Source organism: Garra rufa, chromosome 7, assembly GCF_049309525.1.
Source record: "Garra rufa chromosome 7, GarRuf1.0, whole genome shotgun sequence".
Lineage (NCBI taxonomy): Eukaryota > Metazoa > Chordata > Actinopteri > Cypriniformes > Cyprinidae > Garra > Garra rufa.
In genome coordinates this window covers 9,352,460-9,424,548 of record NC_133367.1, presented here as the reverse complement: position 1 = coordinate 9,424,548, position 72,089 = coordinate 9,352,460, and the positions used below count along the sequence as shown (strand labels likewise).

The 72,089-nt window shown below is 38.4% G+C and overlaps 3 protein-coding genes, 1 long non-coding RNA gene and 1 pseudogene across 4 annotated transcripts; 4 read left to right on the top strand and 1 right to left on the bottom strand.

Moving 5' to 3' along the window:
- Window positions 1-1,680: 1,680 nt before the first annotated feature.
- LOC141337807 (transmembrane protein 88-like) lies at window positions 1,681-4,794 on the top strand. The gene is made up of 2 exons (XM_073843395.1): window positions 1,681-1,959; window positions 4,168-4,794. The coding sequence occupies exons 1-2, from the start codon at window positions 1,681-1,683 to the stop codon at window positions 4,393-4,395; spliced, it is 507 nt and encodes a 168-aa protein (XP_073699496.1). The 3' UTR covers window positions 4,396-4,794.
- Window positions 4,795-25,740: 20,946 nt separating this feature from the next.
- LOC141339317 (von Willebrand factor A domain-containing protein 1-like) lies at window positions 25,741-31,081 on the top strand. Its single transcript, XM_073844937.1, has 4 exons — window positions 25,741-25,945; window positions 28,419-28,952; window positions 29,051-29,107; window positions 30,727-31,081. Exons 1-4 carry the CDS (start codon window positions 25,873-25,875, stop codon window positions 31,005-31,007), a joined length of 945 nt encoding a protein of 314 aa, XP_073701038.1. The 5' UTR covers window positions 25,741-25,872; the 3' UTR covers window positions 31,008-31,081.
- Window positions 31,082-35,234: 4,153 nt separating this feature from the next.
- LOC141339255 (uncharacterized) lies at window positions 35,235-35,822 on the top strand. Its single transcript, XR_012355915.1, has 3 exons — window positions 35,235-35,306; window positions 35,394-35,567; window positions 35,649-35,822. It is a non-coding gene; the product is annotated as an uncharacterized lncRNA (long non-coding RNA).
- A 156-nt stretch (window positions 35,823-35,978) lies between these two features.
- On the top strand, window positions 35,979-40,516 carry LOC141338840 (caspase a-like). Its single transcript, XM_073844456.1, has 5 exons — window positions 35,979-35,987; window positions 37,208-37,384; window positions 38,044-38,287; window positions 40,147-40,236; window positions 40,392-40,516. Exons 1-5 carry the CDS (start codon window positions 35,979-35,981, stop codon window positions 40,514-40,516), a joined length of 645 nt encoding a protein of 214 aa, XP_073700557.1.
- Window positions 40,517-53,097: 12,581 nt separating this feature from the next.
- Window positions 53,098-70,565, bottom strand: LOC141338839 (NLR family CARD domain-containing protein 3-like; annotated as a pseudogene).
- Between the last annotated feature and the right edge of the window lie 1,524 nt (window positions 70,566-72,089).

The following is a 72,089-nucleotide window of genomic DNA, read 5'->3' as shown; positions in this document are numbered from 1 at the left end:
TCACAAACACCCACATACACATGCATACACCCAAAGACACAAATATGCCGACATACACACAGATATGCCCATATTTACCCACAAACATACGCATACGCCCCAGACACAAATATTTCCACAAACACCCACATACATATGCATACACCCAAGAACACAAATATGCCCACATACACACAGATATGCCCATATGTACCCACATACGCATACGCCCCAGACACAAATATTTCCACAAACAACCACATACACATGCATACACCCAAAAACACAAATATGCCCACATACACACAGATATGCCCATATGTACCCACAAACATACGCATACGCCCCAGACACAAATATTTCCACAAACACCCACATACACATGCATACACCCAAAAACACAAATATGTCCACATACACACAGATATGCCCATATGTATCCACAAACATATGCATAAGCCCCAGACACAAATATTTCCACAAACACCCACATACACATGCATACACCCAAAAACACAAATATGCCCACATACACACAGATATGCCCATATGTATCCACAAACATATGCATACACCCCAGGCACAAATATTTCCACAAGCACGCACATACACATGCATACACCCAAAAACACAAATATGTCCACATACACACAGATATGCCCATATGTATCCACAAACATATGCATAAGCCCAAGACACAAATATTTCCACAAACACCCACATACACATGCATACACCCAAAAACACAAATATGTCCACATACACACAGATATGCCCATATGTATCCACAAACATATGCATAAGCCCCAGACACAAATATTTCCACAAACACCCACATACACATGCATACACCCAAAAACACAAATATGCCCACATACAGACAGATATGCCCATATATATCCACAAACATATGCATAAGCCCCAGACACAAATATTTCCACAAACACCCACATACACATGCATACACCCAAAAACACAAATATGCCCACATGCACCCACTTACGCCCACAAACACACAGATATGCCCATATACACCCACAAACATACGCATATGCCCACAAACACCCACATACACCCATAAACACAGCCCACATACAGTATACCCACATATGCCCACAAACACACATTCGCCCATAAACTCCAGTATACGCCCAGAAACACACAAATATGCCCACATACACCCACAAACATACACATACGCCCGCAAATACACAAATATTCCCACAAACTCTCACATACACATGCATACACCCAAAAACACAGATATGCCCACATACAGTATACCCACGTACGTCCATAAACACACAGATATGCCCATATACACCCACAAACATATGCCCACAAAAGCACACATTCGCCCATAAACACCCACATACACCCAGAAACACACAGATAAGCCCTCAAACACATGAAGAAGAAGGCATGCATTAATAAACACCTGCATAAGCCCACAAACACACAGATATGCACACAAAAACACATGTATACGCCTACAAACACTGGCATACACCCTCAAACACACACATAGTCCATAAACACCTGCATACAACCACAAACACATGCATAGACCACAAATATTGTATTTGGAAACTGATGTATGTGAACTGTGAATCAAGTCAATTCAAATCTGCTTCGATAATCTACGTGTATTCAATATTTATTTCTATTTAATATATAAAATTTATAATCTGTTTGTTTAGGATGTGTGGTATGACGGTGCTTTTAGATGATGGTGGAAGTGATGAAGATTTTGACGTGGGTGACGGGATCCGAATGCTGCCGCCTCCCCCGGCTCAGTGTGACGGTGGGGTTTGGGGGGCCCGGCGGGGCCACTGCGGGTGTGTGCTGTGGACACTGGTGCTACTGCTGTGGAATGTCCTGTTGCTGCTGGTGTGTGTGGGGATGATGGTACTGGTCTTTAGCCTCATTTTGCTGCCCGCCACCCTACTGCTGTACGCCGGCTTCCTGTGCCACTCACGGGTAAATATGGCCTCAAACACACACAGACACCCCAAACAGATTCACCCACAGACACATGTTTATCCCACAAGCACATGCATGCACCTACAAACACATGCTTACACCCACAAACACGCATACATCCACAAACAAGCATACGCCCACAAACACACAGATTTACCCACAAACATCTGTAAACGGCCACAAATACGTACACATGTATACCCACAAACACATCTATACACCTGGAAACACACAGATATGCCTGCATACACCTACAAATACACATATACGCCCACATACACCGACAAACACCCAAACACACAAATATGCCCATATACACCTACAAACATACGCATACACCCACAAACACATACATACGCCCACAAACACCCGCATACTCCATAAACACCCGCATACACCCACAAGCACATGCATAGTCCATAAACACCCGCATACACCCACAAACACATGCATAGTCGACAAACACCCGCATACACCCACAAACACATGCAAAGTCCATAAACACCCGCATACACCCACAAACACATGCATAGTCCATAAACACCTGCATACACCCACAAACACATGCATAGTCGACAAACACCCGCATACACCCACAAACACATACATACGCCCACAAACACCCGCATACACCCACAAGCACATGCATAGTCCATAAACACCCGCATACACCCACAAACACATGCATAGTTGACAAACACCCGCATACACCCACAAACACATGCATAGTCGACAAACACCCGCATACACCCACAAACACATGCAAAGTCCATAAACACCCGCATACACCCACAAACACATGCATAGTCCATAAACACCCGCATACACCCACAAACACATGCATAGTCCATAAACACCTGCATACACCCACAAACACATGCATAGTCGACAAACACCCGCATACACCCACAAACACATGCCTAGTCGACAAACACCCGCATACACCCACAAACACATGCATAGTCCATAAACACCCGCATACACCCACAAACACATGCATAGTCCATAAACACCCGCATACACCCACAAACACATGTGTAGTCCATAAACACCCGCATACACCCACAAACACATGCCTAGTCGACAAACACCCGCATACACCCACAAACACACGCATAGTCCATAAACACCCGCATACACCCACAAACACATGCATAGTCCATAAACACCCGCATACACCCACAAACACACAGAGATGCCCACAAACATCTGCATGCACCCACAAACATCCACATACACTCTTCAAACACAGATATACCTGTAAACACCTGCAAAATTATGTTTATTAACAAGGTTCGGGAGTAGCACCTCACCTCCGTTCCATGACGGTTTTCTAGCATCCCACCCTCACCCCAACACCTCACTCTCCATTTAAGTCATCCCAGTTCGGGATGGGGGTGGGGGGGGGGGTTCTCTGGGTTCGGGCTCCATCCTGAGCTCGGAGCCCTCCCCCTGGACAGTACTCCAAAAATGCTTATTAAATTGCGAACTCGTGAACAAAAACACCAGCAAAAACACGCATACACCCACAAAAACCTGCAAAATCATGCATTTACCCACAAACATCTGCATACACTCTTCAAACACAGATATACCTGTAAACACCTGCATACAACCACAAACACCCATATACGCCCAAAAACACCAGCAAAAACACGCATACGCCCACAATCACCTACAAAAACAAATGCATACACCCACAAAAACACAGAGATGCTCACACACATCTGCATATACCCACAAACATCCGCATACACCCGTCAAACATAGATATACCGGTAAACACATGCAAACACCCACAAATGCACTCACAGACACCTGGATACACCCTACAATAGGGATGGTTTGATACACGTCAAACATACCAGTGTCTGTCAGCACTAAGCAGATTCGTTTAGTCTCCCCACAAAGGTGATAGGGATGATCACTTCCATTTGGAATTTGTCCGAGAACCGAACGGTACTGATATCAAACGTATCAAACACCATCCCTACCCTACAAACACACACGCCACCAAAGACGGGCAAAAACACGCATACGCCCACAAACACCCTCAAAAACAAGCATACGCCCTTGCCCACAAACATCTGTATACACCTGTATACACCCCACATACACTCACAAACACACACATAAACCCCCGTACAAAACACACATACACCCAGAAACACACAATATCCTGATGTTCAGATTCTGTTTCTGCAGGTTGTGGCCTCACAGGCCGCTTTCTGCCGTTACCTTGACGACAACAGCTGCTCCGCCCTCATCATCCTGGGCTTTGTCATGATGTCGCCGCTGGTGGTGGTTGCTGCGGCGACGTTCTGCGCCGTCCTCCGGCGGCTCCACCTTCTCTTATATTTTCAGCCAATCACAGAAGCATGGTATAAAGGGCGGGGCTTGGGCTGGAGGCGGGACATCCACGCCTGGGTTTGACCGACAGACACGCATTTATAGTGTGAAGATGAACGGGTGAGAGACTATAACAGGACTGTAACACTATCTAGTAACACCATGTACATAGTATACCCCTGAAATCAGACTCAGAACATGTTTTTCAGAATCCTGTTTCAAGTGTTTTCACATGATTGAGAAATTGATGTAAAATTGAAGACTAAGTGTTACTGTATATTTGAATTGTAAATGTGTTATTATATTACATTTTATGACGATTTTCTTTCCGCACATGCTAATTGTGTTTGTGTCTGTGTGATGCTGTCATCTCTACTGAAAATATCTCTTTGTTCTGAAGAAAACTTAAATGTAACGCAGTCTAGCTGTTACCAAACCACTGTTCGGCTGGTTTATGAGTGAGTGCATTAGTCTAGAGGCGTGTTTAGTCGCTCATGACATGTTTATATTGCAGAATTGTGAATAAAGCGACTCAAATCAGATCTGTGGTTGGACTTCCTTTGGTAAGCTCTTGGTGAAATCTGAAGCGCGCATTTAGATCAGACATGTCCCATAAGCCAGCGCTGTCAAAATATCCCACAATTATAAATTCATGAGGCTCAGAAATATTCCTCTTATATAGAGCAGAAGAGAGGACGCTCAATCATCCACAAACTCTAGAAACTTCAGCTTCAAACTTTCTCTGATGAAGGTACATACAGTATTCAGCATCATGATGTGGACTGAGCTATGTGTTTGAGGTCAGACTGTGTGTGGTTTACAGATTAACTTCTTACTCTGGTCAGTTTGACCTGGACACTCTCAGTGTGTGATTTGCATATGCTAAACTCTTAATGCCTAACCCCCCCCCACACACACACAGTGATTTATCACCATGACAACCGGCAGCAGCTGGACCTTTGCCATGGCAACATAATGGGACGAGAGAGGGTTGAGCTAATGACAAATAATGACAACCAGCGCAGAGACAATATATGGAGAGAGAGAGAGAGAGAAAGAGAGAGAGAGAGAGAGAGAGAGAGGGGGGGGGGTGGACGTGCACGAGTTTCTCACATTTCACTGATAACTAGACAAACTTTGGGTTTGCTTGAGAAAGCATAGCCTGAACGTTTAAAGCAGTTGTAAAAGCTTGAAGTTTGAAAATTGCATGATCAGGAAGTTGCTAGCATGTTTTTAACATGATTAACATATAGATTGGAATGTTTTGATAGCATGATTAGCATGTAGCTAGCATGCTGATAGCATGGCTAGCATGTCATCATGTTTTAACCATGATTAACATATAGTTTGCATGCTGCTAACATGTTGTTAGCATTATTAGCATGTTGCTAACATGATTAGCTTGTTGCTAGCATGTTTGTACCACGATCAACGTAGTTAACATGTTGCTAATCATGTTTCTAGCATGATTAACTTGTTAACATGCTTAACATGAAGTTATCATGTTGCTAGCATGATCCTACCATGTTTAGCATGTTGCTTATGTGTTGTTAAGATGTTTCTAACACGATTAGCATGTTTCTAGCATGTTTGTAGCATGATAATGTCATTAAGCATTAAGTTAACAATGTTGCTAGAATGTTTATAACATGATTAGTGTAACCCCTCACACCCGGGACCCTACCGCACCCGCTCCAAGCAGGTCTTGAACCCGGGTCTCTGGCACGGGAGGCGGACACACTAACAAGGAGGCTAAAGGCTGCAACCTCTAGCGTCAGTGGCTAGTGCGTCTCTTGAGATCGGGGAGTGAGGTTTACCTGCACAACACCTCCTAGCTGGCCTCTGTTACATTAGCATGTTGTTAACATGTTTGTAGCATGATTATCATGACATTAACACACTTATAACAAGATTAGCATGACATTAACATGTTTCCCAGTATGATTAGCATGCTACTAGCATGATTTTAGCTTGATTAGCATGTCACTATCATGTTGTTAACATGATTAACAAGTTACTAGCATGTTTCTATCATGAATAGCAAGCTACTAGAATGTTCTTAGCATGATTTTAACATGTTTAGCAAGTTACTAGTATGATTAACAAGTTAATATCATGTTGTTACCATGATTCTAACATGATAAGCAAGTTATTAACATGTTTATAGCATCATTAACAAGTTACTAGCATGTTTCTATCATGGTTAACAAGCTAGACTTTTCTTAGCATGATTTTAACATGATTAGCAAGTTACTAGTATGATTAGCTAGGTATTAGCATGATTCTAGCATGATTAATAAGTTACTCGAATGTGGTTATCATGATTCTAACATAATTAGCAAGTTACTAGCATGATTAGCGAGTCACTAGTATGCAGTTAGCATGATTCTAGCATGATTAAAAAGTTACTCGAATTTAATTAGCATGATTCTAACATAATTAGCAAGTTACTAGCATGATTATCATCTTGCTGGCATGTTGCTAGGATGTTTCTAACATGATAACCTTTGCACCTTTACTTTACTGCCATTTTGCATTTTTATAGAAATAAAAATAATTTACTGCAATTGGAAAATGTAAGCTACAATTCTAAACTGAAAACATCTGACAACAGCGTTACCAGGTCTATTTGATATAACTAGCCCAATTGCCAGTCAAGAACAACCCAAAATAGTGCACTGACCATATCCCAAATATTAAAACTTATATACTTAATTTCCATATCTAAAATACACATTTTACAGTAAACACAGCTCAAAGGCTTCCTACCAGTGGCCTTCACAAAACCTAATATCCAGCATCGTTTTATCATAGGTAGAATGTAAAATATTTAAATACAGGCATTTTATTGAAATTATTTCTGCAATATTTAAAACCTTTAAATAACTGGGGGAATTAAACCCATGGCAGCAGTTTAAAAGTAGACCAATTCCGTGAGGAAAAATCGCAGACTTGGCAACCCTGCATCTAACAAGAGCTGCTGGAGTCGATGTCATTGCACACGAGTATGAAATTTTCGTCCGAGATTTTTGCACGTTAAAAAATAAATACAGGCTATGTTAATCGAGTTTACACACTGCCTCTGAAACTTTCGTCCGTCATAAAAAATTTGGATCATAATAAGCACTTTGAGGAAAGGACGATTATGAGAAAACTAAAAATTAAAACGCATACGAAAATCGGACTCAGTGTGTCAGGATGTCACCACTACCACATACCGGAGTCACACCCTCAGAAGAACCTCCCACTCGTTCAAGATCACCTGATTACTGATTATTAGCACCTGACTCCACTTACCACACCCTATAAATACGCACCTCATTCAGTTACTCACCATCTGGTCTACAGATCGCACTCCATGCTATGCTGCCCCTCTGGATCCTGTTTGGACTCTGTTTCTCTCCTCTGTGCCGGCTGACTACATTACCATTACTCAAGGACTGTTCAGATAAGACTATCCATCTTTCAAACCAACATTGCAATTGCCTAAAACTTACCTGCTGTTTTAATAAACTTAACTCATTCTTATACATACTTACCTCCGTCTCTGCATCCGTCTGTGTGTGTGACAGAAGACCAGATCGTACCGAAATGACCACCGAAGAAGCCACTGCACCAAACCCTTTCACCGAACTCATCAACGTTTTCAAGGCGGCTCTCACACCATCTCCACAGCCGCCATCTGCCTCAGGAAGTCCCATGGCCATTCCTACAACGTTTGCTGGAGAAGCGGCTGAGTGCAGCGGTTTTCTACTACAGGTCGATTTATACATCCGGATGCAACCACAACAATTCCCCACGGACGATTCCAAGGTAGCTTTTCTCATCTCTCTGTTAACCGGCAAAGCATTACAATGGGCCAAGGCCATCTGGAATGCAAATAATCCCATCATTCATTCTTTTGAGCAGTTTACCAGTCATTTTTCCGAAGTATTTAGCACCACGACCAGTATACTCACAGTCTCAGACCAACTCTTCCGGCTACAACAAGGATCTTCTTCGGTGCACGAATACACTCTTCATTTCCGCACGCTGGCGGCGGCTAGCGGCTGGAACGAGATCGCTCTGCTAGGAGCTTACCGACAAGGCCTTCATCCAGACATTCGAGCAGCTATGGCGCTGTATGACGATTCCATCGGGCTAGAGACTTTTCTACAACGAACCACTCGAGTTTCCCAGCGACTAGCCGCCTGCCAGCCCTCACAAACCGCTCCTCAGCCCGCTACGGTGGCAGCTTGTCCTCCAGTACCAGAACCCATGATTATCGATTCCACTAGACTCTCCAGGACGGAACGTCAACGCCGTATCACCTCTGGACTCTGTATATATTGTGGCCAACCCGGTCATATTCTGCACAACTGTCCAGTCAGACCCCCACGCCCAGTGGTGAGTACAATTCAATCAGAAATACCGACTGCTCAACTTACCTTAATTCCAGTAACAATTCATACTGCCGAACGCCATCTCTGTCTCTCTGCTCTTATTGATTCAGGTGCGTCGGGTAACTTCATCTCCCAAGACTGTCTAGAGAATCTTCAGTTACGCCGACAACGACACTATCCAGAGTATGCTGTACGTACTATTCAAGGAAAACCACTGGGACGTGGGCGGATTCGGTATTCATCACCAACTGTCACTCTGCAAGTAGGATTGTTTCATCAAGAAAGGATTAAATTTCTGGTACTGGAGCATTCCACCGTCGACATCATCCTCGGTCGTCCATGGCTACACATCCACCATCCGGAACTCCGCTGGGATCCCTGTGACATCATCGGCTGGAGTAAGCACTGTCTCAAGAATTGTATGTCCTCTCAACTACCTGTTTCTGGCTCTCTATCCATAGCTTCTACAAAGATCGAAAGCCCCGATACGGAAATCTCGGTCGAAATCCCAGCGGAGTACATGGACTACGAGGATGTATTTAGTAAACAAGCTGCCACCCATCTTCCTCCACACAGGCCATGGGACTGTGCTATCGATCTACTACCTGGAGCTCAACTACCCAAGGGACGGGTATATCCATTGTCCAACCCGGAGCGCCAGGCGATGGAGGAGTACATTCAAGAGGCTTTAACACAGGGATTCATTCGCACATCTACCTCACCGGCCGCTTCCAGCTTCTTCTTCGTGGGTAAGAAGGATGGGGGTCTCCGTCCCTGTATAGATTATCGACAACTCAATTCTCAAATAATTCAACAGCCTTATCCACTACCACTCGTTCCTGCCACCCTCGAGGAACTCCGCGGAGCTCGCATCTTCTCCAAGCTGGACCTGCGGAGTGCTTATAACCTCGTTCGTATTCGGGAGGGAGACGAGTGGAAGACGGCCTTTATAACACCCACTGGCCACTATGAGTACCTGGTTATGCCCTACGGTTTGTCCATCAGTCCCTCAGTCTTCCAAACGTTTATGAACGAGGTGTTCCGGGAGTTTCTACATCAGTTTGTAGTAGTCTATATTGACGACATTTTGATTTACTCCCGGAACCAGGCCGAACATCGCCAGCACGTCCGTCAGGTCCTCCAAGTCCTACGTCAACACCACCTATTCCTGAAGCTGGAGAAGTGCGAGTTTCACAAGACAGCGGTACAGTTCCTGGGCTATAACATCAGCTCCGAGGGTGTGCAAATGGACCAGGCTAAGGTGCAAGCCATTCAAGATTGGCCTCAACCTCACACCATCAAGGAACTGCAAAGATTTCTGGGTTTCTCCAATTTCTACCGCCGGTTCATCAAGAATTACAGTTCCATCACTGCACCTCTGACCTCCCTCCTTCGTGGAAAACCCAAACACCTTAGTTGGAATTCCCCTGCCCTCGAAGCTTTCCACCACCTAAAGAAGATTTTCAGCACTGCTCCTCTTCTGCACCACCCGGATCCGGAGCGTCCCTTCGTGGTCGAAGTCGACGCATCTACCATCGGCGTCGGAGCAGTGCTGTCCCAAGCGGCTGGTGACTCCTCACTCCTCCATCCCTGTGCCTATTTCTCCAAGAAGCTGTCCTCGGCGGAGCAGAATTATGACGTAGGCAACAGAGAGCTATTAGCCATCAAGCTCGCCTTGGAAGAGTGGCGTCACTGGCTGGAAGGGGCTAAACATCCAGTCACGATCATCACCGACCATAAGAATCTCCAATATCTCCGTGAAGCTAAACGGCTCAACCCAAGACAAGCCAGATGGGCATTATTCTTTACTCGATTCCAGCTGAAGATTACCTACCGTCCAGGATCAAAGAACATACCCGCAGATGCTCTATCCCGACAATTCTCCAGTGATGTCCACATTGAACCTGACTACATCCTTCCCCCTGAGATCATTGTTAGCCCCATCCAGTGGGACATCGACACCTGGATCCAAGACGCCACTCTCCAAGAACCTGCTCCGCCTGAGTGTCCAGAAGGTAAGATCTATGTCCCAAGCTCCCAACGACAACACCTTCTGGACACGGTACACCAATCTCCGGGCTCTGGACATCCAGGTAGTAGAAGGACCCTCTCGCTGCTCCAACCTCGTTACTGGTGGTCCAGTATGGCCCGAGATGTCATCAGGTACGTCCAGAGCTGCTCAGTCTGTGCCACAACTAACACCTCTCGTCATTTACCCGCAGGAAAGCTGGTGCCTCTCCCTGTTCCAGAGCGACCCTGGTCCCACCTCGGGGTCGACTTCGTAACGGACCTTCCCAACTCCGAAGGAAACACCTGTGTGCTCGTTATAGTGGACCGGTTCTCCAAAGCGTGTAAACTGGTTCCCCTACGAGGTCTCCCTACGGCCTTGGAAACCGCCGAGGTCCTTTTCCAGCACGTCTTCCGTCACTTTGGTCTCCCCGAGGAAATAGTATCGGACCGGGGTCCTCAATTCATCTCTCACGTATGGAAAGCCTTTTTTAAATCTCTCGGTGTGTCTGTCAATCTTTCCTCAGGATATCACCCGCAGACCAACGGCCAGACTGAGAGAAAGATCCAAGAGCTGGGACGTTACCTCCGGGCCTACTGTTCGGATGACCAACACAGCTGGAGCAGGTTCCTCCCGTGGGCCGAGTACGCACAGAACTCTCTACGCCAAGATACCACCGGCCTGACACCCTTCCAGTGCGTACTCGGTTTTCAGCCTCCGTTGTTCCCCTGGACGGAGGAACCCACTCATGTTCCAGCTGTAGACTACTGGTTTCGAGAGAGCGAGAGAGTGTGGGACTCAGCTCATCGTCACATCCAGAGAGCCATCCGTCGACACAAGGACTTCGCCGATGCTCATAGGAGAGCTACCCCATTATACCAGCCTGGAGACAAAGTGTGGCTCTCCACCAAGGACATCCGGCTAAGGCTACCTTGTCGCAAGCTGAGTCCCCGCTATATTGGTCCGTTCGAAATCCTGAGGCAGATCAATGAAGTCACGTACCAGCTTCAGCTCCCACCCAGGTACAGAATTCACCCCACCTTCCACGTATCACTCCTTAAACCATTCTTTCCCTCTGCCACAGAGTCCACCGGAGCTGAAGCTGGACCTCCTCCTCCAGAGATCCTGGATCAACCATCTATCTACACCGTGCGAGAGATCCTGGATTCCCGACGTCGAAGGGGACACTTGGAATATCTCATCGACTGGGAGGGGTACGGACCTGAAGAACGTTCCTGGGTGGTTAGAGACGACATACTTGATCCTCAACTCCTGGCTGATTTCCATCAAAACCACCCAGATCGTCCTGCCCCTCGCGGTCGTGGTCGCCCTCGACGTCGGAGTAGGGCGTCGGGAGCCGCCCCTGGAGGAGGGGGTAATGTCAGGATGTCACCACTACCACATACCGGAGTCACACCCTCAGAAGAACCTCCCACTCGTTCAAGATCACCTGATTACTGATTATTAGCACCTGACTCCACTTACCACACCCTATAAATACGCACCTCATTCAGTTACTCACCATCTGGTCTACAGATCGCACTCCATGCTATGCTGCCCCTCTGGATCCTGTTTGGACTCTGTTTCTCTCCTCTGTGCCGGCTGACTACATTACCATTACTCAAGGACTGTTCAGATAAGACTATCCATCTTTCAAACCAACATTGCAATTGCCTAAAACTTACCTGCTGTTTTAATAAACTTAACTCATTCTTATACATACTTACCTCCGTCTCTGCATCCGTCTGTGTGTGTGACACAGTGTGCACGGGTCGAAAGTGAGGAGAGATGAAAAAATAGACCATGCTGGAGGATGCTCGATCTTGTGCTCATAGACAAATATCTATTATAAGATGTGCTGCTCCCTTTACACAGAGCGTGCGTTATCGCAAAATCGAAACTAAAAGTAAACAGCGCGAGCACTCAGCGAATAAGCGAATTCGAAGCGATATCAATAGCTTGCATGTTGAAAGTGCGAAAATTATACAATATGTGACCCTGGACCACAAAACCAGTCATAAGGTTAAATTTTACAAAACTGAGATGTATGCATCACATGAAAGTTCAATAAATAAGCTTTCTATTGATGTATGGTTTGTTAGGATAGGACAATATTTGGCTGAGATACATCTATTTGAAAATCTGGAATCTGAGGGTGCAAAAAAATCAAAATACTGAGAAAATCACCTTTAAAGTTGTCCAAATTAAGTTCTTAACAATGCATATTGCTAATCAATAATTACATTTTGATATATTTATAGTAGAAATTTTACAAAAAATCTTCATGGAACATGATCTTTACTTAATTTCCTAATGATTTTTGGCATAAAAGAAAAATCAATAATTTTGACCCATACAATGTATTTTTGGCTATTGCTACAAACATACCCCAGCGACTTAAGACTGGTTTTGTGCTCCAGGGTCACATATTAGAATGTTTGCGGGTGCATCCAGTAAAAAAAAAAAAAAAATTTGGACCCCCGTGGAGCCGGGCCTGTGCTGAGGTGTGGCTAACACTCGTCATCTCCAGCTGTTAGTCAGAGATCTGAGTCTCCAGCTGCTGTGGAGTGTGTTGTTGTGCTGATTCTCGTCTGCCCCCCGTGACTCTCATTTCTGTCTCTCTTTCATCGACGACGAGGAGCTATTGTGTGAGGATCTTCATCATGGACCCGTGTGACGACACCCTCTTGACCCGCCGCCGCTGATCCTCACTGAACACAGACACAAACAGCTTATTTCCTGTCCTCGTGTCACATGACTCAGAGAGAAACTCTCAATTAAACAAATGCTAATGAGATCTAGTCTGCTGCTGCTGTTCTGACAGTTAATTAGCTCCTCAAGACTTCGCAGACCTAAACGAGCACTGGAGTCGATCCCGTCCACCCACCACACGATCTAAATGACCCTCCACACCGCCGCTCTCATCCCATAATGCACCGCTCCGTCTCTTATCGTGCGACACGCCGCAAGCTCTTATCGGCGCTCCACTCTCCTCAGCTGGAAAATTGCAGTTCGGCGGCGGCCGGAATCCTGATTAGAGTCGAGCGTGGGGCTCTTTAATGCGCTCCTCTGGCGCGTGATTAACGCCTCGCTGCTGTCGACCGTTTGTCAGGGTTTAGGGCGTCTGGAGATGCTGATTTGTGAGATCTGGGTGTGTTTATGAAGTCCTGCACTGCAGTGGTTGTTCATCATGATCTCCCTGACTGATCAAAATTATTGCTAGAGAGAGTTTAGTAGAGTCTGATATCGGTAGGATCATGTCAAAGCTACACCCTTGAAACTACAAGCGATGTCTGACTTTGGAAACTATAGTTCTCTCCTTAAACATCAGAGATCAAACAACAGATTCATGAGTTTGTCCAAATCTCACAAAAAGCTGATGAACGTGATTCTAATGTCAGTCAGACACTGGAGTGAGTTGCTGTTTTTGTCTCTACTGAGGAAGATTCATTCACTTGTTTGACAATGAACCACACAGAGACGTTCTGATCAGATTTGTTCATGCTCATCTGATCTCATCTCCTGAGTGACTTTTCTTTCCGTTTTAAAAATGTTTTCTTGACTACTCAATGACTACTCAAAAGAGAATAACAATTTTGCTACACTAAAAACTGTGCTTATAAAAAAACAAAAACAGCAACAAAACAAACGTGGTTCTTATACTTTTACTATAACAAACCATGATTAGTTTTCTTAAGGGATATGTTTTAGTGCAAGCTCTTTCTTTCTTGTTTCTATTGGTTTTTATAACTGTACTGTCTTTGTGTTTTGATGTTTTGTTTAAATAAATCAAATAATTAGATAAAGATTCACTAAGACTAATTCAAATGATTCGAAAAGTTGCTCCGATGTCCCGAACTAAATGATTCGCGAACTGCACTGAAGTCTCGATATAATTAAAATGATTTGCGAACTGAATCAAATGATTCATGAACCGCACCGAAGTCCTGAAATTAATCAAATGACTCACGAACTGAATCAAATGAATTGCGAACCCCAATGAAGTCCTGAAATTAATCAAATGACTCGCGAACTGAATCAAATGATTTGCGAACCCCACCGAAGTCCTGAAATTAATCAAATGACTCGCGAACTGAATCAAATGATTTGCGAACCCCACCGAAGTCCTGAAATTAATCAAATGACTCGCGAACTTAATCAAATGATTCATGAACCGCACCGAAGTCCTGAAATTAATCAAATGACTCGCGAACTGAATCAAATGATTTGCGAACCCCACCGAAGTCCTGAAATTAATCAAATGACTCGCGAACTGAATCAAATGATTTGCGAACCCCACCGAAGTCCTGAAATTAATCAAATGACTCGCGAACTGAATCAAATGATTTGCGAACCCCACCGAAGTCCTGAAATTAATCAAATGACTCGCGAACTGAATCAAATGATTCACGAACTGCACTGAAGTCTCGATATAATTAAAATGACTCGCGAACTGGATCAAATGATTTGCGAACCCCACCGAAGTCCTGAAATTAACCAAATGACTCGCAAACTGAATCAAATGATTCATGAACTGCACCGAAGTCCTGAAATTAATCAAATGACTCGCGAACTGAATCAAATGATTCATGAACTGCACCGAAGTCCTGAAATTAATCAAATGACTCGCGAACTGAATCAAATGATTTGCGAACCGCACCGAAGTCCTGAAATTAATCAAATGACTCGCGAACTGAATCAAATGATTTGCGAACCGCACCGAAGTCCTGAAATTAATCAAATGACTCGCGAACTGAATCAAATGATTTGCGAACCCCACCGAAGTCCTGAAATTAATCAAATGACTCGCGAACTGAATCAAATGATTCATGAACCGCACCGAAGTCCTGAAATTAATCAAATGGCTCGCGAACTGAATCAAATGATTTGCGAACCCCACCGAAGTCCTGAAATTATTCAAATGACTCGCGAACTGAATCAAATGATTTGCGAACCCCACCGAAGTCCTGTAATTAATCAAATGACTCGCGAACTGAATCAAATGATTTGCGAACCCCACCGAAGTCCTGAAATTAATCAAATGACTCGCGAACTGAATCAAATGATTCATGAACCGCACCGAAGTCCTGAAATTAATCAAATGACTCGCGAACTGAATCAAATGATTTGCGAACCCCACCGAAGTCCTGAAATTAATCAAATGACTCGCAAACTGAATCAAATGATTTGCGAACCCCACCGAAGTCCTGAAATTAATCAAATGACTCGCGAACTGAATCAAATGATTTGCGAACCCCACCGAAGTCCTGAAATTAATCAAATGACTCGCGAACTGAATCAAATGATTCACGAACTGCACTGAAGTCTCGATATAATTAAAATTACTTGCGAACTGGATCAAATGATTTGCGAACCCCAACGAAGTCCTGAAATTAACCAAATGACTCGCAAACTGAATCAAATGATTCATGAACTGCACCGAAGTCCTGAAATTAATCAAATGACTCGCGAACTGAATCAAATGATTCATGAACTGCACCGAAGTCCTGAAATTAATCAAATGACTCGCGAACTGAATCAAATGATTTGCGAACCGCACCGAAGTCCTGAAATTAATCAAATGACTCGCGAACTGAATCAAATGATTTGCGAACCGCACCGAAGTCCTGAAATTAATCAAATGACTCGCGAACTGAATCAAATGATTTGCGAACCCCACCGAAGTCCTGAAATTAATCAAATGACTCGCGAACTGAATCAAATGATTTGCGAACCCCACCGAAGTCCTGAAATTAATCAAATGACTCGCGAACTGAATCAAATGATTCACGAACTGCACTGAAGTCTCGATATAATTAAAATGACTCGCGAACTGGATCAAATGATTTGCGAACCCCACCGAAGTCCTGAAATTAACCAAATGACTCGCAAACTGAATCAAATGATTCATGAACTGCACCGAAGTCCTGAAATTAATCAAATGACTCGCGAACTGAATCAAATGATTCATGAACTGCACCGAAGTCCTGAAATTAATCAAATGACTCGCGAACTGAATCAAATGATTCATGAACCGCACCGAAGTCCTGAAATTAATCAAATGACTCGCGAACTGAATCAAATGATTTGCGAACTCCACCGAAGTCCTGAAATTAATCAAATGACTCGCAAACTGAATCAAATGATTTGCGAACCCCACCGAAGTCCTGAAATTAATCAAATGACTCGCGAACTGAATCAAATGATTTGCGAACCTCACCTAAGTCCTGAAATTAATCAAATGACTCGTGAACTGAATCAAATGATTTGCGAACCCCACCGAAGTCCTGAAATTAATCAAATGACTCGCGAACTGAATCAAATGATTTGCAAACCCCACCGAAGTCCTGAAATTAACCAAATGACTCGCAAACTGAATCAAATGATTCATGAACTGCACCGAAGTCCTGAAATTAATCAAATGACTCGCGAACTGAATCAAATGATTCATGAACTGCACCGAAGTCCTGAAATTAATCAAATGACTCGCGAACTGAATCAAATGATTTGCGAACCGCACCGAAGTCCTGAAATTAATCAAATGACTCGCGAACTGAATCAAATGATTTGCGAACCGCACCGAAGTCCTGAAATTAATCAAATGACTCGCGAACTGAATCAAATGATTTGCGAACCCCACTGAAGTCCTGAAATTAATCAAATGACTTGCGAACTGAATCAAATGATTCATGAACCGCACCGAAGTCCTGAAATTAATCAAATGACTCGCGAACTGAATCAAATGATTTGGACTCCACCGAAGTCCTGAAATTAATCAAATGACTCGCGAACTGAATCAAATGATTTGCGAACCCCACCGAAGTCCTGAAATTAATCAAATGACTCGCGAACTGAATCAAATGATTTGCGAACCCCAATGAAGTCCTGAAATTAATCAAATGACTCGCGAACTGAATCAAATGATTTGCGAACCCCACCGAAGTCCTGAAATTAATCAAATGACTCGCGAACTGAATCAAATGATTCATGAACCGCACCGAAGTCCTGAAATTAATCAAATGACTCGCGAACTGAATCAAATGATTTGCGAACCCCACCGAAGTCCTGAAATTAATCAAATGACTCGCGAACTGAATCAAATGATTCATGAACCGCACCGAAGTCCTGAAATTAATCAAATGACTCGCGAACTGAATCAAATGATTTGCGAACCTCATCTAAGTCCTGAAATTAATCAAATGACTCGTGAACTGAATCAAATGATTTGCGAACCCCACCGAAGTCCTGAAATTAATCAAATGACTCGCGAACTGAATCAAATGATTCATGAACCGCACCGAAGTCCTGAAATTAATCAAATGACTCGCGAACTGAATCAAATGATTCATGAACCGCACCAAAGTCCTGAAATTAATCAAATGACTCGCGAACTGAATCAAATGATTTGCGAACCTCATCTAAGTCCTGAAATTAATCAAATGACTCGCGAACTGAATCAAATGATTTGCGAACCTCATCTAAGTCCTGAAATTAATCAAATGACTCGTGAACTGAATCAAATGATTTGCGAACCCCACCGAAGTCCTGAAATTAATCAAATGACTCACGAACTGAATCAAATGATTCAAGAACCGCACTGAAGTCCTGAAATTAATCAAATGACTCGCGAACTGAATCAAATGATTTGCGAACCTCATCTAAGTCCTGAAATTAATCAAATGACTCGTGAACTGAATCAAATGATTTGCGAACCTCATCTAAGTCCTGAAATTAATCAAATGACTCGTGAACTGAATCAAATGATTTGCGAACCCCACCGAAGTCCTGAAATTAATCAAATGACTCGCGAACTGAATCAAATGATTCATGAACCGCACCGAAGTCCTGAAATTAATCAAATGACTCGCGAACTGAATCAAATGATTTGCGAACCTCATCTAAGTCCTGAAATTAATCAAATGACTCGCGAACTGAATCAAATGATTTGCGAACCTCATCTAAGTCCTGAAATTAATCAAATGACTCGTGAACTGAATCAAATGATTTGCGAACCCCACCGAAGTCCTGAAATTAATCAAATGACTCGCGAACTGAATCAAATGATTCATGAACCACACCGAAGTCCTGAAATTAATCAAATGACTCGCGAACTGAATCAAATGATTTGCGAACCTCACCTAAGTCCTGAAATTAATCAAATGACTCGCGAACTGAATCAAATGATTCATGAACCGCACCGAAGTCCTGAAATTAATCAAATGACTGAAGTTTCAATCTAATACAAATGATTCGCTAATTCACTCCAATGTCCCGAAATGAGTTAAATGACTTTTGAACTGAATATAATGATTCGCGAACTGCACAGAATGTCCCGAAATGAATCAAATGATTCGCAAACCACACCGAAGTCCCGATATAATTAAAATGATTCGCGAACTGAATCAAATGATTCGCAAACCGCACATAATGTCCCAAAATGAATTAATCAAATGATTTGCAAACCACACCGAAGTCCCGATATAATTATAATGACTCGCGAACTGAATCAAATGATTCGCGAACCGCGCAAATTGTCCTGAAATTATTCACGAAATGCAACAAAGTTTCGATCAAATAAAATGATTCGCGAACTCGCTCAAATGTCCTGAAATTAATCAAATGATTTGCGAAAGTTCCGCTCTAATTCAAATAATTCACGAACTGAATCAAATGATTCAAGAACCGCACAGAATGTCCTGAAATTAATCAAATGACTCACAAACTGAATTAAATGATTTGCGAACCGCACAGAATGTCCTGAAATGAATCAAATGACTCGCAAACTGAATTAAATGATTTGCGAACCGCACAGAATGTCCTGAAATGAATCAAATGACTCGCGAACTGAATCAAATGATTCGCCAACCGCACCACAGTTCCAATCTAATTTAAATGATTCGCTAACTGCACAGAAGTCTTGAAATAATCAAATTAATCGCGAACTGAATTAAATGATTCGCAAACTGCACAGAAGTCCCGATCTAATTCAAATGATTCGCAAACTGCTCCAATGTCCTGAACTGAATCAGAAGATTCACGAACCACACAGAATGTACTGAATGTACTGTGTTGATTCTGAGTTTCGAAAAGCTGTTTAACAATGTAATAGTCAGATGGAAACATTGTGCATTATGATAGAATTGTATTAGTCTATATAGATTCATAGTCAAATGGGAGAAGCAGATGAACACAAAACAGCAGCACGACATTAATTTAAAGAGGGTAAATTTTATCATGCAACTGGACTGTGCTCCTGTGTTTGAAATACATCTGCTACCTTATATGTTCTTACTCCACAAATGTATTTCTTGAAAGCCTGCAGTTTTCAAGCATGCATACTTTAACTTCTCAGATAATGTCAGTGGTGTGATCTATTTCAGATGCTGTGCATTGCATTCAAATCAGAAGCAACATTTAAGTGAAAGTATATTGATCTCAGACTTCTAATGCATCAGCATCACTACACTGCAAGCAATCAATGCAATGTTGCATTACCGTGTTAATTAATGTTGGTCTGAGTGATGCAGTTGTGTTCACACTGACACTGATAAACTGGTCTGAGGTCTCTGTGTTATTGGTAGTTACTCGACCGCAGGATCAGGTTGAAGGCGCAGCTGATTTGCATGGAGTTAAACTCTGTCACATCGCTAACGGTCGCTGTCAGTCACGTCGCCTCCAGTCTCCATCTCTCACTGAAAATCAATGAGTTCTGCTGCTTTTGTCGCCGCTAATCGTCATAAAGCTGCATGTTCTTAAGGCCGACTGAACCTGAATGATCTCGGCTGTTTCTGTCTGATTCTCTGCATTTTCTTTTTTTTTTTCTCTGTGCAGAAGAAAGGAATAATGAAAATGTCATTTTATTCCTCGCTTCTGGTCTACTATTTCCACTCTGCCATTTTCTCGTCTCAGTAAAGGTCTTTTTACGTCAGAACAGATTGACAATTTTCTGTGGCCTGAGGATCCGCTTATTCTCTTTCATTCTTTGTGCCTCAACCATCAGCTGAAGACTCATTTCAACCCATTAATTGTGTGAGGAAATTCATCCCCCGCCCTGAATGTTTTGGGGGACATGAGCAGGGCTTTATTTTGGCCTGTGAAGTGGGACACAGTGAGTGTTTGGGTCTGGCTGTGGAAAAGCATCGATGCCAGTCTGACATTTCACTGAGGCTCAATTAGAGCTTGTGTTTGTCTCAATCAGAGCTTTGTATCTGCTGGAACTCCTTCCATTCCCTCACCGCGTGGGTTTGCGCAGAGTTTTCCAATCTCTGTGCAAACACTCCGAGCCGCACAAGGAGAAACTACAAAAACACACACCAGTGCACAACTCACTCTCTCTCTCTCTCTCTCTCTCTCTCTCTCTCTCTCTCTCTCTCTCTCTCCTGTTATCTGTCTATTTTCCACTGGAAGTGATTCATAATCATTTTGAGAATGTCTGGGCATGTCCTTTCTCTTTTGTTGTCTTTGGATTGCATGGTATCCACAAATTAAGCATAGACTAAAAATAATTTAACCATGGTATTTGTTGTAAAACTGTGATTATTCAAAACAAAAAAAATAAATTTGTATTTGTATTTTTTTCTGTTGTGTTTTTATAACTGTACTGCCTTAATGGTTTGATGTTTTTTTTTCAGATTTCTTTTTTTTATTGAACAAAACAATCCAAAATGCCGACCTGAATCAAATGATTCGCGCTCTGTGCTGCAATCTGAAAGTGTCAATCTGAATCAAAACATTTGCAAACTTATTCCAAAATTCTAGTCTAAATCAAGCTAAATCTGTGCTCAAAGGTCCCAATTTGAATCAAATGATTCATGATCCACGCACCAAATTCATGATCTGAATCAAATGACTTGCGATCTACATTCTGAATTTCCGATCTGAATTAAAAGATTCCCAATCCGTTCTCCGAAATCCTGATCTAAATCAAACGATTAACAATCTGTGCTCAAAAAGCCTGATCTGAATAGAACGATTTGCGATCCAGGCTCCGCATTCCCAATCTAAATCAAATGATCCATGATCTGCACTCCGAAGTCCCTATCTGAATACAATATTGTGCGCTCTGAAGTTCCAATCTGATTCAAAGGATTCACGATTCAGACTCCGAAGTCCCGATCTATATCAAATTATTTTCGATCCACACTACGAAGTCCCGATCTGAATCAAGTGATTTGCAATCTGAAATCCCGACCTGAATCAAATTATTCAAGCTCCAGAGTTCCGACCTAAATCAAAACATTCGTGAACCAGCTCCAAAGTTCCAGTCTAAATGAAATGATTCCGACCCACACTCCGCATTCCTGATCTGAATCAAATGACTCACAATCTACGTTCTGAATTTCCGATCTGAATTAAAAGATTCCCAATCCATGCTCTGAAATTCTGATCTAAATCAAAACAATTCACGATCTGTGCTCAAAAAGCCCGATCTGAATCAAATGATTTGCCATCCTGGCTCCACAATCCCAATGTAAATCAAATGATTTGTGATCTGCTCTCTGAAGTCCAGATCTGAATCAAATAATGTGCACTCTGCGCTCCTAAGTTCCAATCTAAATCAAAGGATTCGTGATTCGGAATCCAAAGTCCCGATCTGAATCAAATTATTTGCGATTCACACTCTGAAGTCCCGATCTGAATCAAATAATGTGCACTCTGTGCTTCTAAGTTCCAATCTGAATCAAAGAATTTGCGATTCGGAATCCAAAGTCCCGATCTGAATCAAATTATTTGCGATTCACACTATGAAGTCCCGATCTGTATCAAATAATGTGCACTCTGCGCTCCTAAGTTCCAATCTGAATCAAAGGATTCGCGATTCGGAATCCGAAATCCCGATCTGAATCGAATTATTTGCGATCCACACTACGAAGTCCCGATCTGAATCATATGATTCGCAATCTGAAATCAGGACCTGAATCAAAACATTTGTGAACCAGCTCCAAAGTTCCGGTCTAAATTTAATGATTCACGACCCACACTCTGCATTCCCGATCTGAATCAAATGACTTGCGATTTACGTTCTGAATTCCTGATCTAAATCTAACGATTCATGATCTGTGCTAAAAAAGCCCGATCTGAATCAAATGATTTGCGATCCAGGCTCCCCAATCCCAATCTAAATCAAATGATTCGTGATCTGCACTGCATTTTGGAATCCGAAGTCCCGATCTGAATCAAATTATTTGCGATCCACACTACAAAGTCCTGATCTGAATCAAATTATTTGCGATCCACACTACAAAGTCCCGATCTTAATCAAATTATTTGCTATCCACGCTCCGAAGTCCTGATTTGAATCAAATGGTTCGAGCTCCGAAGTTCCGACCTGAATCAAAACATTTGTGAACCAGCTCCAAAGTTCTAAATGAATTGATTCACGACCCATACTCCTCATTCCCAATCAGAATCAAATGATTTCCGATCCATGGTCTAAATTTCCAAGCTGAATAAAAAAAAAATCATGATCCTGCTCCAAAGTTCCGATTTAAATCGAATGATTTGTGACCCATGCTCCGAAGTCCAGATCTGAATCAAATGGTTCGCAATCTGAAATCCCGACCTGAATCAAATGATTTGTGCTCTGAAGTTCTGATCTGAATCAAAACAGTTGTGAACCCACTCCAAAGTTCTGGTCTAAATGCAATGATTCACAATCCACATTCTGCATTCATAATCTGAATCAAAAGATTTGCGATCCACGCTCTAAAATCCTGATCTAACCAAACGATTTGCGATCTGTGCTCCAAAAGCTTGATCTGAATCAAATGTTTGTGGTTCGTGCTCCAAAGTTCCAATCTGAATTAAAACATTTGTAAACCAGCTGAAAAAGTTCAGATTTAAATCAAATGATTCGCAACCCATGCTCTGAAATCCAGATCTAAATCAAACATTTTGTAATCTGCGCTTCAAAAGCCTGATTTAAATAATAATAATAATAATAATAAAAAATTGCGTTCTACACTCCCAAGTCCCAATCTGAATCAAATCATTTGTGATCTGGACTCCAAAAGCCCGTTCTGAATCAAATGGTTTGCACTACACACTCTGAAGTCCAGATCTGAATCAAATCATTTGTGATCTGGACTCCAAAAGCCCATTCTGAATCAAATAATTTGCATTTCACACTCTGTAGTCCCAATCTGAATCAAATGATTTGCGCTCACGCCAAAGTCTCAATCTGAATCAAATGATTTGTGATCTGGACTCCAAAAGCCCGTTCTGAATCAAATGGTTTGCACTACACACTCTGAAGTCCAGATCTGAATCAAAAGATTTGCACTCTCCGAAATCCCGATCTGCTTCTTTAAATCATTACAAGCGATGTCGAAATTCCGTTAATCTGGTTTTTGCGTGAATCGCTTGAACTGAATGATCAAAATCACAAGTTTGAATCAATCGGAGCGGTTCCAGCATAAATGACTCACTTAATTGATTGATTCAGTTTGTCTGTTTGTCTTTTTTTTTCTTCAGCCATGTTTACATGACACTGTAAGTACTACTAGCTTAGCATCCATAGTTTTATGGCATAAGCTGAAATAAGCAGGGCCGGCCGCTGGCATAAACGGTCTATGCGGTTGTTTAGGGCCACAACCACTAGAGGGGGGGCCACACGATCAGTGTGTGACTGGATTTTTGACCTTCTCTTTATTTTAATATATACTACAATCGCGGAAATATATCAGTTTAAACAGACGTATCAGTACAGGGGTGAAAAAAAACCTAGTAAAGTAAATAAGTAAGTTTGTGACCGCTCCGGCGCTCCCTCCTCCGTGCGTAACCATGGCAACAACGCAGCCGGCGCAGCAGTCAGTAACCGCGGCATTGTGGGTATCGTTATTTCGCAAATTAACAACGGAAAGAAGATCACAAGATAAAGGTATGTTATAATGTGAGTGGTCCATTTCATTTCACTCAGATTAAATAATCTGCCGTTTTTCTTGCTAGCATGCTGCGTGCTAACAAGAAAAACGGCACACAGCGTTGCAGTGAGTTATTCTAAAAAATAGCATAATGAGAGCACTTTCATGTCGTATCCGACACATTGCAACACAGCAGGGGGTTATTTAATTTAATAATAAGCTAGCTGGTAAACTAGTCGGGCTCTCTGGCTGCATGTCACGTCAGAGAAATGTGAAAAGTAGACAGTTCATTTGTCATTGCCTTTATTTATAGACCTTGTTATATGCAAGTTCATTGCTTTTATAGTGTAAATGTGTTGACTTTATTATTTATCATTTTGAATATTTTCCACTTATTAATCATTGCTATTTGTCAAAATATTTTAGTTTTTATTGGTGTTCATTTGTCATTGTTTTTACTTAAAAGCTTTGTTACATGCAAGTTATTTGCTTTTATAGTTTAAATATGTTGATTTTGTTGATTTTGACTATTTCTTATTATTTGCAGTGCTTTCAAAATTTGATATATATTTTAATATAATGAGACATTGTTTTAAAATAAAGTAATATAGTTGTTGTTAATTCAAGTGCATGTGTGTTCATTCAGTTAGGAGCAGTGGTGTTATTTGGTGGTTGCCCTGTGAGTGTTTTGGGGCCACACACAAAATCTTGCTTAGGGCCACCAAAATCCTAGGGCCGGCCCTGGAAATAAGTATGATGTTTACAAATAAAATGAGTATTTCAGTTCCAAAGATAACATCAAACACAATTCTAGGAACATATTGAGGAGAGGTAAGCGGTTTCCTGCTAACTAGTGAAACACTCCATTAATATGACGAGCTGCAGCTCAAAATGCACGTTAGATGTGCATTATGATTGAGTTTGTAACTTATAGATAGATAGATAGATAGATAGATAGATAGATAGATAGATAGATAGATAGATAGATAGATAGATAGATAGATAGATAGATAGATAGATGCTTTCAGACGGCTTTATTGATTACATTGGGAGCGTCGTGTTGCGTCGCGGGCAGAACTGCCTTCAAAACTCCAGACAGACGCCGGTCGGCGTGAACGCGCAGGAGGGGGGCGGCGAACGCGCTCAGTTCTGAGGAGGGTTTAATCGGTGACTGATTACTACTCTGAGGAGATTTTCACGGACAAACTAAAAAAACATGTAGTGAATCATTTGCAGATGGCGCTCAGCTGCGATGAGTGGATTGTTATAAGTGAGTTAAATCAACACAGTCTTAAACAATATTTCTCAGATGGACACGCTGCGGTTCGTGCGGCTGCTGGCGCTGTGCGCGTGCCTGTGGACAACCTGCACGCGCGGCTCAGGTAAGACACTGGCGGGAAGCGCGTGATCATTCGGTCATCTGACTAATTTAACGAAGAAGTTTGATGTTTACCTGGTAACCTGGTGTTTGAGGTTTAGCAGGTGGATTATCAGACAAAACAGCAACGTACAAGTTTATTTAACAGTGAATTTACTATCATATTTGACTGCGTGTTTATCTAACGAGTAACTTTACTCAAAAGGAAGTTTTAGAAAAGTCTAAACAAGTCAAAGCTAACGTAAAATATCAGGTGTTTTAGTCCTGTATAGCGCACCAAAGTTTAATTTCACCTCAGTAATCATTCATTACTTTGATTTATTATTAACTCTCTCAGCAGAAAAGTCTAATTTTTCAGTTTTGCAGATTTATCAAGACAATGAAGGCGTTTGAATATTCATAAAGCTCCTAATTTGGGGCAAATCTGTCCTGATTGGAATTAATCACCGTTTTATTCTCAGATATTAAGATTTTCCCACTCCACACCGCAGAAAGTGTTGTTTTTCCTCAATATTTCTGTCTTGTTCTTTCAGTACACACATATCTAAACATTCATAAATCAAGATTTATTTACCTTTGACACATGGCAGAAGATAAAAAGCATTGTTTTCAGAGCAATTAATCAAAATTAAGTGAATACTTTAAACAAGAACAAATATCTGCCAGTGAGCTCAGAAAAACAAACTTAATTCAATAGGAAAACAATATGGTTTTTCTAACCCTCTTGGCAGATCACTTTTCTTGTAAAACTAACTTAATTTTCATGCATTTTTCAGAAAATAAGACAAAAATGAAATGACGTTCTGTTTCTGGAATGGCTGAGGTCATGGCGCTGATATTCATTGTGTTCAGACATGTGTGGGAAGCACAGAAATCACTCTTCATCATGTTTATGTTCCTACAGTGCTTCTGAAATACTGAATACAAGACTCTGCTGTAACTCACATACATTCATAAAACCCACAAACACTTCATTTCATCATGAAAGCAAAAAAAAAAAATACGTTAAATAGTTGTTTTATTAAATATAAATTTTTACAATTGCATTTAAATTACATTTAAATGGTTGTTTTAATTTATTTTAGATTAGAAGACGTAAAAGAGACAAAGTGGTGCAAATGATTTTTGTTTTTTATTACTTTATTTTTTATATTTTATTTTTTAAACACCCTTACATTTATATTATTTTTATATTATTTTTTACTTCACAAGTCTTAAATGCTTGTATTAAATTTTACATTTTACTTAAAATTGAAATGACCCCAAATGCTTTCATTTATTTAATAAAAAATTAAATGCATTTTAACAAACGCATTTTATTATTATTTATTAAAAATTAAAACTATCCTTGAATGCTTGTTTTATTAAAATGTATTTATTTCATTCACCCTAAATTGGTGTTTCATTACTTTTTACTCATTTTTTTAACATTTTTATTTAAAATGAATCAAATCTTAGATGGTTGCTATATTAAATGTATATATGTAATTATATTTACATTTTATTACAAAATAAATCAAACTCTAAATGGGTGTTATATTTGCATTTTAAATGTTTAAATTAGAAGGCAAAGTTGTGCAAATTATTTATTACTGTTATTTTAAAATCTATTTCATAGAAAAGAACAGATTGTAAAAATTTAAACAGCATTAAATTATTACTTTTTTTGTTTTAGTTAATTTAAAATAAAGACAACCCCTAAATGCTTGTTGTATTGCATTATATACAAATTTGACTTAATACTGAATCAAAACCAAATGCATTTAGTTATTTGAATAAAAATTTAAATAAACCCTATATGGGTGTTTCATTACTTTATACTTATTACATATAGTTTCATTAAAATTTTATACAAAATAACAAGCTTTAAATGGTTGTTTCATTGCATTTTAGATTAGAAAACATAAAAGTCATAAATGTTACAGTGGTGCATGTTTTTTGTTTTGCTTATTTTGCGAACAGAAAAAAAAATATTTTGAAAATGTAAACAACATTTAATTTAAACCAAATGCTTTTTAAATGTATTTATTTCAATTTTATTAAAAATTAAAACAACACCTAAATTGGCGTTTCATTAATTTTTATTAGTTTTATTTAAAATGTATTTAAAATATTTTATTAAATTTATTGATTTAAAAAAATATATTTCTTTAATTATATTTACATTTTATTACAAATTAAACCAAATCCTAAATATGTGTTTTATTTATTTTTAAATTGAAGACATAAAATTCTTGTGCTGCGAATGGTTTGTTTTTATTGACATTTTTTTATGTATCTAAAAAGTAATTTAAAATATTTATATTTTCTGGTTTTCAATGTGTTTAACAAATGAAAAATACTGTTAAACACCCAGAGGAGATTTAGATTCACGACACGTTTTAATATTAGCCCCAGTCTGACTGTCTCAGTGTAAATTGTTGAAATGAAGCGTGTAATGTTGAATATATTTCAGTGGTGTGTGTTTTAATCATCAGCGTCTGTCTGCTGTGAGGGAGACCTGCTCCTTCTACTCGACTCCTCCGGAAGTGTCTCGTCCTACGAGTTTTCTCTCCTCCTGCACTTCCTGTCTGAGCTGCTGCGGCCGTTCCGATTGGGCCGTGGTCACGTGAGGGTGGGGCTGGTGCAGGTGGGGGCGGAGCCACGGTTGGAGTTCGGCTTCGACGCCTACGACTCCCAGGATGCTCTGCAGGAGGCGCTGCGGAGTACAAAGCAGCTGCATGGAGACGCCGACACGGAAGCTGCGCTGCGATTGGTCCAGAGCCTGCTCCGCCCACAGGCCCCGCCCACACTCCTCCTGTGGTTGACGGACGGGGCGGAGTCAGGTGAGGTGGATGGGCCAATGGCGGCGCTGCGGGGGCGGGGCGTGACAGTGCTGGTCGTTTCTACGGGAAACGGAAACTATCAGCTGCTGAGGCGCGTCGTGACTCCGCCCATCGAGACACACCTGCACTTCGTTGATGTCGATGACATCAGCATCATCACAGAGGACCTGAGGGAGGCCATCATAGGTCTGAGCCTTAGCTTTAGCATTCTATATGTATGTATATATATATATATGTGTATATATGTATGTGTGTATATGTAGATATGTGTTGATGTATTTCAGGTGTGATGAGCGCGGTGCAGAGCAGAACACCGAGCGTCAGCTTCAGGACGCCGCCTGGTGAGAGACCTTTTTATAAAAGTGATATTAGTATTTTTAATATTAATATATATTATATTTATAATAAAATATAAATTATAATTAAATATAATTAAAAACAAAATTTATATATATATTTTAGCATTTGTTTTTAAATTTTTTACATTTAATATTTTAACATTTTAATATTTTTATTTAACTATTTATTATAAAGATTATTTCATTGTTGTAACATACCAATAAATTATTTTAAAAATTATTAAAATAAATTATTAAATTATTAAATTACAAATAATAAATTAAATTATTAAAATATTAGAAAGTATTAAAATACTAAATTTGATAAATTATTTTAATTAAAAGGAAATTTTTTAATAATACATTTATCTAATTATTTAAAAAAATATTAAATACTTAATGAATCAGTTTATAACAATAATGGTTCACAATAAATTAAGATTTTATATTTATTAAAACTAGAAAAATAAATATTGTAACAATGTTTGTAATACTATAAGTTATTACAAATATTACTATACATTTTAAGGACAGATTTACAATTATCAGTAAATATAAAATAAAACATTTTATAATAAATAATTTTAATTTTTGAGTTTTGTAATAAATGATCTAATTATTAAAACATTAATAATTAATAAATCAGTTTAACAATAATGTTTACTATAAATTAAAATATTTTAATTAGTAAAACTTAAATTATATTGTAACAATGTTTGTAATCTTATTACAAATATTACTACAAATTAAGCACAGTTTTTACAATGATCAGTAAATGGTTTTAAAAATATTTTTAGATTTTTTTTTTTAAATACACTTTAGAGTAAATAATTTAGATTTTTAAAATAATAAATTATCTAATTATTAAAATGTTATTAATTCATATTTAATAAATCAGTTTAACAACAATGCTAACAAGACATTAAATTTTTTTTAATTATTAAAACTAGAAAAATAAACATTGTAACAATGTTTATAACAAATTAGTAAATTATTACAAATATTAATACAACTTTAATGACTAGTATTTACAATTATCAGTAAACGGTTTAAAAAAATATTTAAATACTGTTTAAAGAATACAATTTATAATAAATAATTTTAATTAGAATACATTTTTTTATAATAATTTATCTAGGTCTTAAAGTTATTAATATTTTTTTTGCCAACTATTAATAATTAAATATTATTCCAATTATTTATAAATGGTCAAACTCATAATAATAGCTAAATTGGTGCAGGCATAAATTGGTGAATCAGTGCTGTCAATAATTAATGCATCCTAAATAATAGTTTTTGTGCACTGTGTATATTTATTATGTATATATAAAGACACACATATAAAATATTTGCATGTAGATATTTATAGTCATATAACTGATATATATATATATATATATATATATATATATATATATATATATATATATATATATATATATATTTTTTTTAATATAGATTTTTTTTTCTTAAATATATACATGCATGTGTGTGTTTATATGAACATGATAAATATAAACAGTCCATGCACATATATTATGTAAACAAAAATGTTTATTTTGCATCTGATTAATCGAGAATAATCATTTGACAATCACAATATTTACTCAAACTCTTTCCAGAGCGGTTCGGTCCGGTTTCGGTGACGGTGTCTGATTGCAGTGCGGCTGGTTTGCGTGTGAGCTGGAGTCCGGTGGAGCCAGAGCAGGTCCAGCAGTATCGAGTGGAGTACGGACAGATTCCCAGCGGTCCGCTCCGTACTCTGACCCGCCCCTCACACCAGAGCTCCGCCCTCCTCACCGGACTCCAATCAGACAGAGAGTACCTGATCACCGTCAGCGCCCTGCACTCCTCCGGCCAGCAGAGGGCCATGTCCGTGCGAGTCTGTACTAGTGTCGGCTGATTTCGTTATTTACTTACTAGCATAAGGCTAAACCTGCGTGATGTTGTTCAAATGACTGAATCTGTATTTAACAATTAAATTTAATATTAAAAGACATTTTCAATAAACTGTGATCTATTTTATAAATGCACATGTTCATTCGTAAACACATTGAAAATGCTTTTTAAATTTTACTTACTTTTTTTTTTACTTTCCCAAAATGTTAGTTTTTGCTTTTTAGAATGCAATTCTAATGTGTCCCTAACTATAGCATTCCCAGAATGTTAGTGTTTGGTTTGTAGAACGTTAATCTTATGTTTCCAGAATGTTCATTTCTGGCTCAGTTCTGGCCCAGTTTTTTCTTTTTTTTTTAGAACGCAATTATAACGTTCCCCTACTTTTATTATAACATTCCCAGAACGTTATAGTTTTTGGTTTGTAAAATGTTAATCTAATGTTCCAAGAGCATTAGTTTATGGTTCCCAGAAAGTTAGTTTTTGGTTTATTAAATGTCATTCTGACCATTGACTAACTTTATTATAATGTTCCCAGAGTGTTAGTTTTTGGTTTGTAGAACATTAATCTTGCTTTCCCAGTTTATCAGTTTCATGTTCCCAGATTAATAATTCTAATGTTCCCCTAACATTATTATAATGTTCCCAGAACAATCGTTTTTGGTTTGTGGAATGTTAATCCAATGTTCCCAGTTTTAATTCTAACATTCCCCTACTGTCATAACATTCCCAGAACATTAGTTTTTAGTTCACAGAAAGTTAGTTTTTTTGTTTATTGAATGTTATTCTGACCATTCTCTAACGTTACTATAATGTTCCCAAAACATTAGTATTTGGTTGGTAGAATGTTAATCTTACATTCTCAGAATGTTAGTTTTTGGTTTGTAGAATGTAATTTTAATGTTCCCAGAACATTAAGTTTTGGTTTGTAGAATGTTAATCTAACATTCCCAGAGTGTTCATTTTTGGTTCATTGAACGTTTTTCTAATTTTTTCCTAACGTTACTATAACGTTCCCAGAATGTTCGTATTTGGTTTGTAGAATGTTAATCTAACGTTCCCAGAGTGTTCATTTTTGGTTCATTGAATGTTATTCTAATGTTCTAACGTTATTATAACGTTCCCAGAATGTTCGTTTTTGGTTTATTAAATGTCATTCTGACCATTGCCTAACTTTATTATAATGTTCCCAGAGTGTTCGTTTTTGGTTTGTAGAACACTAATCTCGCTTTCCCAGTTTATCAGTTTCAGGTTCCCAGATTAATAATTCTAATGTTCCCCTAACATTATTATAATGTTCCCAGAACAATCGTTTTTGGTTTGTGGAATGTTAATCCAATGTTCCCAGTTTTAATTCTAACATTCCCCTACTGTCATAACATTCCCAGAACATTAGTTTTTAGTTCACAGAAAGTTCGTTTTTTTTGTTTATTGAATGTTATTCTGACCATTCTCTAACGTTACTATAGTGTTCCCAAAACATTAGTATTTGGTTGGTAGAATGTTAATCTTACATTCTCAGAATGTTAGTTTTTGGTTTGTAGAATGTAATTTTAATGTTCCCAGAACATTAATTTTTGGTTTGTAGAATGTTAATCTAACGTTCCCAGTTTTTGTTTTTTACAACGTAATTCTAACATTCCCTTACTGTTATTATAACATTCCCAGAATGTTCGTTTTTTGTTTGTGGAATGTTAATCTAACGTTCCCAGAGTGTTCATTTTTGGTTCACCGAACGTTTTTCTAATGTTTCCCTAACGTTACTATAACGTTCCCAGAATGTTCGTTTTTGGTTGCCAGAAAGCTATTTTGCTAAGGTTTGTTTTTGGTTATGAATGATCTTAACATAAATAAAACGTTAGTTTTTGGTTTGAAGAACATTATTATAACGTTACCTTATTATAACCTCTTCACTCCAACATGATTTGACCAACAGGTGTCGCAAGCGTGTTGTTTAACGAACCACGACCTGTGAGTACAATAGGAACAGGAGAACAGCTCTGCGTTTGTGTGTAGAAAGAAACATTTAGAGAAGCATCTTGTGATGAGCTCCTGAACGCATCCATGTTGGGTCGGCGCCACGGTGAGCGAGATGGGACAAACATAAACGCGTGGGTTTGTTGACATTAGATGTGTTCGGTTTGTAGCGGCGCTGCTATTCACATCAAAATATCGCGAGAGCATACAGAACTGTCCGTCTATCTCTAGCTCTCGCGATACTTTGATGTCATAAACCGATCGGTCTGCGCAGAGCCGCTTCAAGCCGAACACACTGCACGATCATTTACTCCAGTAGTTTGTACAGGAAAAGTACATTTTTAGTGATTAAATAAAAAATGGCCGAAGCAAGTGAGAACTTGGATGAAGAAGACACTATGATCAAGATCATCAAAAACCTGCGTAAGTCTTTGACATTATATTTTATCTCTATTTGTTTGACTTTAACTGACAGTTTCTAACTATCAGTTATAGGATAAGTCGGTATGCAAAATAAGAAACAATATTATATTCTTATATGTTTTTAAATGGCTTATATCTTATATATCCTTTTAAAATAGGCTACTTATATATATTTTTAATATACTCCAGCAAAATTCCCCTTTAAAATGAAAGTGAAACTGACCAGCACAGGATCTATTTCAATTCCTAAATAGAAACTGATTTTTTTTGTTTTGTTGTTGTTGTTAAATCAAGGTATCCACAAAACAGGACGGCAAGAGTCAGATGGTAACTCTGAAGTAAGAGCATTAACAGGAAGGGGTTTTGGTGAGTAAACTACACTAATGATACACAATGCTCTAACAAGGTGTGTAGTGCTTTATTATTTTGTGACTGCCATTACTGAATTGATTTTAAAGGGGTAGTTCACCCAAAAAATGAAAATCACCCCATGAATTGCTCACCCTCAAGCCATCCTAGCTGTATATGACTTTATTCTTTCAGGTGAATACAACTGGAGTTATTTTAAAAATATCCTGGTTCCTCCAAGCTTTATAATGGCAGTGAATGGCTGTTGAGATTCTGAAGTCCAATAAAGTGCATCAATACAAAAAAAAAAAAAAAAAGGTACTGTAAATCATGGGATAATTAGCATTTTTGGGTGAACTATCCCTTGGCAGTCAAAAAAAAAAAAAAAAAGCACACAAAAAACCCCCAAAAAGAAAGCAAGTGTAATGCTTATGCTGTAGAGTGTTATAATGTAAGAATTAGGGATGCACTGAAATGAAAATTCTTGAAGCGAAACCGAATAAAATGAAACACTTATTTGACCAAACACAACTGTTTTGTTTTGCCTTCCCATGTATTTTGCCATTTTTTTCATCATTGCATAAATCAAATAGCCATAATGTGTTTTTTACAGTTTTGTCTTGCTTTTCAAAAAAAAAAAAAAAAACAAAAAAAAACATCAATTACAAAACAACAATTTAAAAATATTTAACACTGAACATTTTTAACATTCTAGTAGACATTATAGCCTACCAACAAAGCACAATTTAACCTAAATCAATAAGTTAGTAAAGTAATATTCTGTGGCCATTTTTAAGACCCCCTCTTGAATCAGGCATGTGTTTTTAATGTGCAAATAAATGCAGCCTTGCTGAGCAGAAGAGAATTATTTTAAAACATCAGAAAATATTACAGATACCAATTTGAACACCATGCCTGAATGTTATAATAAATGCATTAATAGAGCTGTTGTAATGATTGATTTTGTCTTATTTTATTTTACAGAACAACAGTAAAATTACAATATTTACATTTAGAAATTTTAGACTTACTTCGGCGGAAACCCGCAAGAAGAGCTCAGTCCTAGTGTTTGCTGGCAGCAGCAGATTTGTGAATGATTGTCATCTTTGGGCTTTGAACCCTGGCTAAGGAGCTGCTGTCAGAATAAACACAATTGGTGTCTGGTGTATTAGACAACATAACGTTCTGGAGTTGATTTACTAATGGATGATTTCAGTCATCATACAGTAACCTTTCTCTTCTCATGAAGACATGCGATGTGACACTAAACAGTCTCTCGCTGTCGCTGCTTGGAATGATTTCGGTGTCTTTCTCAGACAGTTTTAAATGCGTCCACACTGAACACATGTTTGATCATTAATGCGCTATCATTTATGCAGCTATTACACTTATTCTTTTTTGCTTTTTGCCATTTTCGGCCAAATAATGTCGGTGCATCCCCAGTAAGAATGCCATCAAGCTGTAAGAATTAATTTCTGTTTCATCAGTGAAACTGCCTTGTGGTCATCAAAGGCCAGCAGATTATATCATCGCTTGGTTCAAGTGTTATCTTAAACAGGTAGTTCACGTTATTGCATACATACTTCCTGACACTGATTCCTGTGCTGTCTTTGGGTGTTGAAGCAGTTCTCATGCTGTATTTTAGAGGCAGACTGAGTTCACCTGTCCTGCATTTGACAAGGACCAGCGGAGAGCCTGTGGAGCGAGGCTCTCTTACCAGCGCATCTGTGAACTGATTCCTCTGACGAGCAAACAGAGGCAGTTCTTAGAGGAGAACCTCAGTCTTCTCACTGCTAGTTATCTGTGCGACTTTAAAGCTGTAAGATGTTCTTCCAGAAAACAGAAATTCCTTACAGACACACAATCACTGTCACACAATAATCCAACACTGTTTCTGAAGTGTCCAGGCTGCCTGTCCTACGTGGAAAGACGAGATCAGACAAACCTGTGTGTGCGCTGCACCATCTGCACAGCCAGCAAGAAACACACATACAACTTCTGCTGGAGCTGCCGGAGGGAATGGAAGGGGCCGGCCCACAATGCTGTGCGCTGCAGCAACGACGGCTGTGGACAGAAAGTGGTAGCTACACTGCACATCTGGATAAGTCACTACTAAGACAAAAGCTTTAGATTTAGTTGAATTTGTCTTTTGCTTCTGAACAGGTGTCTGAAGATCCTCTGGTGCCATGCACACCTGAATTTAAAGAGCGGAAGCTTAGAAAAAAGAGAGATGATGCAAGTATTTACAAATGTCTTAAAAACATTTCAATACAATGTGATCCTGGAGCACGAAACTAATCTTAAGTAGCACGGGTATATTTGTAGCAATAACCAACAATAAATTGTATGGGTCAAAATGATAAAATAAAAAAATTATGCCAAAAATCATTGGGAATTTAAGTAAAGATCATGTTCCATGAAGATATTTAGTAAAAAAATTTTTTTACCATAAATATATCAAAACTTAACCCTTTAACTGTCACCGTCCCACGCTTGGCGCTCTTTTTTCCGTTGTCCTTTTTCTCTATCAAATATTTTAGTAACCATCATAAATCATATATCATTGGAAAGCTTAGAAGCTCAAGATTCATCCTCTAAAACAATTTTGAAATCGGACATTGCCTTACCTTGGAAATGGTACTTTAAAATCGTTTGGCGGTCTCCTCCCCCTTAGCGGTGTCATATTACAAAATGCATTACGGTCTTTTAGAATCACAACTTTTTACAATCTTGACAAAAAACATATCATTGGAAAGGTCTGAGTCTCAGGATAGCATATTTGCTGGTTATTTTGTGATAGAATTAATTTTCAGAAAAATTGAGACTTTTGTGACAGAAAAGTGCATAAAAAATATATGGCATTTGTATTGCAGCCGGTGGCTGTTTGTGGGATAACGTCCTAAACAAACTTTCACCGGAACCTTAATTTTTTTTCATATCAACTTCAAATTTGGAACATAACTTATTTAGATGTGAGGCTTCAAATTGATACTTCAATAATTTGTTGATACTTTATTTAATTGGAAAAAAAAAAACACTTCTGCAATAATCTGCTGATTGTCTTCTTTAAAAAGAGACCAACTTTAGATCTGTATTCCAAAGTGTTCATGAATTACAACAATTTAAGTTTGGATAGTGCACTTTCATGCCTATTTTAAAAAATGGGGTGACAGTTAAAGGGTAATTTTTGATTAGTAATATGCATTACTAAGAACTAACTTAAGAACTTTAAAGGCATTTTTCTCAATATTTAGATTTTTTGCACACTCAGATTCCAGATTTTCAAATAGTTGTATCTCAATTAAAAAAACTAAACTGACCCTTATGACTGGTTTTGTGGTTCAGGGTCGCAAATGTGGACACTAATCATTCAATATAACACTGATCATTAAAACTACAGTATACTTTTGTTGTAATTGTCCTGAATTTGTATTGAATCTCTTCCTCTTCTTTCTCAAGATTTACCCAACGAAGGACAAGTCCTCTGACAGAAAACGATTAGCACTCCTTATTAACAATGTGGAGTTTGAATATGGAGATGATCGGGTTGGGGCAGAGAAGGATGAGTTGAGTATGGAGAGACTGCTGAAGGCTCTCGGTTACACTGTGCTGACACTAAGAGACCTCACAGCACAGGTACGTAAGCACATTATTGTGCACAAAAATTTCCAGATAATGTACTCACCCTCTTGTCATTTAAGATGTTCATGTTTTTCTTCTTCAGTCGAAAAGAAATTGTTTTTTGAGGAAAACATTTCAGGATTTCTCTCCATAGAGTGGACTTCTATGGTGCCCCGAGTTTGAACTTTAAAAATGCATTTTAAATGCAGCTTCAAAGGACTCTAAACGATCCAAGACGAGAAATAAGGGTCTTATCAGTGAAATGAAATGTTATTTAAAAAAACAAACAAAAAAAAAAAGCTAAAATTATTATACTTTTTAACCCTAAAATGGTTGTCTTGCCTAGCTCTGCGTGAACTCTTTGCACTCCAGTTCAAGACAGTTTGGGTTTGTCGAAAATCTCCCATCTCATTTACACAAGACCAGCATTTGAGGATAAGTATATAAATTGTAATTTTCTTTTAGAAAATAAACGATTTCGTAGATAAGACGCTGTTTCTTCGGCTTGGATCGTTTAGAGCCCTTTGAAGTTGCATTTAAACTGCTTTTTGGAGTACCGAACCAAGTTCTCTTTTGCCTCTTCTTGCGCTTGAACGGTTTAAAATTGTTTGATTGTGTAAATTGGCAAGACAAACATATACATATATCTGTGCTGTTGACTGTTTGGTGCCTAGGGTATGAGTGCTGCCATGCAAGACTTTGCCCAGCGAGAGGAGCACGTCCAATCAGACAGCTGCTTTGTGGTCTTCATGTCACATGGAAGCGCCGCTGGAATCTGTGGAGTTTCCAGCATCGAGAATTCTGATGGGACAGAAGACATTTTCTCCACAGATGAAATTTATAATTGTTTGAACACTAAAAACTGTCCTGGACTGGAAGACAAACCCAAAATCATCCTTATCCAGTCGTGTCGGGGTGGTAAGTTACAGATGAACTAGAATTACTAAATATTCTTCAAATCAATTGTAGGTTTATTGCACTTCAACTTGGTCAATACAGCCCTAAACAATCCGAAAATATTTGGCTGGAAACCTGGGAAAACCCATCAGGCCAATAACAAAACAATATAGCTGCTAGCAGCAATTACTGGGGTTCGAGCAAATAAGGACTTTATGGCTTCTATGCTGTTAGGGTATAGGGTATATATATATATATGAGTTTACTTAGATTTGTGAAGTTTAGAGTTTTCTTAAAAGATGTATATGTTTTGGGTACACTAGATCATGACCAAATTATTAAATGACCATGTAATAACTGTCAACCTTTTTTATATAAGTATTGATATAGAGAGCCCAGAGAATTGTACTGCAGTGGTTTTATTGATTTTGAGTTAAAAACCTAGTACTGGGTCACAAAAGTCGTTTTTTATATCAAATATTTAAAGTAAAATTGGATTGACATTAGTGTTCCAAGAGGCAAAGTTGTTCAGAATGAGAGGATCTATCATATGACTTGATCTAGTGTTTGTCTGAAAACATAAGCATGATTTTAGCTATGAGGCCATTTACCGTAGAAATTGTGTGTTTTTGAAGCCTTTTTAACTCTTATCGCGTCACCTATGGTCCAATCTCCATGACATTTTGCATGCTTGTTAAGAGTCATCTGACACGTTTTCAAGATGTTTTATAAAGTTTTGAGTTTTCGTTTAGGTTTTATAGGCTTTTGGGTATACTTGGTCACGCCCCTTTTATAAATGACCCAGTTATAGACAACCAAAAGACCAAATTCAACATTTTTGGTAATTATTAATCTAGAGAGTCAAGAGAATTACACAGCAGTGGTTTAATCGAGATTGCGCAAATAACCAAGGACTAGTTTGCAAAAGTAGATTCTTAACATATTTGTGAATAAATAATGAACAATTTGATTGACAGCAATGGTACTTGAGGCAAAGTTGCTCGTTATCAAATGATATGTACGTTGTGTGGATGTGAAACGCCACGTGATTACAAATGTAATAGAAAACTTGTTAGCACCAACTAGTGGCTGATTTCTTTCAAAATTCTTACAGAGCTTTAGGGTCTACCAAGTTTTGCTCCGATCAGCCTCTGTTAACCTTGTCTAATAAATGCCCAAATTTCATTGGCCAATAGCGGCCATGTTTTTCGAGATACACCAATATCTTCATATGCGCTTATGGCACATTGGACAAAGACACTGCATACCAATTTTCAGGTCTATTGGACTAACACTTGTATATTTATAGCTGTTTATATTATTATTTTTCATCTTATAGTGACACCAAGTGGCAGAGCTGCGCAATTTTACACTGGTTTGGTTCTAATCAGGCGAAAAACCTAGTACTAGTTTGCTAAAGTAGGGTTTCTAGGCTTTTAACCGCCTTGACTCAAGAATTACAAAATCTACATATTTTTTTTGAGTCTATGACAAACGGTCTAAAAGTTATGAACATTTTTGCCTTTTCGATCACTGTAGCGTCCCCTATTGGCCGATTGGGCTGCGTATTTGGATCTGAGCAATACTACTAACATCTGACAAAGTTTCAGCTCTCTAGGCCATACGGTTTGGTCTGCATGATAAGTTTTAGGGAAGAATAAGAATAAAACTAAAACCCTTACAGTTACAATAGGGTTTCAGTACTACATGCTCGAACCCCTAAATAACAATTTAGCAATAAAACATTCTATAACTGCAACCACACACTGTCTAAACATGACCTCTAAGCTCTGTTTTTGAGATATTTGGTTTTGGCCTCACAATATAGGCAGATGCTAGTTTGATAGTTTAGGTGATATATACATTAATGTATATTACAGGTAATGATGGTTGGTTGAATGTCCAGGACAGCCTGCAAAAAACAGCACACCTTGAGAAAGACTTCTGCTGTCTGAGGTCCTCAACTCCCGGTAAACACATTTATAATATATCATAACATACCACTTAATCGTGTTGATGATATGGTCAAAGAACACATAATCTTACAGTACTACTAGATTTTAATGCACTGAATATTATTACTCACATCTAAGCTGTCATACAGTAATTTGTGCTCTTTATTCAGATACTGTTTCCTACAGGAATCCTGAGACAGGCTCAGACTTCATCCAAGATATTGTGGAAATATTTAACAAGCATGCTCATGAAGATCACATTGAGGAGCTTTTCAGAAAGGCAATGAAACTATGAATTACTCTGATTAGTATCGTATGGTGTCTTAGTATTTCACTGAGTGTCACTAGCTATAACCAGGGGTGCACATAAGTGGTCCGCATGCGTGACCAAAATAAGAAAAAGCAATGTGTAAAAAGTTCAGCATTTACCAACCGACATGGTTGCAGCTGTTAATGCACAAATACCATTTTAGATCGACAAAGTGTAATACTGTATAAGATTTCTATTAAAACTGAAAAGCATAATTCTAGAGTATTTGCTAACGTCAAAGCACAATGCAAAAACTAGACATTACTTACTTAAAGCTTGCTAATTTAGGTTTGAAATCATGAATATTCACAAAAAAGTAAATATTATAATTGTATTTTTAGGGTTACTATAAAATAATAGTATTATATTTAATACTTCTTATTTTAAAACAATAGCTTTACCACACTTTATTATTATTATTTTAAATTAATTAATAAACAAAATAATAAAGTCCAATGATATTATCATCACAATTACTACATTTTTTTTTTTTGGAATTATTTTTATTGGGTCGGACTATGTGTAGTGTGAGGACCAAACCAAATCTCCAGATACTCTTATGAAAACCAGGCTAAACATTCGTGCACCCCTGATTATTACTCCGTTCTTAAGTCCAATACAAGGAAAATAGTGTATATTACAGGAATATCACTTTCGTTTCAGTTGACTTTGATATGTTAGTATGTGTAATTAGTTTTATCATCATAAAAACGTTTGCCTTTTTTTTTTTTTAAACAGGTCCTCAAGAAGTTTAAGGAGAATGCCATGCAAAGACAGAGCAACGCTATCTAAAAAGTTCTACCTCTTCCCTGGGCTGTGAAATGCAAAGAAATGCAATTACAATTATGTCCGTTTTTTTGAGTCTTGTATATGGAAATATTAAAAATATGAAACACAGAAGGTGTTTTTTTAAATTTCACAGTTGAATTTAATATCACTCTAAAATGTCTTTCGATAGCCTATAATAGCTTTGTTCCTTTATGAGTTAAATCAAGTAAAAAAAAAAATTTAGTCTCTTCCTTTTTATTTAATGTTTTCTCACTAGGAAACAGTGTCTTCCCAACAAAACATCTTTTTTTTTTTGCATTAAGTAAATGAAGAATTACAAAGGCAGCTGCAAAGCTGAGTCACTTTTAGTTGATTACCAGTTTGACTAAGGCATTTCACACAGCAAACTTTAGTTGCTCAGATCTGTTTTTTATTTTTTTATTTTTTTAGCTTTTTCACATCATTTTTAAATGTGGCCGGATTCCAGTGTGAACAAATGAAGGTGCTGAAACCCAAAACTTGCCCACCCAATCAGAATTAGATAAAGAAATTGTGTTTTTTCCGTGATTAAACCCAATCTGAAGCGAACTGCATTTTGAGAAATTTAAGATATAGCTGGAGACTGCCCCAACAGTAATTAAATAACACACACACACAAAAAAAAAAAGCAGAATTTATTTTATTAGCCAAACGCAACTCGCGTTGAATTTACGCATTAAAAACAGACTGACAACGATTGAAAACTGGTCGAAATATTTGTGCTATCGCGGTGAGTTTGTGAGTTATGGAGTTTAATACATGACTATGTCACATAGACTACATTGAAATTACCTGGGCTGCGTTCTCCGATAGCGTAGCGATAGCTATGAAGACTCAAAAGGTACACCTTAACTAGAGGTATACCTTTCCTACGCGTGTTCTCCGAACTATACCTTAGGATGTTGCTTAAGGTTAACCTTCTTAAAGGATTAGTTCACTTTCATAACAACAATGCACAGATAATGTATTCACCCCCTTGTCATCCAAGATGTTCATGTCTTTCTTTCCTCAGTCGTCAAGAAATTGTTTTTTTTTTGAGGAAAACATTTCAGGATTGCTCTCTTTATAATGGATATGGATGGCGCCCCGAAGTTTGAACTTCCGAAATGCAGTTTAAATGCAGCTTCAAAAGGCTCTAAACGATCCCAGCTGATGAGGAAGGGTCTTATCTAGCCAAACCATCTGTTATTTTCGAGAAAGAGAGAAAAAAAAAATTTTGTTTACTTTTTAAACTCAAATGCTTGTCTTGTCTCATCTCTGCGCAGCTCATGTGATCTCTGTGTGATTCTGGTAAATACAGTTAGGGAACGTCTAACCCCCCCCAAAATGTCAATGTCAATGTCAAAATCGTCCTACAATGTGGTTTATACCTTTTTTTTTTTTAAGGCGTTTGAGTTTCTTTGAATGTTCACTTTGTAAACACCATTTACTTTTGCAGCGATCTAAAAAGAAAACGAGATTCGAGGAAAGAAAGACATGAACATCTTGGATGACAAGGGGGTGAGTACATTATCTGTGCATTGTTGTTTTGAAAGTGAACTAATCCTTTAAGTGCGACCTTAGCGGGTGCTGTCCATGGTGGAGGTGCTGAATAGGTTGATATCGATGCCTCGATGATCGATTGTATGCTCTTCATTCACAGCCGTACAGGTGAAGTATTGAGAAAACAATGTTCTTTATAAAGAAGCGTTTTAGAAATAGTACAAACTGCATTTATCGGGGCTCATTGAAATATGTACATCCAGAAATAAATCGTCACCATAGAATTATAAGGTTCTACCTGCATTCCGAGCACTTTTGAGCTATTGAGCTTCAACGTTTTTGCGTTCCATAGATTTTTGTAGATAGAATCCTTTTTTTTTTCCTAAAAAAAAAAAAAAATCCCAAAATGTACTCCGCTTACAAAAGAAACATCACATAATATAAACAAGTGGTCACAGAATAAGAATATGTAAATAATTTTGACAAAAATGTCAGATAGAACCTTATAATTATAAGGTGACGAAATATATGTGTGTTTATAATTTAGCAAGTGTGCAATCCCACAGCCTCACGGCCATAAGTGTGTTAATGTTCTCCACAAAATATGCTGATCACCCACCAGCCGTAGCCTATATCACATTATTGGGGTAAATCGCTCATTTGTGTAATTGGATGATTTCCTCAATAAAAGCACAAACATGAGAGACATACCGACATTGTCTGGGGGAAAAAACGCAAAAAGAGATCGCCCAGCTTCACCGCTTCCGAAATGTCTATAGCCTACTGCTGGATGAGGTGGAACACCACAAATGTGTATTATTCGCTAGTTTGCGCACAACGGTCTCCAAAAAAAAAAAAAAAAAAAAAAATCTGGGAAAGCATAGCCATGAAATTGGCAGCGTCTGGTTCCTGCCCATTGAGACAGTGGGACGTGATCCGTAAAAAAAAAATAAAATAAAAAAATGGCATGATAAAGTTTGTGTAAACTCATCTTTCTTTATATAGACTCCTAAGCCTTTTCTGTCAAATGGTTCGCCAGCTGATGTGCCTTTGGGATAGTAATTAAAAAAACATCAGTGTATGGAAACTTTATTAATCAAAACACTTTCATACACAGGGTGTATAGGCTATAACATTTATATGCTTTATATGCATTTACATAACTTATTTTATGTGTAAAAATTTCAAGTAAAGTAGGGAGAATTCAGGTTTATTGGGTAATTAAGTAATTTCAATTAGAAAATGTGTCCCAAGACTCCCAATCAACCTGAATTTACCGTAAAAATGTAATACTAAATCCGATTTTATATTAAATGTTCATATAAAATGTTCTATGTGTAAACTGGGATGTAAAAAAGCTTTTTGCGTACTGGACCAAGGTTACGAACGTATGACATACAGAAGGTATACTTAACTAAGAAGGTTTCGGAACACACGTAATAACAATAAGGTACTTTTTAAGGTAGAACGACGTAGCGTTAAGGTGGTTTCGGAGAACGCAACCCAGAGCAGTTCAATAAATGCTCTAAAAGTAAGCATCTAAAAAACATGTAGCTATACAGTTTTGATTGGAAAACAGGTCTGTCACTTACATGATTCATGTAGCCTACTTTAAAATAGATTATGACGACAATAGCATTTGTCTGTTTTGCATTTTCAACAATACAACTGAAATTAAATTGGTGCATATTTTAAAATATAAATATTATTTGCAGCTCAGTTACTGTTTTTCTTCTTTTAATGCATGCCGCTAGTTAAATCTATTTAAATCCTTTATTTGTTAAATAAATACAATTACCATTATTAGTGGTCTGGTTTTTATATTTTCCTCCAGTGTTATTGACATGATTTCGACTTTTTTTTGTATTAAAAAAAAGTTAGCTGAAAAGAATCACCAGTGTAGTAACAATGATTCAGAGTGAGAAAGAGAATAATGTGTGCTTTATTTTATCTATTCACTTAAGAAAGTTGTTGTTGTTGTTGTTGTTGTTGTTGTTATGAAAGTGCTGCAGCACTTTATTGGCCATGGCCATACAATCTTATTTTTCAGTGTGCACATATTATAGTTAATATACTAGTATCTACAGTACAAATATCTTTGTTACTTTTAAAATGTACAAAATACATGCTTTAAAATGTAGTTTGTATTTCGTTACTCAAGCTAAGTAACTTCACCTTAATACTTTGAAATAACTTTTGGATCATTTTGTGAAGCGCTCCTCCTCCTCGTCTTAATAAGGTTTAATAATGAAGAAGAGCATTTTGAGTTTAGTCTTTTATCTTAGTCCGTTATATGCCACGTTTAACAAACTCGAATTTGACCTTTTAATAGCACTTATTAAGCCATATCAAATGTTAAATGCACGAGTTGCAGGACCCTGTATTTTATGGGCCGCGTCCGAAAGCAACTTGCTGCCCTATCAGGCAATGACTATAGAAGGCTTACCTAACGGTTAAGTTGTACATTTTGGGAAAAACAAAAACAAAAAACGATCTTATTCATATGTATAAATGCTTTAATAATATAAAGACCTCGATGTCATTACCCGCCGAAGGTCTGTGTGTCGAAGAAAACTGCAGAAGAATGGCAGCTATTTTTTGCTTAAATAAATAAAAGCACTGATACAAGTATTATTGCAGAACAGGTTACTAAAGGCCGTTTCATTATTATTAGCAGTATATTATTCGTGTTTACTACTTATTTAAACATTTTATAAAACAAATACAAGACATGTAAACATTTTGTATGTTATTGTCAAAATGGGGGAGAGTCATTAATGTAATTTCAGATATAACACTTTGAAATCAATTACAAATTAAAATGCATTATGTGCATTATTTAATTCATACTTAAGTGTATTGTTACTGTACATTACCTTGTTTTTTTAAATGAATTGCTTGTCAGTACATTGAGCAGTACACTTTATACATATTTTAAAGACACTGCAAGCTAAAGTCCCACTTAAGTGGTTTTAAAAAACAAAAATCACTCAAAAGTTCAACTAATTTAATTTAACTTTAAAATGTAATACTTTTGAAATTATTTACACATAGAATGCACTTAAGCGCTAAAAGCATTATATGCAATTTGTACTTTTTTAAAGCATATTATTTTCATAAAAAGTACACTGTATAAAGGTACATTTAAGTGCACTTCTTTTTTCACAAGGGGTCTCAGCGCGTCTGTTCAAAACATTCAAACACTACCCAAAATATGCCAGCACCTACACAAACAAACAAACACGTTTTGTAACAAAGCACAACACTTTCTGAAAGCCCAAACAACGGCTCAAACAAACCAACAGTGCTGTGTCTACAGCAAACTAAACAAGTCAGAAACCACCAAGCCATTTCAAACCATCAGCAAACACCAGCCAAGAAAATTTTAGAGCCCATGTCCTACCAGTTCGATGTCAGCAAACACATCCAAAAATCATCATAAATCCCGTTGTTCGGAAAATCCAAGCGTGCAATCCTCATTAGAACGAATAAGAGCAGATCCATTCCCAACGCTGCTGCTGTTTAATTCCAGTAGTCGAAGCGCGGGCCTCATTCATCCACGCACAGATTTGTTTGTTGACTATATTGTAGCGGCCTAAAACCCAACCAAACCGCTACAGGAGCTGAGTGCTGGAGTAGATTGTGACAGGTCAATGATTGCTTGAACTGGAAGATAATTTTTGAATCAAGGCAAAAACTAATGACTTTATGGTCAACAAACAAATGTGTGCTCCTTCCTGCCTAAACCATTCTCACAGATGCTTTAATTCTTAAATAAATTCAGTTGTACATTTGAGTGATATTTTTGAAGTGGCACTTTAGTATATTTTATATGTACTTTGAAATATGTATATGTAAATATGTATGTGTACTTCTGAATGACAAGCAATTAAAGTAAACTAAAATATACTTTAATGTCAGTTAAATGTGTAATATTACATAATTATTTCTAACAATTTAGTTGTAATTTAGTGTTTTTAATTTTAATGTCAACTATAGAGATCGCACAATTAGCACTTAGCTGTTTTGAAACATAATTTCTCAAGTCACGTCGTTTTTGAAATGATGTTTTATTAACAAGGATCGGAAGGAGCAGGATCAGATAATCAACCTGGCCCAGGTGAAGCTCATCAGCCAATTATCTTAACAAGCTCAATTCGTATATAAATACAGCCAGCTCAGCTCACTACTGATGGGAAAATTAAGCTTTTCGAAGCACCGAGGCTTTCCCCTCAACTGTATCGTAAAAAGATTCATTACTCGAAGCTTTTCAACACTTTACGCACTAATGACATCTTGTGGTCAAAGGTGGAAAAAGTTGCTTTCGCGTCCCAGATCTCAAAGCGATTTTAATAATATTAATTTTACTTAAAATTATATAAGTATAAGCATGGTTCATGTAGGCATAGGCCTATATGTTCAAAGTAAATTCTCTGGGTTCGAGCTCGGGCCGTCCCCCCGGACAGCACGCCAAAAATGCTTCTTAAATTGCCTTATCATGAGAGTGCATGACATGCAGAACATGTAATTTCAAGTCACTGTGCTCACATTTACTGGTGCATCAACTTAAAAAAAAAATACTAGTCTATCAGCTTGCCTTGTATATCTCAATATATATTTGAGAAATGTTCTTTAATGTGATGCATATACTTGCATGTAGCTTAAATCGCCTTTTTGGTAATTTTATGACTGAAATGATGACAGAACTACGCTTGTAGGGGAGTGGGGGGCACATTCTAACACTTTGAATTTCTCTGTTAAATCCACTTGGAGTTCAGAGTATATTTTTTTATCCACATTCATTTCACACTTGTCTAGTACAAATATGTCGCTTTCTTTCATAACTATAATGTATACGTTTTTCGCTATTTACCTCAAAAGAAAGGAAATTAAACGTTACAACATGCCCCATAGGTGGGGTACATCGTAACATCTGAGGGCACTTTGTAACAGAACTATATAACAGCTTAAAACGTTATCTGATCGAATGAATATATATATATATATATATATATATATATATATATATTAACATGACAAACTATAATATTTTGTCATTAAAATAAAATTAACATTTTCGAATAAAATAATGGCGTTTTTTTTTTTCGAATGAAAAATAATCGAATTTTGGAGTTTGACAATGAACATATCACAACCATGCTTGGGGATAGCCCTGATCACAACACACAGCTGTACAGTAGTGGCACAATATTGAACAATGTGCACAAATAGATAATAGAAACAGATTTAGACATTCAGAAAAACAGTTCACTCCTCCACACACAACTCTCATAGAACACGAGACAAATAAACATCCTAAATGCTTTACATTTCTTGACATAATCATTTCTGAACATTAAACATCGACTGTCAGTCTTTATTCACCTGTTTCTCATGGTTTCCCATTAAAATCCATAAAAGTAAATGGCGTAAATTAATCGCTAATGTCAAAGAATAGCAGTATAATAATAGCGGGGCACATTGTAAGGCACTGTTACATCGTTCCCCATCTGCGCGACTAGAATTTAAAACAGGTTAGTGTCTTCTGCTGGTTTGCAAAGCATTAATAGGCTACACTATCTAAACTGATAAATAACAGATTGAATATTAAAATAATAGCAGGTTTGTTTCGTTTTGAATGAATACTAAAAGCTGAGACAAAAAAATTCTTCAGCCAGAAATGTACTTTTACTATTGTAAAATAAATATTTAGTGATATCTTCAAAATATTTTTTAATTTTGGCACACTTTTTAATCTGTATAGAGTTGCTATAGTAAATACCATAAATTTGGTTATGCTAGAACTCACATCATAATTACAAAATGAAACAATTTTATTTGTGCGCTGTAATCCAGATCTTCAGAATCCATGTGATTTTATCCGGCGATCTTCATCTCCATCCCGAGCAGCGAGTCCAGCAGCAACAGCAATAAACCCGCGCTCAAGTGCATTTTACAAATACAGCCACTTCAGGAAACAACAGGTTTTACGGCAGGAAAATCGATCGCTCATTGGTTCTCGCCAGCATTCATCACATTATGACATGCCGTGTTTCTGGCGAGATGTGTTTAAATGATGTGCGGGCGCCTTCATGGAGTAGATCAGGATAATAATCTGGATAATATTTTCAACAATTAACAATTTAAATGTAAAATTTTAATCTGCTCTGCACCTCAAACAAACTTACTGTATTGGCCAGAGAGGACTGCGGCTACAAAGGCATCATCATTTCGATTACTTTTTGGTACGACTGTTGACAGTTTTGCATTAAATAAATGATTTCGATCGCAATTTTCTGTCTGTCATGTTTTTCTTTAGTACTGTACAGAGAGAGTTATGGTTAACGTTAGGTTTAGAGGTAGGAGTGTGATTACTAATGACTATAAAAAAAAAATTCTATATTGTTAGTAAAAATGTAGTCTCAGCCTCGGACATTACGCCCACGGAATGTCGGCTAAAGACATTAACAACAGACACACACATCACTGAATAGAAAGTAAAATAGAATATGTGTAATAAAATATGAGATAACATGTTTTAACTAACATGGACATTTCACATTGTAGACTTGTTTTATATCTTTGACACATTTAAGTGCTGCACTTGACAATCACATTTAAACATTTGAATCATTATGGATGAGTTTAATACAAATATTATTAAACTGAAGAGCCAGACAGACTCATCTGAGCGTCTTCCTCCTGTTTCAGCTTTCAATAAAACAAAAGCATCATTTGCTTGAATACTAAATCAACATGAATCATTCAGTATCACATGTTTCTAACACACATGCTGCATTATTTGATTGTAAAGTCTGAGTCTCTTCACCTGTATGGATCACATTCACACATTTATCACACATTTCTTTCTCCTCATAGACACAGTAGTGAAGCTCTTCTGTGGATCCTCACCTGATGTTCACTGCTCCTTTCATCAGGATCCAAAAACAACTAGGATAGACAGCATTTAGCATCTTTTGCCGAATGAAGTCTATGAGGGACTCTTGGCAATGAATCTTATACTCTGTAAAGTGAAACAGAAAAGAGAGAGAGAAAAATCAGTGATCATGATCTTGCATAGATACAGGTCCTTTTCAAAAAATTAGCATATTGTGATAAAGTTCATTATTTTCTGTAATGTACTGATAAACATTAGACTTTCATATATTTTAGATTCATTACACACAACTGAAGTGGTTCAAGCCTTTTATTGTTTTAATATTGATGATTTTGGCATACAGCTCATGAAAACCCAAAATTCCCATCTCAAAAAATTAGCATATTTCATCCGACCAATAAAAGAAAAGTGTTTTTAATACAAAAAAAGTCAACCTTCAAATAATTATGTTCAGTTATGCACTCAATACTTGGTCAGGAATCCTTTTGCAGAAATGACTGCTTCAATGTGGCGTGGCATGGAGGCAATCAGCCTGTGGCACTGCTGAGGTGTTATGGAGGCCCAGGATGCTTCGATAGCGGCCTTAAGCTCATCCAGAGTGTTGGGTCTTGCGTCTCTCAACTTTCTCTTCACAATATCCCACAGATTCTCTATGGGGTTCAGGTCAGGAGAGTTGGCAGGCCAATTGAGCACAGTAATACCATGGTCAGTAAACCATTTACCAGTGGTTTTGGCACTGTGAGCAGGTGCCAGGTCGTGCTGAAAAATGAAATCTTCATCTCCATAAAGCTTTTCAGCAGATGGAAGCATGAAGTGCTCCAAAATCTCCTGATAGCTAGCTGCATTGACCCTGCCCTTGATAAAACACAGTTAACCAACACCAGCAGCTGACATGGCACCCCAGACCATCACTGACTGTGGGTACTTGACACTGGACTTCAGGCATTTTGGCATTTCCCTCTCCCCAGTCTTCCTGCAGACTCTGGCACCTTGATTTCCGAATGACATGCAAAATTTGCTTTCATCCGAAAAAAGTACTTTGGACCACTGTGTTTTATCAAGGGCAGGGTCAATGCAGCTAGCTATCAGGAGATTTTGGAGCACTTCATGCTTACATCTGCTGAAAAGCTTTATGGAGATGAAGATTTCATTTCTCAGCACGACCTGGCACCTGCTCACAGTGCCAAAACCACTGGTAAATGGTTTACTGACCATGGTATTACTGTGCTCAATTGGCCTGCCAACTCTCCTGACCTGAACCCCATAGAGAATCTGTGGGATATTGTGAAGAGAAAGTTGAGAGATGCAAGACCCAACACTCTGGATGAGCTTAAGGCCGCTATCGAAGCATCCTGGGCCTCCATAACACCTCAGCAGTGCCACAGGCTGATTGCCTCCATGCCACGCCGCATTGAAGCAGTCATTTCTGCAAAAGGATTCCCGACCAAGTATTGAGTGCATAACTGAACATAATTATTTGAAGGTTGACTTTTTTTGAATTAAAAACACTTTTCTTTTATTGGTCGGATGAAATATGCTAATTTTTTGAGATAGGAATTTTGGGTTTTCATGAGCTGTATGCCAAAATCATCAATATTAAAACAATAAAAGGCTTGAACTACTTTCAAATGTGTGTAATGAATCTAAAATATATGAAAGTCTAATGTTTATCAGTACATTACAGAAAATAATGAACTTTATCACAATATGCTAATTTTTTGAAAAGGACCTGTATTTCTAAATCAATATTTGTGTTTTAAATACATCTGAACATGATTTCCATTCATATGTTTGTCTGTTTGTGTGACTCCTGTTGAACCACTATAAAGAGAAACACACACTAATGAGTGAACGCCAAATATAATAAACCACAAGAAGAAATACTAATGTGATTTTGCCTCTAGACTAAAACCTTTCAGTTAAATATTCCACTAGTTAAAGCTGTTTTTCCTCTAGTTTCAACATTTGTATTGGTCTCAGTAAATAAGTGAAAGTAAAGTAAGTGTAAAGTAATGTGACGTGTTGCTTGTCAAAGTAAAAACACACAAGAGACAGAGACATTGATCATGTGATGCTGGACGGCTGTGAGCTGAAGCTGGAATCTGCACTGATTTTACCAGCGTTTTCCTCCAATCTGACCAAATCTATTTCAAACTGGAATGATTCACTATTACTGATGGCATTAATAAAGCAGCTGTTGTTGGATAAAGCTCTGACAGTCTGCTTTTGTTCTCTTTCCTCCTTTGTGTTCAACATTTTGATCAACTTTACATTTCATTCTGACACAAACCCTTTGAAATAAAGCTTGATGATCATTTGATCATCCCCTGTCACAAATATTTGAAAATTAATATTTGTCCACATATCAGAGGTAATTGAAGATCTCTTTAATATCACAAAGTTAAGTTTACACACCTCAGTTTACAGTTTGAGTCCAGTAGCACATCAATGAGCCGCTGCTTTGAGTCTCCAATCTTATTGTTTCTCAGATCAAGCTCTTTTAGAAACTGCAGTGCTTTTGTGTTCATCAAAGACTGAGTTAAAGAAGAAACATCTGTAATGCCACAGCCATAAAGACTAGAAAGAGACAAACAGAGGAAGAGAAGATCATCTTACAAACAAATCATTAAGGAGAAGAATTTGTCACAAATATAATGTGAACCCATGAACCCACTCATCATGAGATATTGAGTAGAAAGTGTTTTGGTTTAAACTGTTGAAGTGATTTTCATCATTTTGATTCTTGTATGTGAATGTTACTGACCTCAATCTCTCCAGTTTACAGTCTGAATCCTTCAGTACGTCACATAAGTCATTCACTCCTGTGTTTGTTATTTGATTCAGACTCAGGTCCAGTTCTCTCAGGTGTGATGGGTTTGATTTCAGAGCTGAAGTCAGGATGAGACACTGTTTCTCTGTAATACAGCATCCACACAGACTGAAGACAGAAAGAGAAAGAACAATGACTCAGATCTATGATGATCCATCAGCAAATGCTATACAGCCACTAATAAACCATGAAATCTTAATGATATGAAACAAACCAAGACAGGAGTATTTGAGGACACTAGTTACAATCCAAGTCTGGACCCATCCTCAGTCAACAAATAATGAATCAATACATAGAATCAATATAGAAACAACAGTACAATTAACTGAATTAAATGGTCTATTTTCATAAATTAATGGATAAAAATCATTAAATCAATCAAATCAGATATTTTTTAATCTATTTTAGAGTGTAGTTTACAATTCCTGACTATACAAAAATACTAAATATGCATTTCCCTTAATAAAAGATTTAGCAAAATATACCATTAGTCCAGTATAAATCTATTTTGTTACACAACAAAGATGTCAAGAGCCCAGTGGTCCTAAACTAAACAGTGAACTTTAATCTGACTGTAACTGCTGTACAGTATAATGATACTAACACTAGTTTCTCCAGCTTGAATTGTGGGTTCATCAGTAGATCACTGAGGTTTTTCACTCCAGAGTCTCTTAGTTTATTCCCTCTCAGGTTCAGTTCTCTCAGGTGTGATGGGTTTGATTTCAGAGCTGAAGTCACAGCATAACAACCTTCATATGTCATTTCACAGTCACTTAACCTACATTGACAGAAAGAGGAAGAGCAGGAAATAACAAAATAAAATTAAAGGTGCAAGCAGCGATGAACAGGCCCTCGCCATCTGCGCAGTCGCCATCCCGATAGCATCAGGAAAACGGTGCCCAGTGTGCACATGCATTCACAGTAACCCTCTGCCAGTTTGGACTTAAAGTTCAACACACAGACACATACACACAATATATAAAATTTTGCCATCCAGTTTCATTTGTTAACATTAACTATATTAGTTAACATTAACAATAATTAAATAGCATTTATTAATGTTAATTAATATTAAGCTAAAAAACATTATTTTGATGAAGTTTCTCGCCATAACTTTGTCGCCTTGCCACAGCAAAACCGTTCGAGCTTTCAAAAAATCCCCTGGCAATTTTGCATCCCCAATGTCTTGAGATTATGCTGTTGCCAACTCGAAAGGATCGCCACAAATAAGGAGAAGACAAGTGCTCTTGCGTTGAAAAACATCTAAACTTTATTTAACCATCAGATCTAAAAGCCCGTCTCGAGCAACACAGGCAGAGCACGAAAAAGTCCTGAGAGCTGACACAGGTTCCCACTGAAAAGCCACCCTCCTTTCGACACAAGCGACGAGAAGTTTTATCAACCAAGAACTGCCTGCACACCGGTGTTTCCAATCACGCAGCAATCATCCGAACACCTGCAAAGACTCAGAAACAACACACGCACACACAAACCAGGAAACGACCAAATTCAAATTCCAGAGCATGCGCTTTTTACACTGCCCTAAGCCTTGGGGGCTTAAGCCCCTGATGTTTTGCCTAAAGCCCCTGATCTTTTTAAAGATGGACCATTCACTTCAGTAATAAAATATGTTTTATACATTTTAAGTACTAGAAATCCAACGGTCCATGATGAAAAGCAGTCTTTAGTAGGTAGCTTAGCGCTTACCTTACGTTTTCATTCGCCTAAACACAGCTTTGAAGCCATCGTTTGATGTTTTTCGATATTTAAATAGCCAGATCACGAACAGATTCAACCGTCCATGCAATCTTGTTTCTAACTGACAGGATTCAGCTATGTCTATTAAAGCCTTGAATCACAATGTGACTGACAATTTCTGCCCAGAGAGAACAATTTAAAGGTCCCATATTGTACATATTTCTGGAGGTTTATTTTAGTTGTTGATGTCCTTACGAATATATATCTGCGGTATAAGTGGCAAAATCCATCTCAATATATTTTTACAGCTCCTTTTTTAGGAGCTCTGTCGAGAACAGGTCGATTTTGGCCCATCTAATTAATATTCATGAGCCTCTCTTCTGATTGGCCTGTTGTTTTCTGAGTGACACACAGCTAAGCCAACCACAAGTAACTACGGTCATGTATTCTGTAGCCTAGCCCTAGAGACAGGCTGGCTTGGTGATACTCAACAGGATATTTCAGAATGATCATTAATGTTTCTTTCTTTTTCAAACACTGAATGCAGTAAGCTACATAACTGTTGCTTTAGTAAAGCGCTGTGTGAACAAAAGCCAGAACAGAGTTGTAGTGATAATGCACGTTACCCTGCGACTCTTCACGACGAAAAAATACATGCACACTGGAATGAAGCAGCGATCAGGCAGCTCCTCACTATCAGCGCTGATCACGTTAGTTTCAGTTTAGTGAAATGGATGCGTCGCATTACATCTCACATTCAAATGTCACATGTCAAGACCCTTCACAGAACACACTACACTGGGGAAAGGCTGTTTAAAATGGGATTCACATCAGAAACTTGCATGCACTGCTCACAAAATAGCCCGGACACATATATCCACGCCATATGGCACTGCCCACCCATTAATCAATTCTGGGAAGATGTCACTGAATCCCTATCCCACCTCCTGGGCTGTCACATCCCATTATCCCCTTCACTCTGTCTACTGGGCGATCTATCAACACTCAATCAGGAAATAACAAACAAAAGGATACTCCTCATAGCTCTAGCCATTGCCAAGAAAACTATCTTCTTGAACTGGAAATCCCGAAACACCATTCACATAACACACTGGAAAAATTTGCTTACAGAATACATCTCCCTAGAATATTTTTCATCTCCATATACATCAGAATCGCAACATCCAACATCAGACCTCAGTCAACTCTTACAAATCTGACACACTTATCTTTAAGTATTCACAAAATATTATTCATATTTATATAAGGTATTAGTAACATGAGTGTTTTCATTATTATTATTTTTATTATTATTAATATTATTATTATTATTATTATTGTTGTTGTTTTCATTTATTGTATCACTATATCAGAGAAACATTGAAAAGTAATAAATTGATGGGATGATGTTTTGTATGGACGGTAACAGTTTACTGAAGATTACATCATTAAATATACATAATTAAAAATTTATAAATATAAATAAATTAAAACTGCACCCAACAAATACCACCCATGTTTTTAATGCACCACATATTGATTTTAATGCACTGCACTCTTCTTTTAATGCACCACTTGAGTTCAAACTTACATACATCATATGATGTCTACAATGTTGCCTTGAATGGAGAGGAGGAAGGAGGGGAAAAAACAAAAAACAAAAAAACATGCACACTGACACAGAAGCTAGGATATGTGTGGTATGTGTTGGGTATGGTTCATTAGTATATTTTCCTGCATACATATATTTAGATAACTACTATTGTGATTATATCATTATTATTATCATCATCATTATTATTATTATTATTATTATTATTATTATTATTATTATTAATAGTAATAGTACTGTTGCCTTCATCACAAAACATCATCACAAAATATCGTTACAACTCAAACTTTACTATTGTTATTAATACTACTATCATACTACTATTATTATTATTATTATTTATTTTTTATTATTATTTTTTTATTATTATTATTTATTATTATTATTATTATTTTATTATTATAATTATTGATATTACTGTTACCATCATCACAACATCATACTGTAATCATCCTTGGGATTATTGTTGTTATTATTATTATTATTATGATTACTGTTATTATTTATATTACTGTTACTGTCATCACAAAATATTAACCGTATCATCACTACCTTTGGTGTTATAGTTGTTACTCCGATTTATGGCCATTTCTATTATTTTTGAACATGCTAATACTACCTATACTGCTACTACTACTTATACATTATTATTATTCAGATTGTCTTGTTCTCATTTCTCATTTATTATCATTGTTGTTTTTTTTTTTTTTTGTTGTTAGTATAGTTTTTTTGTTTTTGTTTTGTTTTTTTGTTTTTGTTTCTGTTGTTGTTGTTTCTGTTTCTGCATTTACCATGTATGTTTTTGCACTCCAAATAAAAAAAAAAATTAAAAAAAAGTACTAAATAAAATATTGTATTTAAAAAAAAAAAATGTCACATGTCTTTACGGGTTGATTTACGGGTTTACGACATGATGTTGTCTGGGTTTGACAAAAGGAGGGTGGGACGGTGGTTGGTGCTGTGGTGGTGACTGCAGGCGGTGACTGAGTAGATCGGACGTCATATTTTTACGGAAGTCACAGCAGCTCGTGAAAAGGAACAGCTACTTTATTCAGGCTGTGTGCAGTTTGCGGTGGACTGACTGTTTTGAAACTTATATGGTAGTTACATAACCCCTAGACCTCAGTTATCATGAAAAAAGCCAGGAAATTTAGATTTTGACAATATGCGACCTTTAATTTATTTGAAACATCTTTACACAGGCTTTGTATCACTGTTTCTGTGTTACAAACATCCAAATAATCACAAAAGTACTGGAATAAAAGTTTATAGTTCGGATATAAACACTGTAGTCTACAGTAGCGAACAAAATAGAATAAATCACCTTTTTGAACAGGTTCCAAGTGACGACGCTTCAAATTAAGATTGTATCAATTACAACACAATGCCAGCAGGTGGCGACTGAATGATAAATAAGAAATTCGTTCAAAAAACGTTGATTAATTCAGAGCCCCTAAATTGTCATTGTAGTGGGAAAAAAAATTGCGGTGGGTAGAAAAAAAAATTGGGGAGGGGAAATGTTTTTGGGGGGTGGGTAGAAAAAAATATCGGGGTGGTGTAAATAAAATTGCGGTGGGTAGAAAAAAAATTGGGGTACTGGGAAAATTGTTTAAAACGCTTAATGCAAAACACTGGATGACCAGTACACAACTTACAGCATACAAAATATTAACAGAAAGCACTCAATTGCACATTTAGGGGTTTCCTCCCATACAGAGTATGCGTCTTAATGAAGACGGTGATAAAAAAAAAAGACCAATGAATCACTGCAAGCTGTAAAGTAAACAGGAAGTGTTTGTCCGAACTCAACCGGTTTTGCGAGAGAAAGGAAAAGTTTTATGAGAGAACGCAAATATCTTTTTTCCACCACCCCGATTTTTTTTCTACCCACCCCAAATTTTTTTTTACACCACCCCGATTTTTTTTCTACCCACTCCGAATTTTTTTTTTTTTACACCACCCCGATTTTTTTTCTACCCACCCCATGATTCATCATTTTGATTCTTGTATGTGAATGTTACTGACCTCAATCTCTCCAGTTTACAGTGTGAATCCTTCAGTACGTCACATAAGTCAATCACTCCTGTGTTTGTTATTGGATTCACGCTCAGGTCCAGCTCTCTCAGGTGTGATGGGTTTGATTTCAGAGCTGAAGTCAGGATGAGACACTGTTTCTCTGTAATACTGCATCTATCCAGACTGAAGACAGAAAGAGAAAGAACAATGACTCAGATCTATGATGATCAACTGACAAATGTGTTTTGCATCTTCCAGCATGGGCTTTAATTCCAGATTTGGCTTTAAGAATGGAAGAAAATAACCATAATGATGAAGTCTCCATGCTACAATAATAATGATAGAAGCACAGTTTTTCCACTGTGGGGACATATCGTTATAAGTACAATTTGGCTGTATCATTTGTGCCCCCTCCTCCTCCTCCTACTCCTACTGTTAAATGAAATTTACGCCCATGTCTTCCAGCAGACTTTTGCTGACAAATAAATTATATCTGTGTGCAGGTAACATGGAGAAAGACTACACATTTAAATATACATTTACTAATACAGTTTTAAATTCAAAAGTTTTCTGTTAATTAGTAAAGACACTGTGAACTGACATGAACAATGATTAATTATATAAACTAACATGAACAGATTAATAAATGCTGTCAAAATATATTTAATAGCTAATGTTAACTAATGAAATTGTTACTGTCTACTATTGTCATAAATCACTTTAGTTTCACAGATCAATGTTCAAACATACTGTAGACTAAACAATTACAAGTCAACAACAAAGACAGTTTGCTTATAAAAATATTATACTTTGCACATGTGTTTATTTAATGAATAAACGTATTTCCTTAAACTGAAGACATTCAAATAAGTTTTGAAAAGGCAGTTGATTTGCTTTAGTGCTGCACTGATCAGGACATTTGAGGCAGATACTGATCACTGATTCTTAAAATGCTCTTGTTCAGTTTTTACAATTTACAGTATATGCTGCACCAAAATTAGACATTTTACGGTTTGACAAACACAAACTTTAAATTAAAAGCAGTTATGAATAGTTGACAAAAAAACACTTGCATACCAGCAATCAGTAAACATGATTACATTCAGCAGTCATATGTTTATCTGACTTTGCCACTCATCTTTAGATAATTAGACAGAATTAAACTGTGAAAGTGTAGTTTTTCTCTTTTAAATCAATGTAGAATTTCCAGATCTCTGTGTGTGGAACTAATAATCATTCTTTTACAATCTAACATACATCCAAACATTTTGTGAAAAAAAAAAAAAAAAAATTTGGTGGGGAACAAATAAAAGTGCAGCGCTAAATCTGGTAAAATGTTACACATTGTTATTAGCATTGTGGCTATAAAAGGCATTTATGAAAACAATATATTTCTACATAAATATATACTATGAAGCTAAAAGACTAAAAAGAGGCATCAACATTTGATAGATAGGCAGTACAGCACTAAACGTTCAAAGTATTTGCATCTGGTGCACAAAATGATGTCCCTAATTTAAAACTTTATGCCATTTTTTCATTGCCTGTTTATTTTAATACTTCACATTATAGTGGCTTTCAGTGCTGCTGAGAAAAAACTTCTGACACAAATATGGAAATATGATCAACTACAATAACATTACTATTAAAAGTAATGTAAGATTTGAACTAAAGCGGCAATACTCACATCAGTGTGTTGAGTTGACAGTGTTTATCCTCCAGTAGAGCAGAGATCTGATTCACTCCTGTGTCTCCTAGTTCATGTTCACTCAGATTCAGCTCTCTCAGGAGTAACGGGTTTTTACGCACAATTCCAGTCACATACTGACAGCCTTCATCTGCAGCAGGACCCAAAAACCTGCAGAAGAGAAGATGAAGCAAACAAGATCAATTTAGTTCTGATTTAAAGGTCCATTGTATTATAAAAATCATTACAAAACAAAAGTAAATGTTATTCTAAAACGAGGTCTAGTATTAGCAAAAATTCTCTTTAAACGTTTAAATTCACAAAAACATAAATATTCAAAAACAAAGTCTAATAGTCACAGTTATTGGGAAGAAACTAGAGGGACACTCAGTCCTAAAGCAAACTCAGGAGAACAAAAAACGTCCCACAGAGCAGAAGAGCAAAACCTCACTAGATCATGATTTTCAGTTTACAAATACAGCGTGTGCAATTAAAAGCCTCAAGATCTTTCAGAAGGAGTGAGAAACATCAGCACAGAGAAAACTGGCTTGAGAAACTGAATGTTTTTGCAACAAGGGTCTGAGAGTAACGCATTTTTAATTCTCTGTATGTATGTGCTGTACATGTGGCAGAATTGACAATAAAGCAGACTTTGACTTTGATCATCAGTTCAACAAAACCCACAGCATCTGATTTGATCATTCATTGTCCAGATTATTGTATAGCTGAAAAAATAAATAAATTTATTACATTTATTAATATAACATTATTTGATCAGGTCTCACCTCAGTGTCTTGAGTTGACAGTTTGGATCCTGTAGTAAATGATTGAGCTCCTTCACTCCTGATTGTCCAGGATCATTTCCTGTGAGATCCAGCTCTATCAGGTGTGAAGGGTTTGATCTCAGAGCTGAAGCCAGAGCTTTATAACCTTCTTCAGTGATACTGCAGTTTGAAAGCCTAGAACCAGAATGAAAATGTCACATTCAGATGATTAATCAGTTATTCTAGAAATTACCTAAACTATGAAAATTATATTTTATTCCTTACTCAAATGAACTAAAACTGGGTTGTAAAGCAAAATCTGACAAATGAATATCAAATTAAATTAAATGGTTAGATATTAATTCACTTTACTATCTCCAGCTTACAGTCACTTTCAAGCTTTAACCTTCCGATGCTCTTCATTTTCAGTAAAATCAATGCAATATATTTTTTTCTGTATAGTACTGTGCAAAAGTCTTATGTCACTAGTATTTTCACCAGATAAAAAATGGTTTAAAGTCAATTATTTCTATATTTTACTGCAGTGTGTCAGTAGGAAATATCAGTTTACATTACAGTGAACATTCATTTTGACATTAATTGTAATAATCCAGTGAGATTTTTGTTTGCACAAAGAGTCTGACAACAGCCAGTGAGGGGTACATTTAGGGCAGCAGTAGGCAAGTTCGGTCCAATACTGCTACCCATTTGGAAATATGAATAACTATTTCAAAAAGATACCAAGACTGCTGGGAAGAAAGTATAGAAGTATAGAATTTTTATTATACTAGGGGGGTACAATAAAAATTTTCTCTATAGCATCAGATCACAACAGAAGTCATTTAAGGTTACCTTTCTAATAGAACAGGTCTATATCTTATTTTTTATTAAGACGAGACACTGCAGGTGAATAGGGAAAAAACTAATAGTTATCACCTCACTTACCCAGTTGATTGATTACATTTAGAATTGCAAACATTTTTTTAAACATGTCAAGTTTTCTAAAATGTTAGGTTTAAACATGCAAATGAGGCATTATTTAATGAAATATGAGCTAATTTAGATACATTTCTAGTACAAAACTCTAAACACTGGATGAAGTTTGTTTTATTTGACTGTAAGTGTCACGGTACACAGATCAGCTGCGTTCTCATGTCCCGTGATCTGTGTGTTGTTGTGTTGTACGTCATGCTCGCTCGTCAGCTGCCAATCAGTCCCGCACCAGGTGCCACTCCTTGGCTGTGTGTGTTGTTCTTTTCAGTTCGAGTTGGAGTCTGCGTTGGAAGTTGTTCGTGTCTTCGTGTGTTTCACCTTCTGGATTATTCATTGCTCGTCCACTGGACTCACCCGCTCAGGATTTCACATCACAGCACCATCATCGACCATCTAGCCCCTGCCTCACCCATCCGAGAGATATCATCGCACCATCTGTTTGTTTGTATTGTTCCCGTCATCTTTAATAAACTGCCATTCACCTGCATTTGCTTCCTCATCATTTCTACCTTGTCACAGAATCATCTGACCCTCATGGAAGCAGCAGGCTCTTCCCAGCCCACTTCGGCAGAGTTTATGCAAGCCTGCATCTCTCGGATGGACAGCCAGGAACAGACCATGGGTCAGGGGATCCGTGCTCTTCCCGCTGCGCCGCCCACGCCATCTACTTCCCCACCACCATCTAGCGCCTCGACGTCATCAGAGCCCCGCCTTCCCACTACGGAACTTTACAGCGGTGAGCCATACTTCTGCCGAGCTTTCCTCACTAGATGTTCCATGCACTTTGCACTACAACCACGTACTTTCGCTAGTGAGGAAAGCAAGGTAGCGTTCGTGCTCACCCTGCTGTCTGGGAGGGCGACATTGTGGGGAACGGCGGTGTGGGAGAATCAAGATCCCTGTTGTGCCTCGTTTGCTACACTCTCCGCTGAGATGAAGAGGGTGTTTGACCGCGCGGTCGCTGGGGGAGAGGTTGCGGACTATTCCATCGAGTTCCGCACCCTGGCGGTGGAGTGTTAGTGGAACGAGGAGGTGCAGTGGGATATGTTCCTGCATGGGCTGGCTGATCGCGTCCAATGTGAAATCTACGCCCTGGACCTACCCGCCAGCCTCAACGGCCTTATTGACTTGGCTTTGTGGGTGGATTCTCGACTCTCCCGAGCGGAGTGGCGGTGTTTACCCGCTCGGTTCCCCCCTGGGGAGGGACCCTCATCTCGAGCCAGCGGCGGTGACGCGGTCAGCCCTACCTATGATCACGAGCCTATGCAGGTGGGTCGAGCTCGGCTTTCTCGGGAGGAGAAGGAGAGGCGGAGATCCCAGAGCCTTTGTCTCTACTGTGGAACCGCTGGACACGATGCTTACAACTGCCCGGTAAAAGGGCCAGCCCGGCAGTAAATCTGAGGCTACTGTCGGGTGGGATCTCCGCTACGAAGACCTCATCCAGCGCTACCTCCACGCTCCTTCTGATTAGGCTCAGATGGTCCAACCAAGATCATCACTGCACCGCACTGTTGGATTCTGGGGCTGAAGGTAATTTTTTGGATTCTAGTTTTGCTCATCAGTTTCATGTTTCCCTTCTTCCCCTCCCCAACACTATTGCCGTCCACACACTCAATGGCCAGATTCTTCCCAACATCACACACATCACGGAACCCGTCACTCTCACTGTGTCTGGCAATCACAGTGAGAGCATCTCATTCTACATCTTGGACTCCCCCCATGCACCCGTTGTATTAGGACATCCTTGGCTCATCAAACACAACCCTCGGATTGATTGGCAGCTGAAGTCGGTGTCTGAGTGGAGCAATAAGTGTTACGAGTCTTGCCTTGTGTCTGCTTGTCCGTCTGTTTCTAGTTGTGTTTCAGGAGAAAACAACGGATCTGTGTAACGTGCCCGTGGAGTGCCATGACCTGAAGGAAGTGTTCAGTAAGTCTCGGGCTGCTTCTCTCCCTCCTCACTGTCCCTATGACTGTGCTATAGATTTACTGCCAGGTACGTCTCCGCCTAAGGGCAAACTTTATTCACTCTCAGTTCCCGAGAGAGAGGCTATGGAGAAATATATTTCTGATTCTCTAGCAGCGGGGTTCATTCGACCCTCCTCTTCTCCAGCGGGACCTTCTTCTCTGCGACCTTGCATTGATTACCGAGGGTTGAATAATATTACGGTAAAGAATACCTATCCTTTGCCGTTAATATCTTCAGCCTTCGAGAGGTTGCAGGGAGCGCCCATCTTCACGAAATTGGATTTAAGAAATGCATATCATTTGGTCCGCATTAGGAGGGGAGATGAATGGAAGACTGCCTTCAATACCCCCAGGGGGCACTTTGAATGCTTGGTCATGCCCTTCAGTTTGTCCAACTCCCCAGGGGTCTTCCAGGCACTCGTCAATGACGTGCTGCGAGATATGGTTGATCAATTCATATATATGTCTACCTGGACGACATATTGATTTTTTCTTCTTCTCTCCAGGAACATGTGCAGCACGTTCGACGAGTGCTTCAGAGGGTGCTAGAGAATGAGCTTTTTGTCAAGGCGGAGAAATGCGATTTTCATGCACAGTCTGTTCCTTTCTTAGGGTACATCGTGTCGTCTGAGGGTATGCGCATGGATCCCGAGAAGGTTAAGGCTGTGGTGGATTGGCCAAGCCCAGATTCCCGTAAGGCCCTACTGAGGTTTCTGGGGTTCGCCAATTTTTACCGGCGTTTCATTCGCAACTTTAGCCAACTAGCCGCACCTCTGACTGCCTTGACCTCCCCCAGAACGTCGTTCAGGTGGTCAGACGCAGCTGAAGCTGCGTTTGCCAAACTCAAAAGCCGCTTTGTTTCAGCTCCCATTCTGGTTACCCCTGATCCATCGCGACAGTTCGTGGTGGAGGTCGATGCATCAGAGGTGGGGGTAGGGGCGGTGCTTTCACAGCGTTCACCCGCAGACGACAAGATGCATCCCTGCGTGTTTTTTTTCACACCGCATGTCGACAGCCGAAACTAATTATGATATTGGTAACAGGGAGTTGTTGGCTGTCAAGCTAGCATTGGAAGAATGGCGCCACTGGTTAGAAGGGTCGGGGGTACCTTTTATTGTTTGGACCGATCACAAAAACCTAGAATATATCAGGAATGCTAAAAGATTGAACTCGAGGCAGGCTCGGTGGGCACTTTTTTTCGGACGATTTGACTTTACACTTTCGTACCGTCCGGGTTCCAAAAACGTCAAACCCGATTCTTTATCTCCTATTTTTGACCGTTCCGATCGCCCGTCTACTCCCGAGGGTATTTTTCCCGAGACACTTATTGTCTCTACCCTCAGTTGGGAGGTCGAATCGAAGGTTAAGACAGCCTTACTTGGGGTAACGCCTCCGGTCGGTTGCCCCCCGAACCGTTTGTTTGTGCCAGAGGGTCTTAGGTCCAAAGTTATCCAGTGGGGACATTGTTCCAATGTGGCTTGTCATCCAGGGGTCAATCGCACCATACATTTGGTCAAACAACGATTTTTCTGGCCACTCATGGCTCGAGACGTTCGCAGTTTTGTTTTGGCTTGCTCAGTCTGCGCCATTGGTAAGACTTCTAACAGACCCCCAGATGGGCTCCTACAACCACTGCCGATCCCTTCGAGACCCTGGTCCCATATCGCTCTAGATTTTGTTACCGCCCTCCCACCCTCCCAGGGTAACACGGTAGTTTTGACCGTGGTGGATTGGTTCTCGAAGGCGGTCCATTTCATTCCCTTGCCCAAATTACCCTCAGCCAAGGAGACAGCGTTGACAGTCGTGGACCACGTCTTTCGGATACATGGCCTCCCGATGGACATGGTCTCCGACAGAGGACCCCAGTTTGTGTCCAAATTTTGGAAAGAGTTTTGTAAACTTCTGGGGGCCACTGTTAGTCTCTCTTCGGGGTTCCATCCTCAAAGCAATGGACAGACTGAGCGAGCCAACCAAGATTTGGAGAGAGCATTACGATGTATGGTCACTAGAAATCCTTCCTCCTGGAGCCAACAACTTTCTATGGTGGAGTACGCCCACAATTCCTTACCAGTATCATCCATGGGCCTATCTCCATTTGAGTGTAGGAATCCAGTCGCGGTCCCCTCCGCTCACGCCTTCGTCCAGAGGTGTCATTGCACCTGGACTAGAGCACGTGAGACTCTACTCCAGGTGGGAGCCCGCACCAAGGCCAAAGCCGATCGCCACCGGTCTAGGCCTCCCGTATACGTCGTTGGTTCTAAAGTGTGGCTTTCTACATTTACAAGAACATTCCTCTCCGGTCCGTGTCTAATAAACTTGCTCCTAAATTCATTGGCCCGTTTTCTGTCACCAAGATCATTAGTCCGGTGGCAGTCCGCCTCAAACTTCCTCCAGTGTACAGGAGAATTCACCCCGTTTTCCATGTATCCAAAATTAAACCCGTGTTTTTCGCACATATTAATCCGCCAGCTCCGGTTCCCCCACCGCCGCGTCTCGTAGACGGGGAACCCACTTATTCAATTAATCGAATTCTGGACTCTAGGCAGAGGGGACGCGGATTTCAGTACTTGGTGGACTGGGAAGGTTACGGTCCGGAGGAGAGAAGTTGGGTACCTGCCAGGGACATCCTGGATCACTCTCTTATTGAGGACTACAATCAACAGGTAAAGGAGTCTGGGAACGTCAGGGGACGTTCCTAGGGGAGGGGGTACTGTCACGGTACACAGATCAGCTGCGTTCTCATGTCCCGTGATCTGTGTGTTGTTGTGTTGTACGTCATGCTCGCTCGTCAGCTGCCAATCAGTTCCGCACCAGGTGCCGCTCATCATCTCAGTCTATTTATACTCACCGTTGTCTCTCTTCCTCTGTCAGATGACTGTTCCCGGACCTTGGCTGTGTGTGTTGTTCTTTTCAATTCGAGTTGGAGTCTGCGTTGGATGTTGTTCGTGTCTTCGTGTGTTTCACTTTCTGGATTATTCATTGCTCGTCCACTGGACTCACCCGCTCAGGATTTCACATCACAGCACCATCATCGACCATCTAGCCCCTGCCTCACCCATCCGAGAGATATCATCGCACCATCTGTTTGTTTGTATTGTTCCCGCCATCTTTAATAAACTGTCATTCACCTGCATTTGCTTCCTCATCATTTCTACCTCGTCACAGAAAGTGTCCTGAGAAGTGGACATCACAGGATATTCCCCCATGACTCCAGTTCGAAGTGAACATATATGTTCCATTCAAAGGGCATTGAAGTGGGCAAGACGTGAATTTAAATTGTATTTATTTACAGTGTTATATTTTGTCACACTTCATGCTTCTCTAGTAAGAAATCCATAAATAAATTTTTCGAAGTGAAGTAAACTTCAACTGATTTCCCCTGCTAAGGGAGTAAAGAGCAATGGACACTATGTAGGGACCATGTCAATCGGAACACAGTTCATGCACGGAGCTCACTTCTAATGAGCTGATGATCTGAAACAGGTGTGTTAACAAAGAGGGACTGGAATTAAGAACCTCAGGATTAAACGTTGCAGAGACTATTCATTCTGATTAAATCACAAAACAAAACAGAAATTGTGTCTCTTGCTTTGTCTATATGATTACTGATTAACATATTTGATTTTAATAAGGAAGAACAATTAGACATGGGCGGATTAGAACCCAAAACCTCCTGCACACCTAATGCAAATTTTGACACTGGACTGTTTAAGAGTACAAATGTTTATTATATTTCTATGCATTTATTCACTGATGTGAAGAATTACGAGCCTAATACAGTCCTATAATAATAATAATAAAGGTAAAAACACAGGGGAAAAAAGGAAAGTGTTCAACCCAAGTTTTAAAACAAAGTTACGCAACTGGGAATAACTATACAATATTTTTCAATGTTTTAATTGTAATATTAAATCCACTTTATTTGCCAAAAAAATTAGTTATGCTTTCAAATAATCAGACATGCTAAAACAGAATTTGGTAACAATAAAACAAAAGGTTGGGAAAAAAAAACATTCCATAGGGCCCTAAAACATAAAATTTTTCGCTTTTAATAAATTGAGGTTAAATTGTTTAAGCTTCATGATAATAATTAATGATTTTAAAATCATAATCAGACTTTAGACAACATGAAAATACAGATGTGATCTTTTACGAATAACAGATTTACACCATAATACATAAAAATGTACAATCAAACGCAAGTTAAGATATCCCTACACTACCAAATGCACATTTTAAATGGTTTATCACAACAAATTGACTTAGGACAGTGTCAATGACAAACCAAATTAGAAAAAAGAACACAATGGCAGGTGTAAATATAAAAGAATCTCGATGCACAACATACAGCCTTGTTCATTATCTAAGTCTGTTTTTCACCTTATGTTTTTGTTGAGCTCAATTTTGGTCTATTGTCACACAACTTACCTCAGTATCTCCAAATGACACTTCATATTTTCCAGTCCAGTGCAGAGCAACTTCACTCCTGAATCCTGCAGATTATTATTGCTCATGTTCAGCTCTTTCAGACTGGTATCTGATCCAAGAACTGTAGCCAGAGCTGAATAGCTTTTGACTGTTAAGCCACAATCATTTAACCTATGACGGAAATAAGATGAAAGAATAATTAGACTGAATACATCTGCTAAATGCAAGCATTAAATATGAGTTAATCTATAGTTTTAATTACAAAAAATTATACATTTAAAGTGCAAGTTCCATGATTTTAAAGCATTACTGAGTGAATTCTGATTAAACACCTTAACCATTGTGAACATGTGTACAACATTTGCTACAATGCACAATGCTGTAAAACTTGTTGTATAAACACAATGCTCATTACAGAATGCTCACAAAAAATATGCACAGGAATGTTTGAAAGCAGCTGTCTATCAGCCGGTACCACATTGACCCAGTATTTGTGCGACTGGTACTGCAGAACCTCAGCATCCCTGAACAAAGCATTTTCTGCTACTAACAATAATTAGTTTCAGGGAGAACAAAGCTCTTCATTCTCAGCTAAAGGAAAAAAAAAAAAAAAAAAAAAAAAAAAAAAATTATATATATATATATATATATATATATATATATATATTTTTTTTTTTTACAAGAACAACAAGATTTTCCATGACATTTTATATTTCTCTAATTTCCCACACACACACACACACACACACACACACACACACACACACACACACACACACACACACACACACACACACACACACACACACACACACACACAAAGAAAATCAGGAATACATTTTCCAGGATGCATATGAACCCTTAACAAATGTATTTGTCAGATGAAAGCAAATGATGATTAACTTACAGAGCTCTTTTGGAAGTTTTGATGACTGCCAATAATCTAATGAGACACTCGTCTGATTTCTTGAATTTCTGAAGCTCAAACTCCTCCAGCTCCTCCTCTGATGTCAACAACACAAAGGCCAAAGCAGACCACTGGGCAGGTGAAAGATCAGCAGATGAGAGACTTCCTTTGCTAAGGTGGGTCAGAATGTCTTTCACCAGAGTTTGGTCGTTCAGTTCATTCAGACAGTAGAACAGATTGATGGATCTCTCTGGAGACAGATTATCTTCTAATTTCTGCTTGATGTACTGGACTATTTCCTTTTTGATCTGGTCATTTCCATTTTGCTGTGTCAACAGACCCTGTAAGAGTCGCTGATTGGACTGGAGTGACAAACCAAGGAGGAATCGAAGAAAAAGATCCAGATGTCCATTATCACTCTCTAGTGCCTTGTCCACTGCAGTCTTGAGCAAATCAATCATAGTTTCACTTTTGTTTTCCTGTTCTGTAGACTCATGAACAAATACATTTCTCTTCTTTATGTCTAGAAACAGATGTGCATAAAGAGCTGCAATAAACTCTTGAATGCTCAAGTGAACAAAGCAGTACATGGTACCAAGAACAATCCCAGTTTCCTCCTTAAAGATCTGGGTACACATGCCTGAATACACTGATGCCTTATAGACGTCAATACCACAGGCTTCCAGATCTGTGTCATAGAAGATCACATTGTTTCTTTCCAGCTGATGAAATGCCAGTTTCCCCAGTGAAAAGATGGCATCTTTATCCCAGGAAACATCTGGTGTATATTCTCCATCATACTTTCTTCTGCTCTGCTGGATCTGAAATCTGAGAAAGTGTGTGTACATTTGTGTCAGAGTCTTGGGAGTGTCTTCAGTATTTGACTCCTGCAGTGTTTTGGAGACATCATCAGCCTGATTGTTTTTCATGACATTATTTCTTTTCTCCTCTAATATTTTCTGAAGAACAGTGGCTGAAATCCAGCAGAAGACTGGGATGTGGCACATGATAAAGAGACTCTTCGATTGTTTAACATGATCAATGATTTCTTTGGCCAGATTCTCATCTGTGATTCTTTTTCTGAAGTACTCCTCCTTTTGTGCATCATTGAATCCTCGTATCTCTGTCAGCCGGTCGATACAGTCAGGAGGAATCTTACTGGCAGCTGCTGGTCTGGTGGTGATCCAGATGAGAGCAGAAGGAAGCAGATTTCCCTTGATGAGGTTCGTCAGGAGAACATCCAGAGAGGCTGGTGATGAAACATCAAAACACGTCTCATTATGATTGAAGTTTAGAGGAAGACGGAATTCATCCAATCCATCAAGAATGAACAGCACTTTTTGGTTTCTTCTTATAAGGTTCAGTTTTTTTTGTTTCTGGGAAAAACTGAGTTATAAGGTCCATCAAACTTAGTTTTTCTTTCTCCTTTAAGTTCATCTCTCTGAATGGAAGAGGAAATATGAATCTGATATCCTGATTTTCTTTTCCTTCGGCCCAATCCAGAACAAACTTTTGCACAGAGACTGATTTTCCAATGCCAGCAACTCCTTTTGTCAGTACAGTTCTGATCTGCTTGTCTTGTTCAGGTGCTTCAAACAAATTTGTGCATTCAACCTGTATTTCTTGTGATTCATGACGTCTGGAAGCAACTTCAATCTGTCTTACCTCATGTTCAATATTGACCTGTTCACTACAACCCTGAGTGATATAGAGATCTGTGTAGATGTTATTCAGAAGAGTAGAGTCACCTTGCTTTGCAATTCCTTCAAACACACACTGATACTTTGTCTTTAAACTATTCTTTAGCTGATGAATGAAGACCAGCTCATCTAAACAGAAACAAAAATGCAGAATATTTTAATCTTATTTTCTCTCCTACATTTATATGTGACAGATGATTAGTAGTCTTTTACCTTCTAGAGTATCAGCAGCTTCATCTTGCTTCATCTCTCTCAGGAAGTAGAGTGTGAGATCAAGAGCTGCTTCTTTGTTACTGCATCTGTTCTCATTAAAATCCTTCACAAAGTATTGCAAGTCCTCTTTTTGTAATATTTTCTTAAACTTGTCCAGTTCTTTCTTCAGAAATGTGATTATTTTGCACTCAAGATCCTACAAAGCAATAAAAAAAGAAAAAAAAAATCTTCATCCATACTTGGTAAAAACTACTATATTTATTTAACAATTAAAAATGTTTATAAAAATAAATTTGAGACAACTGTTAATTAGCTGTCAGTATTAATAAATTTGTATTTTATGGCTTCTTAAAAAGAAACAAATAATAGTCAAGAAGAATTAGAAATAATATTTCGCTCATGCTCTTATTCAATTACATATTTGTTTGTCATAATTATTAATTATTTAAGAAAATGTGTTAAAAACCTGAAAGATCTGCAGGAAACTGTTTGTAAAGTCCTTGTGGTTCCTTTTAGTCTGGAAATCTGGATCTAAGGTTTCATTCTGAAGCCTGCTGCTGAATAAAATAAATCTAATTACTGCATTTCTGGTGGAAATATGACTAAAATCTATTGTAAATATATTTAGCAAAGAGAAAAACAATACTTTGATAAATGTATGAACTATAAAGTTTTATGATAATTACTGATATACTTTCTGACACAGTCTATGTGTAAAGAAAAGTAAGAAACACATCAAATACCATTTGGTTCGTGATGCTGTTTCTTCACTGAAGTATGGTCCTCCACCATCCTTTGACTGGTCACTCTTCACAGACACAGAGCTGGACACATGTGAGCCTGATCTTACACTAATGACACAGAGAGAAAATAAACTTTACTACAGGAGGTTCATCCGTGTTTTATATTGGCAATCATTTTCTTTAGTCCACCAAAGAAACACTTGCAGAATTATAAAGATAGCAGTCATTCTTGTTTACAGACTCACATAAGAGAGACTAAAAGTATACTGTGTGTCAAAATGCTTGATTTATTGCCCCTCATAAAAATTCCACCCCCCCTCCCCAACTGAACACCTGTTTTTGGACTCCCCCTACCCATCCCAAACCAGACATCAATTTGTTAATCTTTTTATCCACACCACCAATTCAAAGGAATTTATGGCTGTTTTCTTATTGTTATGGGAATGTGTATTTGAAACGGGGCCATAGAAAACTGTTCAAAACTATGTGCCCATTCAAACACCCACACCTCACCAAGGCAGAAAAGGGACAAAGGAAGGAAGTGAAGTCTATTTATAGACCTCAACCAGGGGGATTATGGGTAATGTAGTGCACCAGATATGAGTTCACCCTAATTGTAGTTTTCTAGGAATTGTGGGTAATGTAGTTCAAATAAAAAAATAAGGAAAAATAAGAAAAAACAAACAAACGAGTCAAATTCACAACACTCACCACTGACATTACTTAGAATGAAGTCACGCACGCAGCAGTCAAACCACACCCACTACCAGCCCTCCCCCTAACACACACACACACAAATAATACTTTTAAAATGA

Excerpts from the sequence above, each read along its gene's own strand:
- LOC141337807 (XM_073843395.1), top strand. The coding sequence starts at position 1,681 with ATGTGTGGTATGACGGTGCTTTTAGATGATGGTGGAAGTGATGAAGAT. Across the intron at positions 1,960-4,167 it reads GCTTCCTGTGCCACTCACGG|GTTGTGGCCTCACAGGCCGC; the intron begins GTAAATATGGCC and ends CTGTTTCTGCAG.
- LOC141339317 (XM_073844937.1), top strand. The coding sequence starts at position 25,873 with ATGGACACGCTGCGGTTCGTGCGGCTGCTGGCGCTGTGCGCGTGCCTG. Across the intron at positions 25,946-28,418 it reads AACCTGCACGCGCGGCTCAG|CGTCTGTCTGCTGTGAGGGA; the intron begins GTAAGACACTGG and ends TTTAATCATCAG. Across the intron at positions 28,953-29,050 it reads CCTGAGGGAGGCCATCATAG|GTGTGATGAGCGCGGTGCAG; the intron begins GTCTGAGCCTTA and ends GATGTATTTCAG.
- LOC141338840 (XM_073844456.1), top strand. Across the intron at positions 37,385-38,043 it reads TAAGAGACCTCACAGCACAG|GGTATGAGTGCTGCCATGCA; the intron begins GTACGTAAGCAC and ends TTTGGTGCCTAG. Across the intron at positions 40,237-40,391 it reads TCTGAGGTCCTCAACTCCCG|ATACTGTTTCCTACAGGAAT; the intron begins GTAAACACATTT and ends CTCTTTATTCAG.